This window comes from Mytilus californianus, unplaced genomic scaffold (genome assembly GCF_021869535.1).
Source record: "Mytilus californianus isolate M0D057914Y unplaced genomic scaffold, xbMytCali1.0.p SCAF_3, whole genome shotgun sequence".
NCBI lineage: Eukaryota > Metazoa > Mollusca > Bivalvia > Mytilida > Mytilidae > Mytilus > Mytilus californianus.
Window position 1 is genome coordinate 61,878,527 of NW_026262679.1, and position 72,089 is coordinate 61,950,615.

The 72,089-nt window shown below is 36.3% G+C and overlaps 1 protein-coding gene and 1 long non-coding RNA gene across 6 annotated transcripts; both read right to left on the reverse strand.

Moving 5' to 3' along the window:
• Positions 1–6,993: 6,993 nt before the first annotated feature.
• LOC127734963 (forkhead box protein P1-like) lies at positions 6,994–33,915 on the reverse strand. 5 transcript variants are annotated; one of them, XM_052245013.1, is made up of 11 exons: positions 33,807–33,915; positions 27,835–28,098; positions 23,632–23,789; positions 22,886–23,208; positions 22,014–22,097; positions 19,947–20,017; positions 13,031–13,135; positions 11,560–11,690; positions 10,904–10,940; positions 9,597–9,847; positions 6,994–7,087 (listed from the first exon to the last, which is right to left on the reverse strand). In XM_052245013.1, the coding sequence occupies exons 6-11, from the start codon at positions 20,013–20,015 to the stop codon at positions 7,075–7,077; spliced, it is 606 nt and encodes a 201-aa protein (XP_052100973.1). In that variant the 5' UTR covers positions 20,016–20,017; positions 22,014–22,097; positions 22,886–23,208; positions 23,632–23,789; positions 27,835–28,098; positions 33,807–33,915; the 3' UTR covers positions 6,994–7,074. The 5 variants fall into 5 exon arrangements, with proteins under 5 accessions (XP_052100973.1, XP_052100971.1, XP_052100972.1 ...); XM_052245011.1 differs by having other exon boundaries at positions 9,597–9,868; XM_052245012.1 differs by having other exon boundaries at positions 10,904–10,943.
• A 3,546-nt stretch (positions 33,916–37,461) lies between these two features.
• Positions 37,462–44,267, reverse strand: LOC127734964 (uncharacterized). Its single transcript, XR_007997894.1, has 2 exons — positions 44,144–44,267; positions 37,462–37,592 (listed from the first exon to the last, which is right to left on the reverse strand). It is a non-coding gene; the product is annotated as an uncharacterized LOC127734964 (long non-coding RNA).
• Positions 44,268–72,089: the final 27,822 nt, after the last annotated feature.

The window sequence follows — 72,089 nt, forward strand, 5'->3', positions numbered from 1 at the left end:
TTGATTCCGCGTGGCTTTCTAATTGACACGAGTATCCATTGGTGTTCATGGTAAAACCTTTGGAGCTATATCAGTTTGCGTGGAATTAATAAAGAGCACGGCGACCTTTCCTTGGTGATATTTTAATGGCCGTCCGGCTTCAAAAAATATCTGTTAACCAACAACCATCTTATGTGTACCTAAGCCGTCAGCGATGGTCACACAGACAATTTGCTACCTTCGTGGACCAAAGTCTGGCTTTTCGCGGGATCCTATTAAACATTCAGTGTTGTCACTACCATGTGCTGTAGAGATTTCGTTGCACAACATGACAGAAACATTCTTTATTAGGACTCTATGTTGATAATTCGACATTGGATGTTCCATATACCAATTGTAGCCGAAAAATGATAATGAAACATTTTTGTTTGATATCGATCTATTGTTTGAATTGTAAATTTTCATATTCAATTTTTTTTTAAAGGTTATCATTTTGAATATAGATTTTATTTTTGAAAAAGCAAGTGTTGGACTTTTATTGGCACTTAGTTCATGTAAGCTGTCATTATTTAAATGTGCTTATCCGAGTCCTGGACTGCATTCCAGCGGCTTTCATTCGTTTACTTTTGTGTACATTTTATACAGACCAGTATTTTTTTCAATTGTTTTTACCAATATTTTAGCTGCATGTAACATCTTGAACACTCAGAACAGCGAAACAAAATTTAGATTTCAGAAATAAATAGCCTTTAGCCATCAACGAATAGCCGATGACTTTTCAAGAGTTGTTTTCGTTAAAGAATGATTCCTTTATTTTTGTGCAATTTTTTCTCTTTAATAACGACAAAAAAAAAGATAAAAAGAACATTACGTAAAGCATTAAGTATCACCTATAGTATTTTACAACCTTCATTGGTGGTAGTTCATATATATTTCTGCTGTGTTTTTTTGTATATAAGTTATTGTCCTGAATAAACATCTTTATGCGTTTGTGCGTTTTTGCGTTTCAGTTTTTATTGTGAAATTTCTTCTATCAGCAAAGTCAAACTTTAAATTCGGCCGTTATAAATGTTTTCGCCAGAAATCCATGTATAATTATTTAATAGCTACAAATTTAATCATTATCTAGTGCCCTTAGATGAGATTTTCCGAGACGCTGGGTTTGAAATGGGGTATCCCGTTCAATTTATACAATATTCGGAATTTTTAAAAGATGCAGATGGGAATTTTCGGTCCTTATGAATGTGTTCGCAAGGAATTAAATTATAACTCCTTGTAGGGTCATCAAAAAGCAACTATTTAGGACCCTCTTGGATTAAAGATCTTCCAAGACAACTGGTTCGAAAGTTCAGTTAAACATATGTCTTTTTTAAACATAATATTAATGGACCTGGCACACTGAAGTCTTGTCCAAAATATGATTATAATACGACACAAACGGAGCAGGATTTGCTTACCCTTCCTGAAAACCATAAATCATCACGGATTTTTACAGGGTTCTTGTAAAATAGACATAATAATTAGATGAGTGAAAAAAAAAATGAAGAAATAGAAAAAAGGGGACATAAACAGGAGAAGTAGAAGGCAAGATATAAGGATATTTGTACGTGTGAGGAGTTGGCATTCTTAGTGTTTTACACAACAAGGAATATTTTAGATCGTGTTATAAAGACAAACGCTTATTCATTCTGGTCGTAAGTTAGTCTGTCATCCTCAAACGTGTTAGCAATGGTGTACCTTCTCGAATTTGTAGAATACATGAGATTTTCAAAGATTTAGACGAACATGTTCGAAACTTTATAATAGTTTAGAAATTGATCAAATCAAATAATCCATGTGTGATTGTTTCGTTATTGAAATTCTAAATATGTTTAACCGCGCTAACTATTATATATGACAATCATACAAATAAGTCAGGAACGGGGGTTCAACCTGTAATTCAGTAGTTGTTGTTTGTTTCTGTATATCATATTTGTTTGTCGTATCATAGATATAATAGCCATAGATCTATGTCTATTATATCTATGGTCGTATACAGTTTTGTAAATCAATCAATCCGTTGGTTTTTCTCGTTTGAATTGTTTTACCACTATGGTAAATGGTGTCGGGGTTTGCTGCACGTGGAAGTGCATACATTTTCGACATTTTATAGCTTATACGCACAGTTTCTTCTTTCCGCTAGTGATATATAGTCACCATTTGCACTGATATACGAACGGCCGTCTATCCGTCGCTCCAAAATATTTTGCAACATTTTAGTTTAAAAATGTCATTTAAGTCTGGTAATAATTTCGTCATATTTCAAATATAACAAACAATGCTTTAACTTTTGGAACACTATCGCAAAGTTTAAGGAAGACATGTGTAGCTATTTATTGAGATAAACTGTATTAATCTTTAAATTTCGGAATTGTCTAGCAACTATTTCCAAATGGCGTACCGTTAAGACGTTCGAGGCTATTCAAGTAATAAGGACACTTTGGTTAACACAACAGCATTGTCAGCCAAGTAGTTAATTGTTGTTTGACAAACTCGAAAGGAGGGGGGAAAGTAATTAAAAGGCTACTTAGCATTTACTTAATTCTTATAACGAAATAGATGTGCACAATATTTTAGATACAGATAGTGCATTTCTAAATATAAAACACTTTTTTAATAGAAACATTTGAAATAAATACACCAACAGTGTTTATTTTAAAATTGGTCAAGTCTGTAGGGCGGCAAAAGTAGAAGTCATTGTTTTTTTTCCCTCCTCACTGAAATGCGATACTTTTAATACTAATCCGTAAATGTGATTAAGTTTTCGGTATATTTCTTATCAATAGAGTATGCATGTACCAACCAAAGAAATATGACTGTATCCCGGGTTATTACTCCCGAAAAGAGAAATAAAATCAAATCTGGAACTAGTCTCCGTTACCCAGACGGTTGAATTTTACAAATCAATATGTGATACAAGCTGGGACTAATATACTGGTTAACATTCATGCTTGATACAGCACTGAATTTGGATTGTAATTAAATATTTGACACAGCATAGGTTTCTGACACAGAATGAATGTGGTCTAAGAACTTAAAAATTTTAAATTTACCTATTCAAACAATATCATTATTATTTGCTTTTATATATAAATCAGAAATAACCAATTTAAAATGGAAAATTTTAAAGAAAAAAACGAAAAAAAAATCCCCCCCCAAAAAATTTTTTTGAACCCCCTTATGATTCATCACCCCCAAACTCAGTCCCAGCCTTCCCTTTGTGGTATGGTACCTTGCAGTAAAATTTCAGGGAGATCCATACACTTGAACACAAGTTATTGTCTAGAAACTAGAAAAATGCTTGTTTTTTTCCCCTTTTTTGGCCCCTAATTCCTAAAATTTGGAGGTAATTACCCCCAAAATCAATCCCAGCATTCCCTTTGTGATATGGAACCTTGTGGTACAATGTCAGAGAGATCCATACACTTACACACAAGTTATTGTCATGAAACTAGAAAAATGCTTGTTTTTTGCCCCTTTTTGGCCCCTAATTCCAAAAAATTTGGAGGCAATTACCCCCAAAATCAATCCCAGCATTCCCTTTGTAATATGGAACCTTGTGGTACAATGTCAGAGAGATCCATACACTAACACACAAGTTATGTCTGGAAGTTACAAAAATGCTTATTTTTGGCCCCTTTTTGGCCCCTAATTCCTTAACTGTTGGTACCATAACCCCCAAAATCAATCCCCACCTTCCTTTTGTGGTATTGAACCTTATGGTAAAATTTCATAGAGATCCATTCACTTAAACTAAAGTTAGAGTGCGAAAACCAATGTGTCTTCGGACGACGACGACGCCAACGTCATACCAATATACGACCACAAAATTTTTTTGCGGTCGGTTGTATAAAAATTACTTGAATAATGACATTGATATTTTTAGAAATTACATTTAGTTAAGACAAACTCAAGTTAGAGAACGGAAATGAAAAATTCAGCAAATTTTTCATTTGTAAAGGGGCATAACCCTAGAACGGTAATCAAAGTGCTTGTAAGCACTGAATGGTAAAGATTGCTTTAATTTATCAGTAGGAAGTAAAATTGAATATTGCATTGTATAAAGCATTGGTGTAGTTGATTCAACTCCCATTATGCACAAAGAAAGATAACTCCAATTTTCAAAGAAGACTTTAAAATATTTTTAGAAATGAAAGGTAAAAATTGCTTTAATTTATCAGTGGAAGGCAAAATTAAACATTCCATTGTATAAAGCATTGATTGTAGTTGATTCAACTATAATAATGGAGAAAGGGAGATAACTTCAATTTTAACTAGAGACTCTCAAGAGCCTGTGTCGCTCACCTGTATTTACTGATGCTTTGGAAATCATGTAAAATAGGGTTAAAATCATAATTAATAGTATTAGATATTAGATATTATAATTATATCTAAGATAATAACAAAAAACTGCAAAATTTTTGTAAAATTACTAACTCAGGGGCAGCAACCCAACAACAGGTTGTCAGATTTGTCTGACAATTTCAGGGCAGAAAGATCTTGACCTGATAATCAGTTTTACCCGAGTCAGATTTACTCTAAATGTTTTGGTTTCAGAGATATAAGCCAAAATCTACATTTTACCCCTATGTTCTATTTTTAGCCATGGCGGCCATCTTGGTTGGTTGGCAGGGTCATCGGACACTTTTTTTAAACTAGATACCATAATGATGATTGTGGCCAAGTTTGGTTAAATTTGGTCCAATGGTTTCAGAGGAGAAGATTTTTGTAAAAAGCTTACCACGACGGACGATGACGACGACGGACAACGGACGCCAAGTGATGAGAAAAGCTCACTTGGCCCTTCAGGCCAGGTGAGCTAAAAATGACTTGATATTCAGAAAAAAAAAGAGAAAAATTTAACAATTTTTCCATTTGTAAAGGGAATAACTCTAGAACAGTAAAAGTGACAGCACCAAAATTCAAACTTGATCTGTATATTGTGGTAATAAGCATTGTGTATAAGTTTCATAACATTTGGTTGAGGCAAACTTAAGTTAGAGAACAAAAATGAAAAATTTAGCAATTTTTCCATTTGTAAAGGAGCACAACTCTAGAACGGTAAAAGTGACGCCACCAAAATTCAAACTTGATCTGTATTTAGTGGTAATAAGCATTGTGTATAAGTTTCATAACATTTGGTTGAGGCAAACTAAAGTTAGAGAACGGAAACCAACTTTGGGACGTACGGACGGACGGACAGACTGACGGACAGACGGACGGACAGACGGACAATGATAAAACTTAATGCCCCCTCCGCTATGGCGGGGGCATAAAAATATTATAATCAAACATAACTCTGTGTGTTTACAATAAGTAGTTTTTAAGTAAACAAGTTAGTTAAGTTGTTTAAACGAGTAAGTTAAGTCGTTAGAACAAGTTAGCTAAGTTGTTAGCTAACTTGTTATTACAAGTAAGCTAAGTTGTTAGCTAACTCGTTATTACAAGTAAGCTAAGTCGTTATAACAAGTAAGCTTAGTCGTTATAACGACTTTAAAATAAAACTCCAATCAATTAAAAACCAAAAACTGCAAATTTTCCTTAAAATTACCAATTCAGGGGCAGCAACCCAAAAACGCGTTGTCTGATGTTTCTGAAAAATTTCGGGCAGATAGAACTTGAACTGATGAACATTTTTACCCCTGTCAGATTGGCTCTAAATGCTTTAGTTTTAGAGATATAAGCCAAAATCTACATTTTACCCCAATGTTCTATTTTTAGCCATGGTGGCCATCTTGATTATTGGGGAGGGGGGTGTCATCGGATATTTTTTTGAAACAAGATACCCTAAGGATGATTATTATTACATGGTAAGCGATTAGGTCAAATTTATCACTCAAGACTTTAAATGCAATGAAGTTCTCTAAATCAACATCTTTTTGTTAAAAATATAGTGGCCTCACCACTTTGTTTATGTGGTGCTATAGAAACAACAGCGCATTACTTGTTGCACTGTCCCCGATTTCACATCATGCATGAACAGCATTTTTAAAACATCAGAATCATACACTTCTTGTCAGAAGAAATTTTGCTATACGGTTCAACGGAACTCAGCTACGAACAAAACATTGAAATATTCTTGGCAGTTCAAACATTCATACTCAGTAGCAAAAGATTTGTCATATAATTTCAAACATCTTGTTCAACAAGTCTACAGTGCATATTTATATCTTAAATAATTGTGTCCATTCAGAAACATGCACTTTATCATTGTACTTCCGATGTATCTGATTTTTTTTTCTCTCTTCTTGTGTTCACAACCTTATTATATGTCTTGTTTGTTTTCCATCTAGTGTAACATTGTTTAATTTTATACATTCTACTCCTTGAGTATTACAATATGAAATGTTCTTATTTGAATCAGGAAACAGATTAAAACAAGTTAACAGCTTGTTTCCGGATCCTATTAATTATTCAATTGTATTAATATGTAAATGCCAAATTGTGTACATTATTTATCTTGAATTTAATTAATAAAATATGTTTACACTAAGGATGATTTTGGCCATATTTGCTTAAATTTTGCCAGTAGTTTCAGAGGAGAAGATTTTTGTAAAAATCAACGACGACGACGGATGCCAAGTGATGAGAAAAGCTCACTTAGCCCTCTGGGCCAGGTGAGCTAAAAAAGCAACGGACAAAAAGTAAAAGTGTCGGACAAAAAGCAAAATTATCGGACAAAAAGCAAAACGGACAAAAAGCAAAAGTGTCAGACAAAAAGCAAAATTATCGGACAAAAAGCAACAGACAAAAAGCAAAAGTGTTGGACAAAAAGCAAAATTATCGGATAAAAAGCAAAATCGGACAAAAAGCACCGTATCATACCAGTAAACATTTTTTAACAACTGACACTGAATGATTACAACAGCTAACATGGCCCATAAGATAAGGTGTCAAGTGAGTTAACAAAAGTAGAATATCATCCAGCACAACAATGGAATCATATCTAAAAGGAAGATCAAATAAAATGAAGAATGATAAAACAAACAATTTATTTTTGTCATGAATCTGCAGATCTGTTCCTGTGAAGTTGTGGTCGTAGTGATGATAATGTGATCAAAATGGCTTCCTAAAAAGAGAGAAATATCTTTCAGTATAAAGCATAATAATTTGTTTCCATATGTTCACCTAGAAATGCAAGAATTATTTTTGCGAAAACCCCCCCTTTTTTTTTACAAAAAAAACAATATCTCTAAAATAAAATTTTGAATCAAAACCAAAAAGTATACAGATCTTTAGATTAATATAACTAAGAAGTGTGTAAAATTTTAAGCAATAATCATAAATCGTTTTTGAGATACGGCGCGACATGTGAAAATTTTGACGGGCGTATAAAAACTATGAAAGAAGGAGTGTTTTGGGCCTGTAAATATAAAAAAAAAAATTAAAAAGGTTCTCCTGAACACTTTGTCTCGTCTGGACTGCTGTTGGCAGTATAAATTGAATGTTGACTGACAAAAAATAAGTCCTTTTATTAGTAAAATACTGAGAACAGAAAAGAAGAAAACTTTGCGTAGAATGCTATGTCTTGATTATAAAGAAGCCTCTGTCCAACTTTTGTAACATTCCATGAAGAATTGACAAAGATATTTAAGTTTTAAAATCTTTTACCACAGACTGTAACTAAATATTTAAGGTGAACAATAAGTCCATTATTTAGTTAAGTACAGCGAAACGATGAACAAAATGTAAATTTTACTCTTGATAGTAACTTTTGATTTTGAGATGCTTCTGTAAAAATTTCAAGAAATTCTATGAAGGTTTGAAAAAGGTTATTAAAGTTTTAAAAACTTAAAAAAAAAAAAAGCATCTGAATATTAACTGCAAAAATTTTTATCAGTAAAACACAGAAAAGTAAAAAAAAATGTTTAAACTTCAGTTCTGTCCAAGTTATTTGATGTCTAAAAAAACTTTAACTCCAGAATGTATCCAAATGGTAATTAAAAAATACTATTCCCATCTATCAGTAAAATACAGAAAAATAAAAAATATGTTTTCAAAATCTTGTATCAGATGCTATCTCTTATTAATACAGAAGCTTCTGTTCCAATTTCATAAAATTCATGAAGGTTTGACAAAGTTATTGATTTCTACCGCAATTGGCCCTGTATAGTTCGCACTGTTACATTAGGTAAATTATTAGTTTTGAAAATCATAAGATCACCCTCTACAATTTCAATAACAAACCTGGTGGAAATCAAATTTTTCTCTTATTTCTTGCTTATCATACTCTATAATCTGCACCCCTTGTGGCAGATTCAATTTTGGAGAATAAAACCGTGGACTATACAAGCCTGAATTGGGTAATAAAACTTAAACCCCAGACTATATCTATACAATGTGCATATTCAAAAGGCTGTGTCCTTTCACAATACTAATTTTCTAAAATGTTTTTCCTTATTGAATAAAATTGAGAATGGAAATGGGGAATATGTCAAAGAGACAACAACCCGACCAAAGAGCAGACAACAGCTGAAGGCCACCAATGGGTCTTCAATGCAGCGAGAAAATCCCGCACCCGGAGGTGGTCCTCAGCTGGCCCCTAACTAAAATTGTATGCTAGTTCAGTGAAAATGGACGTCACACTAAACTCCAAAACATATAAATGAACTAAAATTAAAAAACATACTAGACTAACAAAGTTTGGAAGTTTGGATTCATCTTTTCAAATTGATCAACTGATAAAATATTTTAGCTAATTGATAGTAAAAGGTTACTTTTTGGGTAGCAATAATTGTGCTTTATTCTATTTCTCTGTATGTGTATGTATAAAGTCAAGGTTTAGTATAATTTTGTCACTTTGCCACATTTATTGTTATATCATGTCCATGTAAATCATGAAAAGAAAATAATTAAAAAAAAATACACAAAGTTGAGCAATGGAAGCACATAGGTCTATGGTTCACTGTAGGAGGAGTTATCCAGAAACACTATGCATCTCTTATGCAAGTATACACTCCAAAAATGACAAAGTTCAATTATCTCCCAAAAGAGCAAATATTAATAAAAATCAAAACCCTGACCACATGCACACCTTCAATATATGTACAAACAGCCAGCAAAGTGAAAACTTCCTAGCATTCAAACTGTAGGAGGAGTTATCCGGAAACGCTATGTACCTCTTATGCAAGTACATACTCTAAAAAATGACAAAGTTCAACTATTTTCCAAAAGAGCAAATATCTTGAATAACTATATACCACTGATGGGACGGACGGACGGACAAGAGTAAAACAATATGCCCCCCCACTTTTAGTTGCGAGGGCATAAAAAGCCTGCCTATTGTTGCCTCCGAAGACCTAAGAAGCATTCATGGTATAGCATGAAAACACAAACTTAGATACCTAATTTCAAGAATGTCTCATTTGTATTTTCATGACAAATAAAATAAAAATTTCATAGGACAGACAAAAGGTTACACACAGACAGATGGAGTGAATACACATAGACAGATGGACTGAATACACATAGACAGATGGACTGAATACACATAGACAGATGGACTGGAGTAAAGCAGAATAGCCTCTCCTTTGGAACATGGGGTACAATAACAATGCCATGACTTATGGATAACTTACTTGTTCACAAGATTCTGTAGTTTTTGTACAGGCTCTGGTTCACCAGCTTTTCTAGGTAATACTTCCTTGCAGCCATCAACATTAATGTTAAGAGCAGTATCCTGTGATACTTGGTAATGATGTTCATTGTCCTCTGGTTGGCCAGCTTTTCTTGATAATTCTCCATTACAGTCATCAACTTCAAAATTTACAGCAGCTTCTTGTGATACTTGATAAAGATGGTCATTCTGCTCTGGTTGCTGTTTGGTGTTCTTGATAAACCAATGCTTATGCTACAACATCACAGTAAGAAATGATTGTTCAATGACATCATTTACACTGATTGACCTTGGGTCAACTAGAGAAACCCATTCATAAAAAACAACTTAAGATTAATCTATATATCTTATTACTATTAGGATTTTTTGACACTTGATTTGAGATTTTGTGATATTTGACTTTTTGACTTCATATAACAATCCCTTTTACACTGTGGTGTCATACTTTTTCTCTTGTGATGTCAAAATTTACACCAATGTCTGTGATATTCAGTAAAGGCTGTAATAAACTAGATGCTCTAAAGAGCCTGTGTCGCTTACCTGGATCTATGCACATTTCCAACATTGGAGACTTGGATATAATTAAAAAATCTCATTTCGTTGATCTTGTATTGCTGACCATTTTTACTGGTTCCAGTTTCTCTATATCTAGTTTTTGCCCAGAATACAAACAAATGGTTAAAATTGTCATTCAAGGACAATAACTTCCATAAGAAGTGCATTGACAATTTCTGCTTTGTTGTTTGTCTTGTCTATCTGATCCTTTTTGGCTGTTTACAGTTTCTCTTTATCTTCTATATATTGGTTTTGAAAAAAAAAAGATTGCCCCCCTCTTGCATTATCGAAAGTGCCAGGAGTAAAACCAAGCTTTTGCACTACTCTAGCCAACATTTTTAAAGTAACTGGTAACAAAAACATATTGTATATAGATCTATCTATTGTTATAGATTGTATCATGTGTATATATGTTACTCTCTAGATGTTTTTTTGGTTATTTTTGTTGTTTAGTTTTTGTTTTGTGGGTGTATACCACAAATTTCCTTTATTCATAGTGATATTACATCGTGATTGAGGCTAAATGATTAGGAAAATTTTTTTTTACATTAATTATTCTTCTATCGCTTATGATTCAGTTTGCTAATACTGAATTTTTGCAAAAAAAAAGTAAATTCAACGAACACCCTGAACTTTGAGCAAAACATGTATGTGTCTGGTAGAGATCCCTCTCATTGGCAATCTTCTTGTTTTTATATGTGTATGTTTACTTACCTTAATCACTGAATTGGAATTCTTTACAGATTCACTGCTTCTTTTGGTTAAACAGCAACAATGAAAATAAAAAGGTAGAAAAGATCACTGCAACTAGCATACAAATATAGATAGTTAAGTGGCTGCTTAATAGCCAGTAGCAAATATTACATGCATATTGAGTACGATAACATATTTTGTAAATAAGATTTGAATTATACCCAGATACGGTTAATTAAGAAATAACTTATAGGGGCTTGAATTTATATTGATTTTACCATGGGTTGGCCTTTTATTTCAAATATTTTACCATGAGTGATAGTGATCAGATCAAAGCTCTCTGGACCAAGACAAATATTTGCTGTTCCCATAATTGAACACACTACAAATATTGTTTGTAAAAAGCATAGAAAACTGAATAAGTGACATACTTAAATGATTTTCAATTACAGGAACTAAACATATTTAATCAAACAGATTTTTACTTAAGAAATCATGCTTTCAACAAATTTGTATCATAAAGTCTGTTTATATGTTTCCATGTTTAGTTCTAAATGCCTATAACATCGCAGTAAATTGTAACAGACAAAAGAACACATGATGTGCTGATCAGCTGACATACAATATATACTAATTTTATGGACCCAAACCGTTTGAAGGACTTCATATTATGTTACCCATCTAATCTTCTATGTGGTGCAATAAGTTTGTCGAATTCCTTCTCATTAACTGTCCATACTCCTTCATTCTTTTCATTTGTTACTCGGACAAAACATTTATTAAAACTCAGAACTTGTCTGGCATTGTTCTACAAGCAAAAATAACAAAAAATGTAATATCTTTTAGGAAAACCAGCTTTTAATTAATTGATTAGTGTTTAAACACCACTTTCAGCACTATTGGCTATTTTGTTGTGGTCAATTTTTATTGGTGGAGGAAGCTGGAGTGCCAAGAGAGAACTACAGACCTTCGTCAGAAACACTGAAAACCCTAGTCAATTAAGGTTGGAGTCAAATGCACCTGCCAGGTGCAGTGTTCGAAACTCACAACCTCACTTTTTCATTAAGAGTTAAATAATAAATACATTAGTTGCCATTAGACACTTGTATCAGATACTTCGGGTGCCACATGTGGAGCATGATCTGCTTACCCTTCCGGAGCACCTGAGATCATCTCCAGTTTTTGGTGGGGTTCGTGTTGCTGTTGTACCCCTGTTTGTGCCATTTTTACCTATTGTGTCTGTTTGTTTTGTTCACACATCGTTGTCAATATAATGGAATTTTATGCAACTGTCATACAAGTGAGAGGTTTAGCTAGCTTTAAAACCAGGTTTAATCCACCATTTTCTACATAAGAAAATGCCTGTACCAAGTCAGGAATATGACAGTTGTTATCCATTCGTTTGATGTGTTTGAACTTTTGATTTTGCCATTTGATTGGGGACTTTCATTTTTGAATTTTCCTCGGAGTCCAGTATTTTTGTGATTTTACTTTTTGTATTCTAACATGGCATTCAGTTTTGATGTCAAAAGTAAGAAAAATAAACTGAGAGTGATCACAACATTCTTATTAAACCTCTTTAAAAAGATGAGACACAAAAAGTGATGTGTGAGTGTGTATGAATGTAAATTTCCTAATATTCTTTAAGTGTTGATCAATCACGTTAACCTATAAACATATTTATTTTATTCTTTTAATAAATCAGTTATGAAAAACCTTACTGAATGTTTGTTGATTTATTCATATGTTGCTAACCTTTATGTCATTTGGTCTCAGGAGAAAATTGTCTCATTGGCAATAATACCACATCTTCTTATCTTTATATAAAACAATTTGAACTAAAAAAAATCTCTATTTTCAAATCTAAAAAATATCATCATTTGAATTTTAAATTTAATAGAGAATGACTATTTATATTTAGATTTATAGAATCTCAATATCCATATTTAATAGTCTAAAACAACGGCCAATTATTGAACTAAAACAACTGCTAATTATTAAACTGATAGGATCCTGATTTCAAAATTTAAATGAGAATCAATATCTATACTAAATATAATTAAATTGATAGAATCTTGATTTCCAATCTAACAGAGAACTGGTATTGATAATAAGACAGATAGAAAGAGAGCCTTATGACATACTAACCTTCATTGTGGTTATATCATCAATCTGTTTATATGAATATGCATTGTGTAACCATCGATAGATTTCACTTAATGTTAAGTTACGGTTAGGAGATTCTACAATAGCCTGAAACAGAAAAATTGTTTGTTACCTCCCTTTAATAAATTTCAATATTTTTTATGCTTTAGACACACGTAATTGATTTTGGATAATATTTGTCAAATATTCCAATCTCAAGTTGTTTTTTATGAATGAGCAACACCAGTTGACCCCAGGTCAATCGGCTTAAACAACATCATTGCACATTCAGTTCATTTTTTTTAACAACATAATTAAATATTTATTTCAATTATTGGCTTGTTACAATATCCTTCAGGAGTCCAAGCTCCTCCTGATGTTCCCTGTTACATTTCACTAATCACTCAGGGCAGTAATTAGTTGTAAAATTTATATTACATCAAATATATATTAAATAATATCACTCATAATGATTATTCATATGTTTTCTAATGGTTGCTAAAACATTACTTTTAATTGTCATTGTCAAACATACTCTTCTATTGAACTCATTAAGAAAAATTGAGAAAACATTGACATTTTTTGTCTTTTGATCAGATATGTAATAGGCTTTGTAAATTGAAAAACCAACAATTGTTAAAAAATAGTTAAAGTCAAAATATTCTTCGTCTGAAGTTTTATATCCAAATACCAAATGTCTTAATTTTATCTTAAAAGTTATTTTACTCTTCTTTAAAACTTCATTTATTTTATTCCAAAAATGTTCTAAATACGGACATAGTATAAAGAAGTGATCATAATCTTCTTCTTGTGTACAAAAGTTACAAAAACTATTGTTTACAATTTTCCACCTGAATAATTTTCTTTGTAGGTAGAATATGTTGTAGTAATTTCCATCTAAAAATTTTAAGTTTATTTTCTTTTAAATATCTGAATAAAAATTTATATAAATTGTTTCGATATAACACATCATCTATATCAAGTATACACAGCCATTTTTGGGGTCCAATAGCTGGTTCAAATTTTTTATTTATCAGAGATTTATATAAAAGTTTGTTTGATAATGATTCTAATTTTATAGGTAAACCTTTCCATATAAATTGGTTTCTTTTTATATTTACAGTACTTTTTACAGAATTTTCCGACTTTAAAATTGCTACCCAGTCTTTTGGTATTGATTTCTTTACCAAATTAATTTCAGCTAGCCAGTTTGATTTATTTTTTAGTTTATTAAAAATGATGTCTTGAGAAATGCAGCCATTTTCATCTATGATATCATTTACATAAATAAGATCGCTTTTAATCCAATTTTTTAAAACTATAGCTTTATTTTCAAATTTAATAAATTTATTGTTCCATAATATTTGTTTTCTTATATCTGTAAATGTTTCAGGTTTTTTCATTAGACCTCCTCCAGTTAATTTCCAACATTTAAGGATATTTTTATAAAAATCTGGGATATTTTCAAGGCTTTCGTCTGGCTTATCCCCACTGTTTGTTTGAAACACTAACCAGTTTGACCCAAAATTAAAAAATATGGCTGAGGTATAATTTTCCAACCTCCTTCACAATCAGTTACTAGTCTTTTAACCCACATAGCTTTTAAAGCAGTAAAATAACTTCTTATATCTATCATATCTAATCCCCCCTTTTCATATGGACCATTGATTGAATTTCTTTTTACTTTATCTGGTTTATTATCCCAAACAAATTTAAAACAACTTTTTTCTATTTCTTTCAAATATTTCTCTGGAACTATACAGGCAGTTCCCACAAAAGTGAAAATAGGCACAATTAGTGTTTTAATAATCAAAATTTTTCCAAAAATAGAAAGATTTCTTTTCTGCCTACAACAAAATAATTTATTCATCTTTTCGATTTTATTTTCCCAATTTAGTTTTTCACATTCCTCTCTACAATGCCCAAAGTATATGCCAAGAGTTTTGACTGGTCCATTGCTCCAGTTGATTCCCTCAATTTTGTCTTTACATGATTTAAGCTTTCCTACCCATAACCCCTCTGTTTTATTTCTGTTTAATTTCAATCCTGAATAAGAACCAAATATTTCAATTTCGTTCATAGCTAACTGAACGTCATATTTAGAACAACAAAATAAAGTAGTATCGTCTGCTAGTTGCGAAATTTTTATGCTATGATTTTTGCAATCCAATTTGATTTTGATACCTTTAAAATCGGTATTGCTTCTTAATCTTGACTCCATGATTTCCACCGATAAAACAAATAATAATGCCAATGAAGGACGTCCTTGGCGTATACCCCTGGTGTTTTTAAAGACATCAGATATCCAACCATTATTCATAACACATGTTTGAATATCGCTATATAAAGTCTTAACCCATCTTATAAAAGAATCATTAAATCCAAAATGTTTTAAAACTGAAAACATAAAATTCCATTCTAAAGAGTCAAACACTTTAGAAAAATCAACAAAGACTATAGCCCCTTTAATTTTGTATAAATCAGTGAAATCAATTCTTTACATATCCAGTCTGGTCTTCTTTAATAATTTTTGGTAGGATCTTTTTCAATCGTTGTGCTAGAGCGTACGATAGAAGCTTCATGTCAATATTTAAAAGGGAAATAGGACGGTAATTATTTAGTGACAATGGATCACCTTTTTTAAATAATAGCGTTAATACACTTGTACGCTGTGAATATGTAAGTGTTTGATCTTTATATCCAATATTAAGAATGTTTACTACTATGTACTTTAATTTATCCCAAAATTTTCTATAAAATTCAACTGTTAATCCGTCTAATCCAGGAGATTTATTAAGTTTCATTTTATAAATAGCATCTGAGCATTCTTCTACTGTAATATCCCCATCGCAGACTGATATATCATTTTCATCCATTTCTTTCTCTAGTTTTGTCTCAAATATATATTTATCACTTGATGTTTTATCAGGGCTTTGCGTCGAGTATAACTTTTTATAGTACTCTTTAATACTACATAGTATATCACTTTGATCCGTTAAAATCTCATCATTTTCTCCTTTTAATTTATTGATTGACTTTTTTACCTGCCTCTGTTTTTCTAAACCTAAAAAGTATGAGTTATTTTTTCCCCCAAATTCAACCCATTTCTCTCGTGATCTAATTTGAGCCCTTTTAGCCTTTTGTTCGTAAATTTTGGTATGTTTATTTTCAAGTTCTTCAATATCTTTATCTAAAATGTTATTCTCAGATTCTTGCTCATCTCTAATTTTCAATTTTATTTCTAATTTTTTTTCAAGAGTTCGTAAGTTTTCTCTTGTAAATTTTGCTTTAGTTTTACAATAAGCTATAGTTGCCTCCCTTACCTTTATTTTAAATATATCCCATGCTAAACCAAGGTTTTTTAAATTACGATTATTCATAAAGCAGCTATCCATTTCTTTATTAACTAATTGTATGTAGTCATTATCTTCTAATATAGAATTATTTATTTTCCAGTACTCCCTTCCCCTTTCTGATGCACCAGTTCTAAATTTCATAAAAACACTTTGATGATCCATAGAACCAATAACTGCAGGTTTAATTTTGCAACATTCTACTTGTGGTATGAAGTCTGAGCCTATCAGAATCATATCAATCCTACTTGCCTGTGATTTATCTTTTCTTCGCCAAATATATTGTTGTTTATTTTTATTTGAATATCTCCAAATGTCTGTTAAGTTATTTATTTTTATTAAAGATTTTAAACTATTTACTGATTGGATATGTTTTACCTCTGAACGAGTAGTTTTTCTGTCTATCGCTTTCATCGTATCATTGAAATCTCCACCCATTATTGTAATTCCTATCCCTTGTTCTTTTAATATATTATTTACTTTTTTGAAAAATATATTTCTATTACTTTTGCAATTAGGTGCATATATACACATTAGTGTAAAAACGCTTTCATCAATTTCTACATTAAGAAGAACTAATCGTCCATCTACATCGTTATGTTTATTTATCAACTTATAATTCAGTGACTTTTTAATGAGAATAGCCACACCCCTACTAGAGGCCGTTCCGTGACTGCAAAATATATCATACTCTGAATTATTTCTTATTTCTGTTTCTATGTTTTCATCAAAATGAGTTTCTTGTAAAAAACAAACAGAACAGTTTTGAGATTTAATCCATTCAATTACTCTGTCTCTTTTAGCTTTATTTTTAGTACCATTCACATTTAAACTACTTAAGTTTATCAAAAATTTAGATGCCATTTCAAAGTATGATTTCATATTTTTGTAATAGCTCCTCACATAACTGTACATGCCTACAAACAGTACAGTTAAAACACATTTTTATAACAATCATACAGAAATCGACAATATACATCACTCTATTTCTACTAACATAAAAAGTACAATTCATCAGGTTACATATAATTACAGGTAACAAATAAAACACGCTACCTGTGAATATGGCATTTAATTTACTGGCCTGATTTGACCTTGTTATGTTAAAATCGATAGACAATAAAATTGACACTGAAATATTCAACAGCAACCACGTGTGATTCGTTACAGTCTTACAATGTGTATTTGGATGGATATATGTTTCTGATATACGTGTCTTATTCACATAATTTTATCTAAATAAGTGAAATGGATAATGTAAACACATTTAAAATAATAATAAATGTAAACTTCACCGTTTTTCAAGGCTTCTATAGCTGTTTTGTTGGCTATGTTTACTAAAGAAGTAACTTCTTTGGAAGAATTAGATATTTGAGATGTATTTAGTAGGAAGTGTAGAGGAATTCAGTTCTTACTGTAACGTAATAACATAAGCATTGAGACAAATTTACATGAAAGTGCACGTGAACTTTACAAAAAAGAAATTGGTATTTTTCATTTTTTTAAATAAATTTGAAAATTTAGATGTTATTTGAATTACTTTATTTTAAAAATTAACGTGAATTTCATGTGAAAAAAATTCATGTGATTTTCACGTGTGTTTCACATGAGATTCACTTGAAAGTTGAAACTCGCTTGAATTGATTTAACGCGAGTTTCAAGAATAAGCTCGTTTGAGGTGAAATTCACGTGAATTTACGTGAGATTCACATGAATTTAAATTCAAGTGAAATTGATGTGAGTGAAATTTGCCTGTGTATAAATTTCTAGTCTGTGACATTGAATATTTTAATTTACATCAACAGTAAACAGTGGAGCTCACAAACACAGCATTCATTTATTGAGGCAAAATTCTATCCCAAGAAATTAAATGTGTCTAAAGAATCTCAAAATTGTGAAAAAGTCATTGTACAGATTTTGTTATAAGTTTCTCTTCATTAATATAGTGTTATCAGATGAACCAGACTTCAATAATGGGTAACTTATCCAGAAAATTAAGACACCAAATTATCATTTACCCTTTCGGCAAAATCATACTTAGGGCTATTCCATTAAAATGTATGTGGGAGGGTAGGAAGGGAAGTTTAATTATTGAATGTGGGTCATGGTTTTTTTTCAGTATGCGTTTATAACCATTATGCAAAATTATCTAAAAAATGGTTCTTGGTTGTAGGGATATTTTGAAAGTCCCTTCCTACCCTCCCACATACATTTTAATGGAATAGCCCTTAGAAGGCTGAAAGTGATAATTGCGGTTTAGCAATTCAGTTTAAATTAACTGTCAAAAAGTAGATTCAATTCTGAAACAGATTTTTAAGATGTTAAATATTATCACTATTTTTTAGGGGTTTTTTTTCAAGACTTTTTGATTGGTGGCAGATCTTGATAGTTTCTGCTTAATCTATATACAACTTTTATAGATTACAGAAGATTTGGAGCATGACATTTTATATGAACAATTGTGAATTGTTGAACACAGTATGTTGAAGTTTTTATGTTATTTTTGTCGCTGGGTTGATGTCTCACTGACATATACTTCACACACCTTATATTCACTTTATTCAAACAGAAATCCAAAATCAAAATTTTTACAGAAAGGAGTTTAATGCTAACTTCTCATCTAAAAAAAAAGATTCTGCAAATTATAATAAATCTCTTAATACACAACAGAAGGAGATGATTTCTTGCTTATCTGTATCTTGATGTAAAATTGAGAAATGTTATTTTGCAGTTATCAGATTTTTTGTGACAGGTGATTTGCACTTTTATTTCAAAGTAAACCTTCTGCTGTAAAATTTCTAACAGCTATAACAGTAATCTGTAGATTTTGTTTGCTGTAACTAGTGGGGCAGAAACAAATGACCTTTCTAAAACACCTAGACTTGCTACAATTCCCTTTCTTTAATTTCTTTCTTACTAATTTATATGTTTACTGAAAACTGACAGAGAACTCCTCTGCAGATGTCAGTATAATGGAAATCTCTTAGTTATAGCAGTAAAATTGTTACAGGGGCAAAATTGAAAAAAATAAATTAGGAAGGGACATGAACAAGTCTATAGAACATCTGGAATCACTTCTGTTTTTTTCCAGGGTTGTATTGCTTAATCTTTAGTTTTCAATGATGTGTTGAGTGGATTGATGTTTGTCTTTTTATCATTTTTCTTTCAGTAATAATATTGTCTGTTTTTGTTCATTTTTAATTGCCCTTTTCATATTTACTGCCCCTTTTGTAAATAGTATCCTGAAAAACCATCAATATTATTGTAAACAATGATTGTAATTTTATTTTTATTTGTGTTCAGTGTTCATCGGTAATATTACCTGTGGTATCTATTAATTGATTGTTGGTGCTTAACCTCACTTTCAGCACTATTGGCTATTTCATGGTGGTAAGTTTTTATTGGTGGAGGAAGCAGGAGTGCCCAGAGAGAACCAGTGACCTTTTGCAAATAAACTGACAATCCTAGTCAATTAAGATTAGAGTCAAATGCACCTGCCATGTGAGGGGTTCCAACTCACAACCTCAGTCTTGACAGGCTAGTGATACAGTAGTTGGACTACTTACCTGTCGTATCAAAGAGGCATATGTAAATGGCCGAGGGGGTCTCCTTATGTAAACTTTTCTTGGTTTCATTGCTGAAAAAAGAAAAAAATTGTTGATATCAAAACTTACAGGTGTTTATGTATAATGTAATGCTTTTCAAATTTATGTTGTATAAAAATTCATTAAGTTTGGGTAATTTCTTTTCTTATCATTGCCTCTTTTAAAAACTCTTATAAAATTGAGAATGGAAATTGGGAATGTGTCAAAGAGACAACAACCCGACCAAAGAGCAGAAAACAGCCCAAGGCCACCAATCGGTCTTCAACAAAGCGAGAAAATACCGCACACAGAGGCGGGCTTCAGCTGGCCCCTAAACAAAAATGTATTCCTATCAAGTCATTAAAACTTGATGTCTTTCATCCTGCAGATTCTTATATTTTGGCATTGCATTGCATAAGATCATGTTTTTCTCAGACTGCTTATGACATCTTTTAACTGAATTTGTGAGGAGGATTCCACACTTGCAAACATGTTTACCCAAGCAACATTCTGTATGTGCCTGTCCCAATCCAGGAGCCTGTTGTCATAAGTTGCCATCTGTCATAATTGTTTCATTCAGGCTGTTAGATTATTTCTCATTTCTAATTGACTTCATAATGGTTTATCAGAAGATTTTTTTAATTTTGATTAAGATCTATATTTTCACTATTTTTCTAGTCTTGAAATTAAGGGATGACCATATTTCAATACCATATTTACCCCAGTCAATACTTGGGATTAAGTAACAAAGGTAATAAAAGGACTCCAAAATATAAATGGGTAATTATAGTATATAACATGATACTACTGTTATTTGTTACAGTACCTTGTGTTTATTTACCAGATGCATACCTGCCAACTTTCATGATTTTGGCATGAACTACACAACTTTGACCCCTTGTCAGGATTGCACGATCGTGATTGTGAAAAAAGTCCTTTAACAAAATTTTGTAAAAACCTACAGGAAAAATTTGTTCATTCCCGGTTTTTAACTTTTCCCAAGGGAGACAATTAAGATCAGCAACAAATAGCAAATCACATTTGGATTTTTTCTGTGATTACGTTTTCATCTCCTGATTAATTGGTGCATTTTAAAAAACCACAGAATGAAACTCGTTTGGAAGTTTTGAGTTGTATTCCTTTGTCTGTTTGTCAAAATTGTCAAAATTGTCAAAATTATGATAATGGTTGTTGAATTATAATTTGCAAGAAAGTTCTTAAGTCACCTACATAGTAAAGCGTTGATCAATTGAGAGGCTGGTTGACAAATTTTACAATAGGGATAACACATGCCTTGTAAAGCAGGCAAGGACTGTTCAACTTCATCAGAAGTTCTTCACAGCTCAGAACACTACCAAGTCTGTCGGTAACTTCTTTGTACAACCAGATAATGAGCAACTCAAGATGGTCAAGCAAGCATATTCAGTAACACAAAAGAACTATTCATAAGACGTTTTCATATCTTTGAGTTAATTAAATCAGACTATTGAAATATGAACCAAGTTTAATACAAGTCAATGAAGTGTGTTTTCTTTGATAAAATTTGAGCTGAAGAGAGCAGTGCTACCATAAACATAATAAATAGTAGCTTATTTGGACATTACACTTATTGTAACTGGTCCATACATAGTCATAATTATTGTTATCAAATTTTCAAATTATTAAAAATCTTGTCCTTTATTTTTCACGAGGAAATTCAGATAAATGTTCTTTGTCCATATTTATATATGGAAAAGTCAGTTATAACTACACAAGAAAAGATTTTGCTGGTAATTAATCTAACTTAATGTACTATCTTTTCTACACATTAGGATGAGTACAAGAATCATCATCAGTATACCATATGAAAAAAGAAGAAAAGGGCTTATTAGCTCATCATCAGTATACCATATGAAAAAAGAAGAAAAATTACACATTTCTAGAGTAAAACACAGCTAGACATACAAAAACGACACAAAAATTGTAACCCTTAAAAATGTTGTTGCACACAAAAAACCCCATGGCGATTTTCAAAAGTTGGCTGGTATGCAGATGACATTGCCACTGTACCTGCAATATATGTTCCTCATCGACTGAAGAGTAGAGTTCTGGCGTCTGTTGTACTTCTTCTTCCTTTCCAGGCGATTCCATTAACTTACAAAAAGAAAAATATAACAAATATAAATATTGAGCTCACAATGCTGGAAATACAGAGTGTAATAGCTTTATATGTAACATAGCTGTTCCATAGGATGCTTATGATAGCTAACTTGAAATTAATGTCAAAACATCTTTTGTATGACCTAATGATAATTTGTGCATATCTGCAGAGTCTCCAAAAATCATCTTAAATCCTGATTTAAATTATAGTTTTCATTTTTGGTATGTTATGAATCAAATTATTTTACTTTCAGAAAACACACTATATTTCCATTTTAAGATATTTAGTATGTCCTCGATGATAAAAATTATATGATTTGAGAAACACAAGTCAAGCATGAATGACCTTCAAAGTGTAACATGATTACCCCTAATTCCTTGTTTTTGTGATCTAGATACTGAAAAAGTCATGTGCGTATCAATTCTAAGCACATTCCCTGCAAGTTTCTTATCATATTATCTAGGTGATGATGAGTTATCCAGGTCATGTGACCTGTCATGCGATATAGATGATGAGTTATTCAGGTCATGTAATCTAGATGATGAGTGATCCAGGTCATGAGATCTGTCATGTGATCTAGACGATAAGTCTTCCAGAACATGAGAACTGTCATGTGATTGAGCTGATGAGTCATTAATGTGAATGCTGTCTAAACACACTTACCACTGATTTCTTGTCATTTAATCTTGACGATGATGAGTCATCCAGTTCATGTGATCTGTCATGTGATCAAGCTGATGACTTATTCATGTGATCATCAAGTCTAAACATTGTAACTTACCTCTGATGTATTGTCATTTGATCTAGATGACTCCAAGTTATCCAAGTCAAGTGATCTGGATGGTGATGAGTTTTCCAAATCATGTGATCTGTCATGTGATCTAGACAATAAGTTGTCCATGTGAGTATCCAGTCTTGAAACGTTCCCTTCTGGTTTCTTGTCATATAATCTGGACGATGCTGAGTTGTCAAGGTCACATGATCGAGATATTGAGTTGTCCACATTTACCATTAGTTTTTTGTCATGTGATCTAGAGGATATACTATTCTTTTGAGTATCAATGCTGTTGTCATCACAGTTTGAATTTGAACTTACAAATTGATCTGAAACAGAATTCTGTAGAAATACAAAATTGTCATAAAAATATGCCAACATTTGCCATAAATTGTAATTGTAGAAAATATGCCTGCTAAAGTCCTGACTTGGTACAGGCATCTTACATTAAAAAAAACATGTGTGTTGAACTGTGTTTTATGATCAGCAAAAACTTCAATTTGTAACACCAATCTGTTTTGTCCCAATCTACCGATGCATCTTAGGCGAAAGCAAAAACATAAAAACATATGCCATGTTGATACAATTTTACAACTGAACACAAGGATTATTGTTGCCAAAAGAAGTTTAAATTGGTTTCAGCCATTTTTTAAAGGCTAAACACACCATAAGATCCAGAGGGATAGACCTCAATAGATCAAATTTGAGATTCTTAATGATACATCAAACTCATGATCTCAAACCTGTTGTACCTTGTTCGTCATCACTGTCTACTGAAAACACTTCCTCACATTCCAAGTGAAGTGGAACACTTTCATCTTGAGTCTCTTGACCCGCTGTTATAAATTCTTCTGACATAGATTTATTTTCACTTTGCTGACTGTCACAGGACAGTTCTGGTGGTTCATTGCTGCAAGATACAAGTAATGAAAAAATTATTTTTAATAATATAATGTAAAAAAAAAAGGATTACAATGTAAAAAAAACCTATTTAACTCAAAAAAAATTATTACAATGTAAAACTATTATTGTAACAATGTAAACAAAAAATAAAACTTTTTACAATATCAAACTATTACAAAGTAAAACTATTGCAACTAAAACTATTACAATGTAAAACTTATAATTACAATGTAAAACTATTACAAAGTAAAACTACTGTGGATTCATTTTTATTTGTGGTATACCAATTTTCGTGGGTTTCGTGGGTCACAGCGAACCACAAATTTAAGAATTCAACGAAGAATAATCCCGAAAAATGTGTATGGAGTCGGATGTTTATTTCCGGTTATGTTATGCAGTTCTAGTATAGTGCTGACTAGCGATAAACATTGTAACATAACACATGTTTTTAATGAAAGAAGATACAAGTATTTTGATTAAATCAATAACAAATATATATCGAATATCAGTGATACTTTACTTTTTAAAATTGATTAAAACTTTTCATGGAAAATAACTGCAAGTTGTTAATTACCGTGTCATAGTTTGGTTTACTGGTGATTAAAAATCAATAGGATTAAGTACGGGGATATTGCCCGTAGGTAATATTGTTTATGACAGGAACATTTATTTTCACACCTTTTACTTATATGACTGTTTATTATATCGTGATTAGGGAAATGAGCTTTCAATCATAGAGTTTTGAATGCCTTATGAAATTCCGACAAGAATTTATAAATTGTAAAACAAACAAATAATTAGTTGTCTCTGTTCATTATTGTGATAGAAGTTTTCAATGAACACTTTAACCTAGAATGACCAAGCGAAGATTTTGACAATTCAAAGCTTTTTCAATGAATTCCTTCTTTTTTGTTTGTTTTATTATTGATCAAACAAGGAGGTTATATGATCTCCTAAATCAAAAAGAAATCCACGAATTACGTATCTGATTTTTTTTTTTTCGTAATCAGCGATCCACGAATTTACGTATACCACGAAACGTCTTTTTTTCTCTATCCACGAAAATTAATACCCACGAAAATAAATGAATCCACAGTATTGCATGTAAAACTATTACAATGTAAAACTATACAAAGTAAAACTATTACAATGTAAAAAATAACTATTGAAATGTAAAAAAACTAAAACAATGTAATAAAAACAACTAATGAAACAAAACCTTATGAACTTCGCTCATCAAATCATTTGAAATTATATAAATGAGTGAAAAGTTGTACATCATTGATCATTAATAAAAGGAGAATGCATCTACCTCAATGAGACAACTACCCAATGACATAAAATATATGCATCAAAAACAAAAAATGGCCAGGTTGCAAATAATATTTTTTAAACAATGGATAATTTTTTGATAAAAAGTTGTGTACATCCTTGTCCTTATGTGATATATTGTTGCCTCATAGGCAATTATACCACATCTCCACATTTTCATATTTAAATAATAAACGGAAATATAAAAATTATATAATAAACTGTTAACACAGATATATGTCTCGCCTATTTGTTATTTTGAAAATGCAAATGTGGAAATTAAAATAGCAATACATTTTTTTTTTTTAAACAACATAATAATTTTATTAATCAAATATTGCTTGTTACATAAATCATCAAGATTCCAAGCTTCTCTTGACGTACCCTGTTATGATCCACTGACTACCTAGGGAATAGTCAGCTGATTAGATTAATTGACATACATTTTCTTTACAAAACATTATAATAACAATACTAGAAATATTATTCATTGATTATGTTCCTTTTAATTGTTAGTAACATTGGACTTATTGTCTTATGTCCATTAATATTGGTGTCTACTCTCTTAGCATATTCATTGACAAAAATTCTGTAGACGTCTATGTTTTTTTGTTTTCTGCTCAGATATAATAGTATGACTTATATATTGAAAAACTAAGTATTGTAATTAAAAAATTTATTGAGTAATATTTGTTGTCTGTGATTTTGTATCCAAATATCAGGTGTTCTAGTTTTATTAAAAAATCTATATCACTCCTTTTTAAGAGGTCGTAAATTTGCTGCCAAAATCTTGTCATTTAAGAACAATTGAAAAAACAGTGATCATAGTCTTCTTCTATGTTACAAAAATTACACATATTATTATTAGTTATTTTCCATTGTAATAAAAGCTTTTTTGTTGGTACAATAAACTGTAGTAATTTCCATCTGAATATTTTTAATTTATTTTCAGTTAAATATTTAAAAATAAAGTTATATAGTGAATTCATATTTGGAGCTTCTTGCATTGGTAGAATTTTAAGCCACCTGTTTATCCCTACTGACGGTTCTTTTTTACTATTCACTAGCGAATCATATAATATTTTATTTGAAAAACATGTAGTCTCAAAATAACGATATTTCCATGTGATCTTATTTCTCTTGACATTTACTGTACTTTGAACAGAATTTTCTTGTTTAATTATGTGAATCCAATTTTGTGGAAAAGCTTGTTTCAATATATGAAATTCTGCAATCCAGTTTACCTTACACTTTATTGTTTAAAATATATTTTTCTGATAATGACATAGTGTCATCTAGAATGTCATTTAAGTATATTATACCACTCTTAATCCAGTTTTCAAAGATAATTGGTTTATTATGAAATGTAAAATAGCAATACTTTAACATGTAAGTTATGCAAATATTCAAAGTCAATGAACCATGACTGAAGGTACAGGGCTAAATAATCTCCATGGAAATGAGATGTGCCAATGCTAATACAACTGCAAACCAAATACCATTGACTTTTCATAAGTCGTTCCCTTTAAACAAACCTAAACACAAACATTAACTTGTAAACTATGTAAAAGTTTCAAAGTCAATGAACCATAATTAGGGGGTGGGGTTATATAATCTCCATGGAAATGAAACTTGCAAATGCCAATACATTTGCATACCGAATATCATTCACTTAGCATTAGTGGTTCATCTTGAACTGACCTAATCACAAACCAACACATGTAAACTAAGCAAAAGTTTCAAAGTCAATAGACCATGACTGAGGGGTAAGGATCAAATATTCTCCATGGAAATGAGATGTGCTTATGCTTATACAACTGCATACCAATTATCATTGACCTACCACTAACAGTTACCCTTAAACTGACCTAATCACAAACTAATACATGAAAACTAAGCAAAAGTTTCAAAGTCAATAGACCATGAATGAGGGGGCAGGGCCAAATAATCTCCATGGAAATGAGATATGCCAATACTTATACAACTGCATACCAAATATCATTGACCTACCACTAGTGGTTCCCCATAAACTGACCTAATCACAAACTAATACATGTAAACTAAGCAAAGTTTCAAAGTCAATAGACCTTGACTGAGGGAGCAGGGCTAAATAATCTCCATGGTACTGAGATGTGGTGCCAATGTTAATACAATTGCATACCAAATATCATTGACCTACCACTAGTGGTTCCCCATAAACTGTCCTAATCACAAACTAATACATGTAAACTAAGCAAAGTTTAAAAGCCAATAGACCTTGACTGAGGGGGCGGGGCCAAATAATCTCCATGGTAATGAGATGTGCCAATGCTAATACAACTGCATACCAAATATCATTGACCTACCACTAGTGGTTCACCATGAACTAGACCTCATCACAAAAAATACATTGTTGATGCTGCTGATGCCGGAAACAGCATACCTATGTCTCGCTTTTTGACTCCGTCAAGGCGAGACAAAAATGAAACACTATATGTTGATATAAAAAACACTACTGTAAATTCAGAAATTATTGCAATGTTTATATCAATGCAAAAAATGCAACAATTTCTGGTTCGCAATAATAAAAACTAGCATTCATAATTTCAGTAATGATGTTCCATCATTAAATTTTGGCAATCACATTAATTGGATATCATATCTTATCCAGAGGTCAAGGATTTGCAATAATAAATGCACACATTAATTTCTGAATTTACAGTATATATTCAAAATTAAGTAACAAAACATTGCATAGTTACATTTTGAACCACCCTGTCTGGTAGGCTGGATGGTTATGTGGTGTGCCAACTTTGACCAAATGACCCTCATGTGTGTTAACTGTTGCTTTACAGGATGCAATTGTACAACGCCAGTAAATTCTGTTGTTTCGTTTGGTCTTAGCACTGTAACGGTAACCTCCAAGGACCAAACTTGCTCTGCCAAACTTATTCTTTACATACTTAAGTTGTTGTGTTTTTCCCTTACTTGGTATTGAATCATTCCAGGACATTAAGTCAACCAACCTAAAATATAAACATTGAGTGCTTAGTATGTATCATTTGTTTATAAATAGAATACAGTAAACCAACTAATTTTCGCAAGCAATTTATTTTCATGAAAAGATAAAAAATAGTGAATATAAATCGTTAGAAAAAATGTGACACTTGGGTCTCCCCCAATATAAATTAATCAAGAAAATAAAAAAAACTTGAAAAAATAAATTGCGGCAAAGTCTGTTGAAAAGGGCTAAACATGAAATAAATTATCCACGAAAATAATTTATTTTTGTGAGCAATTAATTGTTACTTCTTTCTCAGGTAGAAAAAAAACCGCAAATATAAATTGTAACCAATATGTAAAACTTAGGTCTTCTTTTTTATAAAGACTTCAAGAAAATTACAAAATAGGGAACATAAATCACCGTGAAGATGGCTCGAAAGAAAGTATCCACAAAATCAAGTTGGTTTACAGTGTACAAACAGTCTACAACATCAATGTTTTCACATCATTTCTCAAGAAATAAATAGTCTTTGCCTTTTAATTTGTTACTGAAGTTACAAATATTGATTTACAAATCAAACCATAAAATACATATGACCAGTGAGACTGTTGAACACCAAATATGACTGTTAAAAAAGCTTTACGATGAGTTCTTTGTATATTTGAAAAAAGTGTGGGAAATCACTGATGTTTTATACAGTGCTTAGATTTTTATAATTTATTTTTTGGCAATAACTTGAAAAATCCTTCATGAACTCATTGCTTAATGAATAACAAATTAGGATTAATGATGTCTTCCTTAAAGGGTACTGCTACTGCGCCAGATTATGATGATACAAATTTTTCTTTTCATTTTAAGTTTTAAGGTGTTAATCAAATAGTTTTGAGTGTCTGATATGTGAATTTTAAGACTAGCTGTATATATATCTTTTGATAAACAAGTCTAAATTGAAAACAACATTCAAATCTATGATTGCATAGGATAATCAAAGTACTGAAGTACTGAACATCGGATGACCGCAGGTTCTTGTGGATGGTCAAAAGCACATGTCACAGAAACAGATCACATCTCTATACCTGAAACTGAGGTTAATTTACAGAGATTTTTTTTTCTTATACAAGTTCGTGCTTGGATGATGAATAAATGACAGGAAATTCAACCTCACCGTAATAACTATTATATAGTAGTGATACAAATCAGTATACCTTAGACTATTATACTAATATAATAATAGTTCCAGAGAATACACTGGTTTGTTGTTATATATTATATTAATATTACGGTTGCATGTATATATAATTTTCATCTATTTGTATATCATACTATTCTACTATTATTATAGTGTAATGCAAGTGCATGGTGGACACTCTTCTGTAAAAAAAAATCAAAGTCTTAAAAGCTGTAAAAGCAATTGCTGCCATGTTAATGTTTTGTGGACTTTTATTTTTCATCCATATATATAAGAATTAAACCTGACAGGACAGGAGTGTTGACTAGTGAGAAGCAAGACGGTTTTAACTTTATATCAATATAAGACTTTAGCAGGAAATCATTTTAAATATGTTTTATATTTTACAAGGAGACAACAAGTTTACCAGGCTAAAGTTGGGGTTAATTATACATGTGCTGAAACATATAACTGAAAAAAAATCATTATGGATTATCCCCTGGTAGTGTTTGTAACTGGGCAATAATTTCCTTTATTGATTTAATTTTAACCATTTTCATAATTAATTTAAATTAACCATTCAGTTAAAACATTTCAACTTTCCAGACGCAAATGTTGAAAAACGGGACAGAAATAAAATATCTTACAAGACATAAACATGTAAAAAATAAATATATATTTCAGCTTACTAAATTTTTTCATAATGTTACTTTGACATCATTTCTTAAAACTAAGTCCCAAACATAATTGCTCAGTTGACATGTGTCATCCTCATGCGATACGAGATAACTATAATTCTGATGCTATCCCGAAAAGGGGGGTCATCACAAAAAAACATGACATTAAATTGTCATTATACGAACTAGAACAAACAGCTCTATGTTGCTTTGATATTTATCAATTTTCAGGAAACATGTGAAATAAATTTCAGGTCCATTTCATTATAGTGCCTAACAAGATTGTGTGAGGTAGACGAAATTGACCTTAAAACGATCGTATTGTCTTTTGATGTCCAAAAATAGGCAGATCGGACATATAAGGACTTTATCTAATGACTACATAAATTTGGGATTTATTATTATTATAATATTCTAATGAAACTGAAAATTGTATTTTTTTTTAGGATAAACAACAATTTTACCTGGCGTAGCCGTTCATAAATGTTTTTCTGCATTTATCTTCGAAAAATGGCGTATTTAATGGAATAGAACATTAATACAGTAAACTTTCTCTTTTTTCTCCGCAATAGGCTATCAAAAATAATTTATCTAATGTGTATGTGGAAAATTATGTGAAAAGATAAAAAGTGGCAATTGTTACCTTTCATACCTTAAGTTTCGTTCATCTGATTCTGACCAATACTTATATACTAAATATCTATTTATATGCCGCTATTATTGTTGTTGTTACCAATTATGTAAATCAATTGTATCTGATTTTATGCCCTTTATGGGCCCTGTAATTTGGGAAATAAAAAAAAATCTATTCATTGATAAAACGTAATATGGACTGGTCCAGTGTCCAGTTTGCAGGTCATTTAATTTTCTGTACACATTCATGCACGCTCTGATTTAATCAATATACTCGTACGAAAAAGCATGAACAGTTTGAAGGTAATCTAATAATAACTTAATCCAATCAAATTGCATAAGATTCAATAACAATGTCAAGTCCACATCATAATGAGTAATAGAGGTAAACTGGGTAGGGAGAAAATGACAGATATTTCAAGTTAATATTTATGCAATAACGAATTAAAATTTGTCAACCAAAAGTTTTGCTACAATTTCAAAAACATGTCGTTCTGTATGGGTATAGTTTTCGGATCTTTCATTAGCGTATTTAAGGCTATAAAAAGTTTGGGCTTCAAAAGTTCTCACAATTATTGACTTTATACAGAAAATTCGCCCTTGTAAAACATTTAATAGTTCACAAATGATACACGATTTTAAAGTAAAATTATTTCTTAAAACACTGCAAAAAATTTCATTCATATTGATAAAGTGGTATCGTCATAAAGTGCGTTGAAATGAACAGTGGTATAGCAAACATCGAATTCCCTCACAAAATGTTATCACACACTACAGTAAGGGGAGTCAGTTAAGTTTGTCTATTTTTAGATACTATACAGGTAATCTTTTGACACTACGTATACAACCTGTGTGACCTGTGTAGTGATTTTGATTTTACGATAAATTCATGAATGAACGATAATTTTATGAATGAACATGAGCACCTGACCTCTTTCTTAAACACCTATTAAACATATAAAACCGTATTTAATAAGGAGATAATTCAGTCAAATTTTCAGTTCTAAATCAACAACTGAAATGATTCCATTTTTTGATGAAACATCGTACGAACGGAGAACGGAATCGCAGGTATAAAAATGCACTTTTTTCCCTTGTAATGACCGCGGATCTATAATTTTTATAGATCGGTTGAAATCCCAAAACTAATTTGCATAATGGAAATTTAGGCGATAGCAATACATCGGAATGACCTCAAGGTCATCCTCTGTAAAAACCGCATTTTTTATACGTGTGAATGTAAAACAAATTTCTTGGTAGAGGGGTCTAAATACAGCACAACAACATTTTCCAAAAGACCAAAAAGTGAAAAGTATATTTTAACAAAACGCATTTGACTAACAGGTCGAACAACTGATGTTCTTAAACCCTGCTGACTGCCATTGGCGATTGCCAAATAAATTGATCACCAGATGTTACATGGATCTTAATTATTAATTTTAATACCAAACAGAAAACAATAAAATTGTGAAAAGATGGTAAATCGCAAACATGAGGTGCAAAAAATTTATACACCATATCCAGATTTCGACAATTAATGTCTCTTCAGTGATGTTAGGGATCGAAATGGTATTTGGAAAACCATACAATTTACCTCAATTTAGGATTGACTCTTGAATTTTAAAGAGTCGAAATAGGATGAACAGATCATATAAACCAGAAGGAAAATATAATACAAGCCCAAACGAAAAAATATAAACAAGTCTAAATTGAAAACAACGTTCAAACCTATGATTGCGTTGGATAAAAACCGCATTTTTTATACGTGTGCATGTAAAACAAATTTCTTGGTAGAGGGGTCTAAATACAGCACAAACAACATTTTCCAAAAGACCAAAAAGTGAAAAGTATATTTTAACATACATGTGGATAGTGTCCACATGTGGACACAGATGATGCCCCCGCTTGCATATCATATAGTTATAAAGGGACATAACTCAAGAACGGTAAAAGTGACGCTACCCAAATTTGAACTTGATCTGAGTTTTGTGGTAATAAGCATTGTGTGTAAGTCTCATAACATTTGGTTGAGGCTAACTTAAGTAGAGAACAGAAACTAAAAATTCTGCAATTTTTCTATTTGTAAACACGCATAACTCTAGAATGGTTGTGTATAAGTTTTATAACATTTGGTCGAGACAAACTAAAGTTAGAGAACGGAAACAAAAAATTCAGCAATTTTTGTGTTTATAAAGGGAGGTACCTCAAGAATGGTAAAAGTGTTGCCATCAAATTTGGTACTCAATCTGTATTATATAGTAATAAGCATTGTGTATAAGTCTCATAACATTTGGTTGAGGCAAACTAAAGTTAGAAAACAGAAACAAAAAATTTGTACTTGATCTTAGTTTTGTGGTAATGAATATTGTGTATAGGTTTCATAATGTTAAGTTGGGGCAAACTTAAGTAACAGAATGGAAACTAAAAATTTTGCAATCTTTCGATTTATAAAGGGGCATAACTCAATAATGGTTAAAGTGACACTACCCAAATTCAACTTGATCTGTGTTTTATCAGTGGAAGTCAAAATTAAACATTGCATTGTATAAAGCATTGATTGTAGTTGATTCAACTATAATCATGGACAAAGGAAGATAACTCCTATTTAAAAATTACTTAATATTTAGAAGAAAATAAAAATTTTGCAATTTTTCAATTTATAAAGTGGCATAACTCTAGAACGGTTAAAGTGACGCCACCAAAATTCAAACTTGATCTGTGTTTTGTGGTAATAAGCACTGTGTATAAGTTTCATAACATTTGGTTGAGGCAAACTAAAGTTAGAGAACGGAAACGATAAATTCAGCAATTTTTCCATTTGTAAAGGGGCATAACTCTAGAACGGTAAAAGTGACGCCACCAAAATTCAAATTTGATCTGTGTTTTGTGGTAATAAACATTGTGTATAAGTTTCATAATATTGGGTTGAGGCAAACTAAAGTTAGAGAACGGAAACCAATTTTGGGACATACGTACGTACAGACGGACAAGGGTAAAACTTAATGCCCCCTCCGCTACGGCGGTAGCATAAAAAAACAATCTTTTATTGTAAAACTCTACCCTAAAGCAAGAACCTACTTTACTATGAGTATACTCTCTTTAACATAATAATAATTGAATATTTTAAATCTTTTACGTTTGAATGATAACTTTAAAGCCTTCTATTTTTCAATTAAAAAAAAAATTTTAAACTTAAACTGCATTCTGTAAACAAAAATATCTGTTTACAATTTTTCTTTCTCTATAACTCACTTCAGTTCTGATGGTGCGACTCCCTTGACATGGGCAGGTGTTGTGGTAATGTTGGAACAACAAGCTGGGATAATCTACATTCAGGGCTTCATCTGCATCTAAACTTGCCTCTAAACCTTTAACACCACCAAATACTACTAGTGCATGTCTGAAAACAGATGTTACAAATTGTCAAAAAGTAAGTTTAAAAAACCTATATAACTGAACAATCTGCTCCATGTTCCTCTTAGATTGATAAAAACTGAACAATCTGCTCCATGTTCCTCTTAGATTGATAAAAACTGAACAATCTGCTCCATGTTCCTCTTAGATTGATAAAAACTGAACAATCTGCTCCATATCTTAGATTGATAAAAATGAAAAAAAAAACAAAAATAAACAAATGTAATTTGATATGATGAGCTGCATATAATGACAAAATTTTGAAAGGAAACATGAGAGTTATCATACCAAAAGACATAAACGACAGAAACTCTTGCTAAAATACAATATATCTAAATGGCAATATGGTGATCAAACTCTTAACATAACCAAACATCTTAGAAATAAGACATCTTCTTTACAAAAGTCCTTGGAGAGATTGTTTAGTTGTCATGTGACCAGTTTAATACACATAAAATTGATGTGGTTAAATATCTATAATCTAAACAGAAGACATGTGTAACCGGAGAGCATGATTCTACTTGCAAAATCGCATGTCTCAACCTGGACTCGAACTGGGACCTTGTATCTTTTATTTTGACAGTCTATGAAAAAGCTCGGAGGCCAAAATATAGCAATTGAGCATTTTCTTTAAAATTATTGATGTAAATTCTATTCATTGTCCTTTATATTATCAATTTTGATTTGTCTGAATGGGAGGATAATATTCAAAAATTGAAATAGAGTAAACAAGTTAAACTGCAAGCTACTGCTCACTGATGATACCCCTGCCCAAATATTTCAGTAAACAGGAAGTTGTTGAGTGATGAATCTGAAAACACATCACACTGTATAGCCGACTTGTATAAACCTGAAACCAAATTTCAGAAATCCTTGTATAGTAGTTCCTGAGAAAAATGTGCCGAAAATTTTCAACTTCGCTATCATGTGTAAAATGATACAAGTGTTTAGTAAACAGGAAGTTGTTGAGTGATGAATCTGAAAACACATCACACGGTATAGCTGACTTATATAAACCCTGAAACCAAATTTCAGAAATCCTTGTATTGTAGTTCCTGAAAAATGTGCGACGAAAAATTTTCATGGGAAGGATGGACAGACTGACGGACTGACGATGGATGGACAGACAGATGAATGGACAGACAGACAGAGGCAAAACAGTATACTCCCACTTTTTTTAAAGCGTGGGTATAACCCCACTTTTATAAAGCCGGGGTATAATAATCTCCCTCATATTAGCCAATCAAAATCTGGCATTTTAACGTAAAGTATAACAAATTTCGTTAACATATATTTTAGCATTCAATGTTATAACCAGTAGCACATCTACATTGGATCTTTGCTTTTTTGTCTAGGTCATTGAATAGAATGACTTTCTATATATAGAATAATGGCATTTTTGTTTTTAATAATGACTTCATCAGCAAGAATATCAAGCGAGCTCGTTAGGACAAGTTGATGAAGTCGGTAGCAAAAAAAAAAATGCCATTATTCTTTTTATCAGCAATTTCTCTTAACCGTATTTTTTTTTGCTTGAGAATATGAAGTAAAATGAAATAATAAGTAAAACTACTTTTTTCGCATACAAAATGTTTGGATAGCTGTTGGGTTGTATGAATGAAGTCGTGTGCATTTCATTGATAAATTGAAGCGGATGGACACGAACATGTGACGTTGCTGTACTTATACATTTTGGCATTGCCTAATATTTTCGAGTATCAAGTCCTGTCCATGATCTTGAAAATATATGGCAGTAAGATCAAAGGGAAATGTAAAAATTGCCGATAATTAGACAGCACAGTGAGGATGAAAATAGCTGATACCAAATTACCATAGTTTGTACTGAAGAATTAGAAATTATACTTCTACTTAAAGACACATCTTAAATATAGTTAAATAGATTTTCCAATGTTGTAAATGTATCTATATGTGATCCCTTTTCTGAAGTACCAATGGCCAGATCATAACCAGATTTATATGGACACTCAGTTAACACGGCACCTACACTACTGGCTAATCTGACATTATATCCCCAGTACAAATCAGCTTCTTTCTGTGGTGTAGATGGTGATACAATTATGCCTTTCCATTTCTTTTTCTCTATAAATAAAACAATACTTTGTTATCATTGACTGCATTAGTTCAAGGGAATAATTATTCATTTTAACAAGTTAAGAAATGTTGACCTGAAATGTCAAATCTGCAAATTGTAATAGAAAAACTGTATGGTGCAAATGTAAAACTCATGAATCACTTTTTAAAATAAAATGATTATTACACGTATGTTGCTATGTGCAAACTGTCTGGAAATTACATTTTATGTAACAGTTAACATTTCTTATCCTCAATTTAAAAGAAGATGTTCTGTTTCATGGACTTAATTGTGATGAACTTTGCAAATTATAATAAAACCTCAAAGTAGGTCGTAAAGATGGTTGTACATGATAGCAGTTGATATTTTGGAATTAATAAGGAAATTGAACAACTAGAATATGGAATAAATTTTACCTGGATCTTGGTCAGATAATTTGACTGTAACTCTTATTCCTGGTTGTAAATGTTTATCTATCTGTACTTCTTTCTGTAAACATATAAACACAGTTTGTATGATCAACATTACTTGTCTGTTGTGTGATTCATACAATTCTAGGCTTTTTTGTGAAGCTCAACATTAGTGTTATCTTGGAACCAAATTATTTAAACCTAATCTTGCTGTAGTTGTTGCAACTATACAACAAATATGGCAATTTTGACAATTATGTAATTTAATATTGATAACACCGAAAACTTAAAACTTGAAAATGATAGTTGAGACTTTTGGATTCATATTATCATCAGTTTCATTTATAATATAAGGAAAGTTTCAGAATTTGTGCATTGTATCCAAGCATTTTTTATGACATGTAGATTTACAAAAAAGTGAAATAAACATATGAAATTCTCAAATACAGTTGACTGGAGTTATCTTAAAACCGCAAGAGTTATAATATTTCAACTCAACTGAAGTTCGACTCGAGAGGAGTTTATGTAAAAACAATCAAGGGGAGACAGCTCAAATTTGCACTAGATAAAACCAGAATTGTGTATCTGATTGATCTAGTCATGTTTTGTACTGGTAAACATCAATTAGATATATGTTTTTCATTTGAGGCAGTGTTTTAGTTTTCTGTAGTTTTTAAATACTGTATTGTTCTAATTATGCAGCTGCTGCTTTGAAACAAAAAGTACAATATATCATGTTTGTTTGAATATTACTAGTTTCAAACAACAAATATGGCAATTTTGGCAATTATGTAATTTAATATTGATAACACTGAAAACTTAAAACTTGAAAATGATAGTTGAGACTTCTGGATTCATATTATCCTCAGTTTCATAGATAATATAAGGAAGGTTTCAGAATTTGTATCCAAGCATTTTTTATGACATGTAGTTTCATTCTGACCCATTCTTTACATACTGTTTAAATATATAATATATGTAATAGATTTACCTTTAGAAGACCAACATTAGCAAAAGATCCCTTGCCAGTCTTCACAGGTTTATCTAACACTACACTCTCTCCGAACTGGCAATTGTCGTCTGCTCTCATGTGGTGGGGACTATCAAGTGGATTCAAAATGCCTGAAAAAAAAATAAAATTGGTCTTGACCAACTGAACATTGATTGCTATGGTTCTGATAGCATAAACAAGGAGATTTTTAAATCTACAACAAATCTAACTTAAATAATACTTTGTAAGTACATATGTATATAAAATTGGTTGATGCTGCTTCTTTGCCAACTTGCAGCATTGAGCAGTAAGAGCAAAGAATGGTGTTAGCATCTGAATTAGCATGTAATACCCTAGTATTTGCTGCTGGAAGTTAAGCAGCCATCAATTCACACCTTGACCTACATTTCTTAGGATAAATGACTCTTTTAAAAAGTAATTATCTGTTGTCATGTGCACTTATATTCATAATGATTTCACCATGCTACATCTTGTACATGTGGAAATACATAAAAATAAATGGAGAATGTGTCCCCATGGACACAGATGATGCCCCCGCTTGCATACAACATTATAAAGGGACATAACTCAAGAACAATAAAAGTGACACTACCCAAATTTGTACTTGATCTTAGTTTTGTGGTAATAAGTATTGTGTATAGGTTTCATGTTTGGTTGGGGCAAACTTAAGTTACAGAATGGAAACTAAAAATTTTGCAATTTTTCGATTTATAAAGGGGCATAACTCAATAATTGTTAAAGTAACACTACCCAAATTCAACTTGATCTGTGTTTTATCAGTGGAAGGCAAAATTAAACATTGCATTATATAAAGCATTGATTGTAGTTGATTCAACTATAATCATGGACAAAGGAAGATAACTCCAATTTTAAAAATTACTTGAACAATGACATCATTGATATTTTTAGAAAAAAAATGAAAAATTTAGCAATTTTTCCATTTGTAAAGGGGCATAACTCTAGAACAGTAAAAGTGACACCACCAAAATTCAAACTTGATCTGTGGATTGTGGTAATAAGCATTGTGTATAAGTATCATAATATTTGATTGAGGCAAACTTAAGTTAGAGAACAGAATGAAAAATTTTGCAATTTTACTATTTATAAAGGGGCATAACTCTACAACGTTAAAGTGACGCTACCAAAATTCAAACTTGATCTGTGTTTTGTGGTAATAAGCATTGTGTAAAGTTTGATAACATTTGGTTGAGGCAAACTTAAGTTAGAGAACGGAAACCAATTTTGGGACATACAGACGTACGGACGTACAGACGGACAAGGGTTAAACTTAATGCCCCCTCCGCTATGGCAGGGGCATAAAAAGTTTGTACGCGTTATGACCTGAGATTTTCTTCTTCAATGCAGGTCATGACCTGCATTATCATTTTCATAGGTTGACAGGTATGCCAATAAGTAAGAATAAAATTTATAACAAGAATTAAAATCAAGGGGCTTCTAAGAGACTAAATCACTCATCTGTCAAAATATATCTTGCATTGCAGATTTTTTTTACTGTTTAAAGTTTCTACCCGTCTAATATTGTTTTTGAGATAATAGGTAAAAACTAGAAAAATTAATAAAAAAATCTTGTGATATATCCAATTTTTACTGATAAATATCAAAATCAAATGAATAATTACAAATTTCTTTTCATAGCATTGCATAGCGATGTATAAACAACAAAACATTAACAGTCATTTGTTCTGATTTGGTGTTTCATACAACTGCATGTGTTTTGTTTTAGCTAAAGGTTCTTCACATATAAATGTGATGAAAAAATTGAATGTATCTTACTAAAACTGCACTGTTTTACTTTCAAAGTCGTATTTCTTGTAATTAGATATAAGAAGATGTGGTATAAGTGCCAATGAGACAACTCTCCATCCAAGTCACAATTTGTAAAAGTAAACCATTATAGGTCAAAGTACGGTCTTCAACACAGAGCCTTGGCTCACACCGAACAGCAAGCTATAAAAGGCCCCAAAAATGACTAGTGTAAAACCATTCAAACGGAAAAACCAACAGTCTAATCTATATAAAAAACGAGAAACAAGAAACACTTATGAACCACATCAACAAACGACAACTACTGAACATCAGATTCCTGACTTAGGACAGGCGCAAACAAATGCAGCGGGTTTAAATGTTTTCATAGGTACCAACCTTCACCCTTATCTGAAACAATAGTGTAACATCACAACATAGAAAGACACACTATAAAATATCAATTGAAATGGCTCAACTGAATCAAAAGACATATTAACACAATTGAACATACACTGAACGAATAAATTTGATCTATGATACAATGTAAATACAAAATCAATAAAATAAGGGGTGAATAAATAAAGGCAGCAGTAGTATACCGCTGTGAGATGTTAAACAATTTAAAAAAAAAATAACAACAACCTTGAACAAAAAGCCGCCAAATACAATTATATACAAAGGGAAATGAAAATAATTTTGTTGTAAGATATACAGTTTAAATGCAGAACTGAAATATTTTTTACAAAATAAATAATTTTGTTGTTCAAAGTACGAAGGAGTGAAAATTTATAGTCATACCAAACACTTATCAAAGCTGGTATATAGACGAGATATAACCCTGAATAAGTAAAAATTAAATAACAAAAAAGCATTACAAATAGTATCAACAGGTCAAATTAATATCTATTAAGTATGGCATTTCATCACACTCTCAACTTATTTGTTTGTGATTTACAAATTCTTTTCCTATCTCCGTTAATGACAAAGACAACTTTTCCAGTTGTTCTTTTTTTTACAATTTTGGCTTATTTTAACACTTATGTTATATCAACTTCTACTTGATCATGAAAAACAGGAACAAATGTAACTACTGCAAACAATCACACATGACTTGAAAATACAGAGTTTTACTACATGTTTTCAACAAGTGACAAAAAGTTTTTTCCTGAATTCCTGTGGCAAACAAAGGTGTGCAGATTATGTACCAAAAGGGATTATACATGGTCGATTACAATATAAATTAATAAAACTGTTTTCAAGATATAGGACAATTAATGCAATTTATCAGCATTTTCTTTTTGTAGCCATATCACCAATGTTTGTTGAATGACGCCAGAATACAAAACACAAACTTTATATAAGTTAGTCCTTAATGATTATTCATCCCAATTTTGTTTGAAATTGGTTTAGTCGTTTCAAAGGAGAAGATCTTTCAAAACTTTAAAACAGAAGAAGACTGATAACAAAAGTAATATTTATAACTCACTTGGCCCATAGGCTCAGTGAAAATGATAAAAATAGTGAATAGAAAGTACTTATTGCTCCATTGTTAAGAACAAATCTAAATTATCAAATTTTAGTGATCTAAACTATTGTAGATATCTCATGTACTGCAGTTTAATTGATATTTGTGGGTACTATTTTGTCTAGATTTAAGAAATATTATAATTTTGAGGATTTTTCAAGAAAGGAGAAGGTTCGGTAAGGACTAATTTTTGCCTAAAATTTGAAGTACATTTGATGAAAGATGTTTGACATTTTTTAAACACATGAGTGTCTACTTCAGTCGTTTCAGTTAGTTTAAGTAAACGATTTAAACTGATTTGGTCATTAAAGACACTCAAATTCAAGCTTAGATATGAAAAATCTGTCAGATATGCCATAAAACGTCACTTTTCAGACAGTTTTTGTCTAAAATGTAAGTGGCCGCATTCGTGTTCAGTCTCCACCTTTATATATGTTTAATATGTTTAATCATCAAATACAACATTTAAATATTAAGACTGAACACAAGTGCGGCCACTTCCATTTTAGACAAAAACTGTCTGAAAATTAGCACAAATGCTAAAATTGTGAAAAATTTGATAACTTTGCATGAATTAATTATGCTAGTAGTACACAGAACACCACCAATTGCAAGCCTGTCACTAACTTCTTCGTTCGACCAAATGATGAAGGTAAAATTTTGAATATATCATTAACTATTTTTATAGAACTATGGCACAACTGTTTTAGTCTTTTTTCTCTTTTAATAAATTAAATATAAATAGTTAATTTGTCGAGGAATAGAAGTTCCTTCATAATATAAATTCCAAATGGAAACAATATTCTAGAATATTATTTCCACTGGAATAAATATTACAGTAAATGTTCCTAACGGAATAAATGGTCTAGAACATTTGTTCCAACAGGAACAGATATTATGACATTGTTTATAACAAAGTTTCCAGTGGAACTTCTGTTAAGCGGAACAAATATACGTTGACAAATTGTCTTTTGGTCTTGATTCTAATGATATGATTTTATTTGTTATAATGTAAACATTTACAAGTTTTCATCAGTTTAATTTGTGAAATGTCAATTATTAACTGTTGATAAATAATATCTTTAGTCATATTTAAAGTGATAATATATGTACAATATTTTGATTATGATCATTTAATAATCATCTAAAATTGAGTAAATACTGTAAATTCAGAAATTATTGCAATGTTTTTATTATTGCGAAAAATGCGACAGGGTTATAATCGCAATAGTTTAAACTCGCATTTTGAAATTTTTATATGAATTAAACAGGATTTTTCTCAATATTGCAAAAAATAAAATCGCATTTTAGTCCAAAATGACAAAATCGCAATAATAAATGCACGCAATAATTTCTGAATTTACAGTATTTTAATTATTTAATCTGTTAGTAAACCACTATTGAATTCTTAATTGCATGATAATTAAATTATACGTGTTGATACAACTTATTGCATTGTTTTCTTAGTTAATCTGATTAAGTCATAAAGGTAAAATTCCTAACACGGCCTTCATTAATGACTTGATTGTTAACCAATGGTTGTTTATTAGAAGGCTAAAATGTATTCATAAAACGCTGTAGATTTATTTTTTTTAATTTTTTTTAATTTTTCAGGTATTATCAAAGCTGAGGTCATGTGGTCCAACTTCATAGCACAGCACAACATCTCCTTTCTACTTGCAGACTGCTTCACAAAGCTGTGTAAAGCCTTGTTTACAGACAGCAAGATAGCTACAAAGTTTGCATGCAGCCGTACAAAGACTACACAAATCATCAAGAAGTCACTTGCACCTACTCTTCATCAAGAGGTTGTCTGAGACCTGCAGTCTAAACTGTTTTCCATAGCCATTGATGAGAGCAACAACCACAACTGTGACAAGTCTCATGCCATTCTGTTTCGCTACTTCACTGACCAAGTAACAACCACATTCCTAGCCATGCCAATATGTAATATAGGAAAAGCATCTAACATCTTTGACCATTTTCAGGAAGTGTTTGTACAAGTTATTTTCTAATAAACTTTAATTTCTAATTTTAACACCATCTATTAACTGATTGTCATTGATTGATTGAGTATATGCTTTATGTCCAGTGGACAATATTTCATACATATACAGGTATATGACAATAAGAAGCAACAGCTTCAAATTCATGTTAGTAATACTTATAAAAATAAGATGTGGTATAATTGCCAATGAGACAACTCCCTACCAGAGACCAAATGACATAGAAGTCTAAAACTTTATTTTGTTTATACAAGTTCATGTTAATTGTGATTTAAAAGTATATATTGCATGTGTGCATGTACTTTTAATAATCATTAAATAGTACCTTTTGTATTTGACATTTCAACTGTTGATATTGATCTATATTATATATTGTTGCCTTTTTGTTATCAAATTATTAAAATGATTATTTTTTTTTATTTCTTTACAATGTATCAGATAAACAACAAGAAATCTTACTGGTGTTTATCACAATAAAGAGAGTACAACAATCATAAAATTAAAAAAGACGGGTTATAACCTCATCTTCCATCATCACCCAAAAAAAAAAAGAAGTATGCCACTATTTCTTGATCCAAATCATTACATATTTTTTTGTATGTGGTGATTAATGGCTCGGTTCTATAATCTTTTGTTAGTTTTTTTTTTTTTTGTTGTTGTTGTTAAAATGTGTCGATCTGTTGAGTCAATCCTTTTTCAACTGATTTATATATTTTGTTCATATGTTGTGCTGTTACACCACTGCTCCATGTTAGGGGAGGGTTGAGCATTCACAAGCATGTTTAACACTGTCACTTTTTGTACATGATGCCTATCCCAAGCTTACTCAATTACAGAATGGGCTTATGATGACATTTGTGTTGTCTCATTTGGTTATCAATTACTGCATATTCTTATTTTTTTTTATTATTTTTTTATTTAAATAATTAATGTAATTTAATAAGTTAATTGATAATGTTGTTTGGAATGCTTTTAATATTTCCATGAGGAGGGAAACTCAAACTTATTTTCTTTTCAATGGGAGTTTTGTGTCACTGTATTATTTTGATCTATTTTCAAACTTAGTCCATAATCATTATTAATTATTAATGTCAATTTTTCCCATTCATTATTATGACCATATAGAGTTAAGGAATAATTGAAATTCGCTCACTGTGACCATGATCAGGTAAATTCCAGTTCCACTCAGTTATGCCTCAATGAACAGATTTCTATTGTTAGATTTAAAATAAAACTAAAAGGTCAACTGTCCCTATTGTTGTTGATCAGGTGTTCAGATGGTACACAATAGATTGCAAGTTCTGTCACTTGAGCAGAAAACTCATGGGCGTCACAATTTTTAGTAAAGTGCAATAATTGATACCTTAGATTTTACCCAATAATACTAGAAAATAAAATCTTCCTGCTTTTAATCCATTCTAAACAAATATGTCCCTCTATATAAGGATAATCACTCTATACAGGTATTATCACCATATATAGGGTGTTTGTTCCCAACCTAGGCATGTATAAGCTTTTAATCTTCTTCTATTGGATATTAACCCTATTTGCAGGGTCACCACATCAAAAATATATATGCGTTTATTTTAGAAATAATTTACCTTGTTAATTTATTTATAAATGTTTATTAAATAAAATAATGGTACAATGGTAAAAGGAGAGATTGATTGATTGATTGATTGTTGGTTGCTTAACGTCCAGTGGTAAAAGAAAGAGAGAGCAAGAAAAGGTATATGTGATTTTTAACACCCTTAGCTACTACCGAAAGAGAGTACATGTATATACTGTATAATACACTGAACACATCCGTGTGACAAGAAATTATAAAACATATATTATTTCAAAATGGATAAAACTCATTTGATATGACTTTGGTTAGATTATCTATAGTTAAAAATTTCCACTTGTTATAATTAAAGTTTTCATGGTTTTTGTCTGGGACATAGCTAGGGTAATCATACGGGTGCGACTTTTTTTTTAAACTTCCAAATTATGTTTAAACTGTTTTTTTTATTTAGGTATATTGGGGTATGTTGGGGTATATTGGGGTAAAAAGTCACGCCGAAATCACACTTCCGGTACATGTAAGAGTTAACTTTTCTTTTCCCGCAATCGTCAAGTAGAAACTTTGCAGGTTTTTTGGGGGGTTTTGAAAGTACTTATGTAAGGTAGGTTTTATTCTTTCTTTATCAATAAAATAATGGTCTAGTAATGTTATGTATAAATATCAAGTTTTAAGTGTTACACAGTATGAAAGTCAAGATTAGTTTGGTGACTCGAAAACGAGTGGAGCCAATTTGACAGCTTGTTTTGTTTACAATTATTTAAGCATAATAATTTTTTACAAAAAAATTTTGTTTTTAATGTGTGATATTTTGAAAAATATAACCTTAATTCACATTTTTTTTTGTCACTTACTATTATGTGACTAGCTGCATTTCTTGTCAAAATCTTCTTGAGTTCTTCCCTTGAGGGACTGTAGAAACTCTCAGTACTTTCACCCTCCAAATTTGTTTTTTTTTAGCTATGGTAGTATAAGACAATTCTATCGACCTTATACAAAACTTCTTATGAAAAACACCTCAAGGAATATGCAAACAAAAATGAGAGTTATTAATCGGATAAGCAAAATTGGCACCTTTTGATCTAAATAAACAAATTGATTTCATAAACATTTAGCTATAAATGAAGACTTTACTTTCAAATAAGCTTGTATTTATAATTTATTCTATCATTGAGATAACCATCGGCATTCTGTTAAAAAATGTCTTTGGGTGACTTTTAAAGACAGAGGCGTCACAATTAAGTTCAATACACATAGATTCAAAATAATTTGTTGTTATATTTGTCTATTATTTTAGGTTCCATTTCAAACAGGCAAAGCTGAACTAAGATAGTTTCTGAAAAAATGTAAGCACCCTACTCATATAAATCAAGTATTTATACATGGCCATTTTTCAAATAATTGAATTTGAGCATTCCTGATGTCAGATACATAAAAAGTGCTTTGGATGCACCAAATTATTAATATGCTATTTTTGTGAGACATAGGTATTATACATCCAGTGGTGGCGGCAATGGTGTAAACTATTTGTTTAAAGCTTTATATTTCAGAAGGTAGAAGACCTGGATGCTTCAGACTTTGTGTGCAGATACTTTATGTTACAAAGTTTCCTTCTGTCATATGTCCATTGTCCTTGACCTCATTTTCATGGTTCAGTGACTGCTTGAAAGAAAATTAGTTTTTTTGTTAAGTGAAATACTCGCTTATTATGAGTAATTGGATAACTTATTTGGTATATGGGTTCCTCGCAAAGTCTACATGTCTGTTGGGTAAGGTTTCCCTGACCTCGACCTTATTCCATGATCAAGGTTAAAGTTATGTGGTCAAGTCCATATCTCAGATACTATAAGCAAAAGGTCAACTATATTTGGTATTTGAAATGATTGTAAGGCATACATGTATGACTGACAGGTTTCATCTGACCTTGACTTCAATTTCATTGGACAATATTTAGTTTTTATGGGTTGGTCTATTTCTAAGATACTACCCATATAAGCAATAGGGCCACTATATTTGTTTTCCTTTCAGAGTACCTGACCCGGAGGTGGAGGCCCCGGAACCCAAGGCAAAGGCACAGATGCAGGAAACAGCAAGAGATAAGTATTTTTTCTGACTTGCAGTGCCCCCCTCCATCGGTGTGGTCGATATGAAACTAATATACACTTTTTGTTTTCCTTTCAGAGTACCTGACCCGGAGGTGGAGGCCGCGGAACCCAAGGCAAAGGCACAGATGCAGGAAACAGCAAGAGATAAGTATTTTTTCTGACTTGCAGTGCCCCCTCCATCGGTGTGGTCGATATGAAACTAATATACACTTTTTGTTTTTCTTTCAGAGTACCTGACCCGGAGGTGGAGGCCGCGGAAACCCAAGGCAAAGGCACAGATGCAGGAAACAGCAAGAGATAAGTATTTTTTCTGACTTGCAGTGCCCCCCTCCATCGGTGTGGTCGATATGAAACTAATATACACTTTTTGTTTTTCTTTCAGAGTACCTGACCCGGAGGTGGAGGCCGCAGAAACCCAAGGCAAAGGCACAGATGCAGGAAACAGCAAGAGATAAGTATTTTTTCTGACTTGCAGTGCCCCCCCTCCATCGGTGTGGTCGATATGAAACTAATATACACTTTTTGTTTTTCTTTCAGAGTACCTGACCCGGAGGTGGAGGCCGCAGAAACCTAAGGCAAAGGCACAGATGCAGGAAACAGCAAGAGATAAGTATTTTTTCTGACTTGCAGTGCCCCCTTCCATCGGTGTGGTCGATATGAAACTAATATACACTTTTTGTTTTCCTTTCAGAGTACCTGACCCGGAGGTGGAGGCCGCAGAAACCCAAGGCAAAGGCACAGATGCAGGAAACAGCAAGAGATAAGTATTTTTTCTGACTTGCAGTGCCCCCCTCCATCGGTGTGGTCGATATGAAACTAATATACACTTTTTGTTTTTCTTTCAGAGTACCTGACCCGGAGGTGGAGGCCGCAGAAACCCAAGGCAAAGGCACAGATGCAGGAAACAGCAAGAGATAAGTATTTTTTCTGACTTGCAGTGCCCCCCTCCATCGGTGTGGTCGATATGAAACTAATATACAGTTTTTGTTTTCCTTTCAGAGTACCTGACCCGGAGGTGGAGGCCGCAGAAACCCAAGGCAAAGGCACAGATGCAGGAAACAGCAAGAGATAAGTATTTTTTCTGACTTGCAGTGCCCCCCTCCATCGGTGTGGTCGATATGAAACTAATATACACTTTTTGTTTTTCTTTCAGAGTACCTGACCCGGAGGTGGAGGCCGCAGAAACCCAAGGCAAAGGCACAGATGCAGGAAACAGCAAGAGATAAGTATTTTTTCTGACTTGCAGTGCCCCCCTCCATCGGTGTGGTCGATATGAAACTAATATACACTTTTTGTTTTTCTTTCAGAGTACCTGACCCGGAGGTGGAGGCCGCAGAAACCCAAGGCAAAGGCACAGATGCAGGAAACAGCAAGAGATAAGTATTTTTTCTGACTTGCAGTGCCCCCCTCCATCGGTGTGGTCGATATGAAACTAATATACACTTTTTGTTTTTCTTTCAGAGTACCTGACCCGGAGGTGGAGGCCGCAGAAACCCAAGGCAAAGGCACAGATGCAGGAAACAGCAAGAGATAAGTATTTTTTCTGACTTGCAGTGCCCCCTCCATCGGTGTGGTCGATATGAAACTAATATACACTTTTTGTTTTCCTTTCAGAGTACCTGACCCGGAGGTGGAGGCCGCAGAAACCCAAGGCAAAGGCACAGATGCAGGAAACAGCAAGAGATAAGTATTTTTTCTGACTTGCAGTGCCCCCCTCCATCGGTGTGGTCGATATGAAACTAATATACACTTTTTGTTTTTCTTTCAGAGTACCTGACCCGGAGGTGGAGGCCGCAGAAACCCAAGGCAAAGGCACAGATGCAGGAAACAGCAAGAGATAAGTATTTTTTCTGACTTGCAGTGCCCCCCTCCATCGGTGTGGCCGATATGAAACTAATATACACTTTTTGTTTTTCTTTCAGAGTACCTGACCCGGAGGTGGAGGCCGCAGAAACCCAAGGCAAAGGCACAGATGCAGGAAACAGCAAGAGATAAGTATTTTTTCTGACTTGCAGTGCCCCCTTCCATCGGTGTGGCCGATATGAAACTAATATACACTTTTTGTTTTTCTTTCAGAGTACCTGACCCGGAGGTGGAGGCCGCAGAAACCCAAGGCAAAGGCACAGATGCAGGAAACAGCAAGAGATAAGTATTTTTTCTGACTTGCAGTGCCCCCCTCCATCGGTGTGGTCGATATGAAACTAATATACACTTTTTGTTTTTCTTTCAGAGTACCTGACCCGGAGGTGGAGGCCGCAGAAACCCAAGGCAAAGGCACAGATGCAGGAAACAGCAAGAGATAAGTATTTTTTCTGACTTGCAGTGCCCCCCTCCATCGGTGTGGTCGATATGAAACTAATATACACTTTTTGTTTTTCTTTCAGAGTACCTGACCCGGAGGTGGAGGCCGCAGAAACCCAAGGCAAAGGCACAGATGCAGGAAACAGCAAGAGATAAGTATTTTTTCTGACTTGCAGTGCCCCCCTCCATCGGTGTGGTCGATATGAAACTAATATACACTTTTTGTTTTTCTTTCAGAGTACCTGACCCGGAGGTGGAGGCCGCAGAAACCCAAGGCAAAGGCACAGATGCAGGAAACAGCAAGAGATAAGTATTTTTTCTGACTTGCAGTGCCCCCCTCCATCGGTGTGGTCGATATGAAACTAATATACACTTTTTGTTTTTCTTTCAGAGTACCTGACCCGGAGGTGGAGGCCGCAGAAACCCAAGGCAAAGGCACAGATGCAGGAAACAGCAAGAGATAAGTATTTTTTCTGACTTGCAGTGCCCCCCTCCATCGGTGTGGTCGATATGAAACTAATATACACTTTTTGTTTTTCTTTCAGAGTACCTGACCCGGAGGTGGAGGCCGCAGAAACCCAAGGCAAAGGCACAGATGCAGGAAACAGCAAGAGATAAGTATTTTTTCTGACTTGCAGTGCCCCCCTCCATCGGTGTGGTCGATATGAAACTAATATACACTTTTTGTTTTTCTTTCAGAGTACCTGACCCGGAGGTGGAGGCCGCAGAAACCCAAGGCAAAGGCACAGATGCAGGAAACAGCAAGAGATAAGTATTTTTTCTGACTTGCAGTGCCCCCCTCCATCGGTGTGGTCGATATGAAACTAATATACACTTTTTGTTTTTCTTTCAGAGTACCTGACCCGGAGGTGGAGGCCGCAGAAACCCAAGGCAAAGGCACAGATGCAGGAAACAGCAAGAGATAAGTATTTTTTCTGACTTGCAGTGCCCCCCTCCATCGGTGTGGTCGATATGAAACTAATATACACTTTTTGTTTTTCTTTCAGAGTACCTGACCCGGAGGTGGAGGCCGCAGAAACCCAAGGCAAAGGCACAGATGCAGGAAACAGCAAGAGATAAGTATTTTTTCTGACTTGCAGTGCCCCCCTCCATCGGTGTGGTCGATATGAAACTAATATACACTTTTTGTTTTTCTTTCAGAGTACCTGACCCAGAGGTGGAGGCCGCAGAAACCCAAGGCAAAGGCACAGATGCAGGAAACAGCAAGAGATAAGTATTTTTTCTGACTTGCAGTGCCCCCCTCCATCGGTGTGGTCGATATGAAACTAATATACACTTTTTGTTTTTCTTTCAGAGTACCTGACCCGGAGGTGGAGGCCGCAGAAACCCAAGGCAAAGGCACAGATGCAGGAAACAGCAAGAGATAAGTATTTTTTCTGACTTGCAGTGCCCCCCTCCATCGGTGTGGTCGATATGAAACTAATATACACTTTTTGTTTTTCTTTCAGAGTACCTGACCCGGAGGTGGAGGCCGCAGAAACCCAAGGCAAAGGCACAGATGCAGGAAACAGCAAGAGATAAGTATTTTTTCTGACTTGCAGTGCCCCCCTCCATCGGTGTGGTCGATATGAAACTAATATACACTTTTTGTTTTTCTTTCAGAGTACCTGACCCGGAGGTGGAGGCCGCAGAAACCCAAGGCAAAGGCACAGATGCAGGAAACAGCAAGAGATAAGTATTTTTTCTGACTTGCAGTGCCCCCCTCCATCGGTGTGGTCGATATGAAACTAATATACACTTTTTGTTTTTCTTTCAGAGTACCTGACCCGGAGGTGGAGGCCGCAGAAACCCAAGGCAAAGGCACAGATGCAGGAAACAGCAAGAGATAAGTATTTTTTCTGACTTGCAGTGCCCCCCTCCATCGGTGTGGTCGATATGAAACTAATATACACTTTTTGTTTTTCTTTCAGAGTACCTGACCCGGAGGTGGAGGCCGCACAAACCCAAGGCAAAGGCACAGATGCAGGAAACAGCAAGAGATAAGTATTTTTTCTGACTTGCAGTGCCCCCCTCCATCGGTGTGGTCGATATGAAACTAATATACACTTTTTGTTTTTCTTTCAGAGTACCTGACCCGGAGGTGGAGGCCGCAGAAACCCAAGGCAAAGGCACAGATGCAGGAAACAGCAAGAGATAAGTATTTTTAGGCAGTTAAGCTGCCTTATGCGAGCACCCTAGATTTGTGTTCTACCCAATAAATGCTGAAATACGTGCCATTGTTATTATCTGGCTGGCTATTATGTTATTTATAACTAATTGGACATTTTTTTAATACTTTTATTTCTGGAATACAAAAAGTATGACCAGAAAAACCTTAAATGATCGTCGAACTACTAAAAACTTTTGAAGTTGCACATAGGAAGTAGTGCTCAATAGAAATCCGTATGTAGTTTATTATCCCCTGTGCTTTTGGCTACGATGTCAAAGAACAATTGTATGAAATATTTCATCGCCGAAAATCGGTAATTACAAGTCGTTTATACTTCCCAAATGGCAAAATGCGCAGGAATATTGTTCATGTACAACAAATCTCTATAATAGAGGAAATAAAGTAATATAAGTGGGCGGTAATTTTTAACTTATCTTGCCAAATAAGGTTGTTGATATTTTATGAATGAAACGGATGCGGAAATAGACGTTGATGGGATTTTTTAAGTAATGTGGACAACTCGTCCCCGAGACAAGTCGGACCGAATCCACTCAAACCGTCTAAGAAGACAACTTTGACCGTTTGTCAGATTTACTTAGGGTTTCATAAAATATTAGACTAACATGTCTAGCGGAGCCATTAATCTTTTGTTTGTGCATTGGGGTATTTGGTGGGGCCTGAAGAAGGGAGGGATTTACTATAGAACCCTATGGGATTTTATTTTTTAAAATTTAAAATTTTCAAATGAATATTTATCAAAAACAGTAAGTGATAGACACATGCAGTCTTCAGTAATGAGAACAAGACAATAAAAAAAATCAACCAAAATATAGGGTGAGTCCCTGGGGGTCATCCCAACCCCCTTCAATTTGAAAATGTACTTTTATCTTGTAAACCGTCGACATCCCCACCCCTAAACAATATATATACTTGTATGGGACAATAAAAGAAATCAAATGAAAATAATTTGGAGGAGTCCCGGGTGTCGTCCTTACCCCTCCTATTGGAGAACTTGGAAATGGTCCAGATCCCCACCCCTAAACCATATATATTCATGTATGGGACAATAAAACAAATCAAATGAAATATAGGGGGAGTCCCTGGGGTCACCCCAACCCCTCCTGTTTGAGAACTTGGAAATGGTTGAGATCCCCACCCCTAAACCATATACATTCATGTATGGGACAATAAAACAAATCAAATAAAATATAGGGGGAGTCCCTGGGGACACCCACCCACTCCTGTTTAAGAACTTGTAAACAGTCAATATCCCCACCCCTAAACCATATATATTCATGTATGGGACAATATAACAAATCAAATGAAATATATGGGGAGTTCCTCGGGTCACCCCACCCCCTCCTGTTTGAGAACTTGGAAAAGGTCGAGATCCCCACCTCTAAACCATATATATTTAAGTCTCCCAAACAAAGTTTGGAGACTTATTGTTTTTGCTCAGTTCTTATTATTTTTATTATTCTTCTTCTTCTTTTTCTTTTTCTTGAAAACTTGTAAACGGTCGAGATCCCCACCCCTAAACCATATATATTCTTGTATGGGACAATAAAACAAATCAAATGAAATATAGGGGAGTCCAGGGGGGTCACCCGCACCCCCCTTCTTTTTGACAACTTGTAAACGGTCAAGATACCCACCCCGAAACCTTATATTTTCTTGTATGGGACAATAAAACAAATCAAATGAAATAAAAGGCGAGCCCCCTGGGGTCACCCCCACCCCCTCCTGTTTGAGAACTTGTAAACGGTTGAGATCCCCACACCTAAACGATATATATTCTTATATGGGACAATAAAACAAATCAAATGAAATATAGGGGAAGTCCACGGGGGTCACCCCTACCCCCCTTTTTTTGAAAACTTGTAAACGGTCGAGATCCCCACCCCTAAACCATATATATTCTTGTATGGGACAATAAAACAAATCAAATGAAATTTAGGGGAAATCCCCTAGAGTAACCCCCCCACCCCCCCTCTTTCTTTTTGAAAACTTGTAAACGGTCAAGATCCCCACCCCTAAACCATATATATTCTTGTATGGGACAAAAAAAAATCATATGAAATAAAGGGCGAGTCCCCTGGGGATCACCCCCCCCCCCCCTTATATTCTTACCCCACCCCCCTTCAATTTGAGAATGTGCTTTTATCTTGTAAACGGTCGAGATCACCACCCCTAAACCATATATATTCCTGTTCGTCATTTCAAGAAGATTTGAATGACATACAGGGTTAATCCATAGGCGTCACTTATGCATATCACAAACCAATTTGTACTGGACTTTGCCCAATGTCAGGCGACCATGGGAATGACGAATTATTGGAGCTTTGTTTGGGAGTCTTCGTAACAGCATCCTGTTACAATTACTTCTTGTCATGTATTGGACAATAAAACAAATCAAATGAAATATAGGGGGAGTCCATGGGGACACCCCACCCCCCTCTTGTTTGAGAACTTGTAAACAGTCAAGATCCCCACCCCTAAACCATATATATTCATGTATGGGACAATATAACAAATCAAATAAAATATTTGGGGAGTCCCTGAGGTCACCCCACCCCCTCCTGTTTGAGAACTTGGAAATGGTCGAGATCCCCACCCCTAAACCATATGTATTCATGTATGGGACAATATAAAAAATCAAATGAAATATAGGGGGAGTCCCTGTAAACGGTCGAGATACCCACACCTAAACCATATTTATTCCTGTTCATCATTTCAAAAAGATTTGAATGACATACAGCGTCAATCTCCTAGGTGTCACATATGCATATCACTTTACTAGACCAAACCAATATGAACTAGACTTTGCCCAATGTCAGGAGACCATGGGAATGATGAATTATGGGGGCTTTGTTTGGGAGACTTCGTAACGGAATCCTGTTACAATTATTTCTTGTTTATTATAAAATTTTATTGATGCAAAAAATGAGTCTAGGTTAATTTAATTTACTTTAACTATTAATAAATTATTTCTGGGCCTATAATAATTTTCATTTATGGCTCATTTTAAAGAAAACATATAAATCTTTCAAGCAGTGTAAAGCCCGAGAATGTTTGACCAACTGTTTTATAATCACCTGTCATTTTATTCCAAACTTGGTATGAAGTAACATCATACATATGGGGGTGAAGATGGGGGTCATTTACATTGATATATGAGTTGCTTTTGAAAACCTTGATGAAATATTAATTAATTTGCCTTAATAATCAATTCATTAAATGAACATAAATGTACAATATACGAATGTTTAATGTTTGTTCTTTCAAATCTTGAAAAAAGAATTGAAGCAACACTGCCACAGTTTTCATAATTACGTTTGCCTTGGTTTTTGGTTAAATGCCTACAGCGCTTACAGTGCTTTGATTTCTGACTTGCAGTGCCCCCCTCCATCGGTGTGGTCGATATGAAACTAATATACACTTTTTGTTTTTCTTTCAGAGTACCTGACCCGGAGGTGGAGGCCGCAGAAACCCAAGGCAAAGGCACAGATGCAGGAAACAGCAAGAGATAAGTATTTTTTCTGACTTGCAGTGCCCCCCTCCATCGGTGTGGTCGATATGAAACTAATATACACTTTTTGTTTTTCTTTCAGAGTACCTGACCCGGAGGTGGAGGCCGCAGAAACCCAAGGCAAAGGCACAGATGCAGGAAACAGCAAGAGATAAGTATTTTTTCTGACTTGCAGTGCCCCCCTCCATCGGTGTGGTCGATATGAAACTAATATACACTTTTTGTTTTTCTTTCAGAGTACCTGACCCGGAGGTGGAGGCCGCAGAAACCCAAGGCAAAGGCACAGATGCAGGAAACAGCAAGAGATAAGTATTTTTTCTGACTTGCAGTGCCCCCCTCCATCGGTGTGGTCGATATGAAACTAATATACACTTTTTGTTTTTCTTTCAGAGTACCTGACCCGGAGGTGGAGGCCGCAGAAACCCAAGGCAAAGGCACAGATGCAGGAAACAGCAAGAGATAAGTATTTTTTCTGACTTGCAGTGCCCCCCTCCATCGGTGTGGTCGATATGAAACTAATATACACTTTTTGTTTTTCTTTCAGAGTACCTGACCCGGAGGTGGAGGCCGCAGAAACCCAAGGCAAAGGCACAGATGCAGGAAACAGCAAGAGATAAGTATTTTTTCTGACTTGCAGTGCCCCCCTCCATCGGTGTGGTCGATATGAAACTAATATACACTTTTTGTTTTTCTTTCAGAGTACCTGACCCGGAGGTGGAGGCCGCAGAAACCCAAGGCAAAGGCACAGATGCAGGAAACAGCAAGAGATAAGTATTTTTTCTGACTTGCAGTGCCCCCCTCCATCGGTGTGGTCGATATGAAACTAATATACACTTTTTGTTTTTCTTTCAGAGTACCTGACCCGGAGGTGGAGGCCGCAGAAACCCAAGGCAAAGGCACAGATGCAGGAAACAGCAAGAGATAAGTATTTTTTCTGACTTGCAGTGCCCCCCTCCATCGGTGTGGTCGATATGAAACTAATATACACTTTTTGTTTTTCTTTCAGAGTACCTGACCCGGAGGTGGAGGCCGCAGAAACCCAAGGCAAAGGCACAGATGCAGGAAACAGCAAGAGATAAGTATTTTTTCTGACTTGCAGTGCCCCCCTCCATCGGTGTGGTCGATATGAAACTAATATACACTTTTTGTTTTTCTTTCAGAGTACCTGACCCGGAGGTGGAGGCAGCAGAAACCCAAGGCAAAGGCACAGATGCAGGAAACAGCAAGAGATAAGTATTTTTTCTGACTTGCAGTGCCCCCCTCCATCGGTGTGGTCGATATGAAACTAATATACACTTTTTGTTTTTCTTTCAGAGTACCTGACCCGGAGGTGGAGGCCGCAGAAACCCAAGGCAAAGGCACAGATGCAGGAAACAGCAAGAGATAAGTATTTTTTCTGACTTGCAGTTTCCCCCTCCATCGGTGTGGTCGATATGAAGCTAATATACACTTTTTGTTTTTCTTTCAGAGTACCTGACCCGGAGGTGGAGGCCGCAGAAACCCAAGGCAAAGGCACAGATGCAGGAAACAGCAAGAGATAAGTATTTTTTCTGACTTGCAGTGCCCCCCTCCATCGGTGTGGTCGATATGAAGCTAATATACACTTTTTGTTTTTCTTTCAGAGTACCTGACCCGGAGGTGGAGGCCGCAGAAACCCAAGGCAAAGGCACAGATGCAGGAAACAGCAAGAGATAAGTATTTTTTCTGACTTGCAGTGCCCCCCTCCATCGGTGTGGTCGATATGAAACTAATATACACTTTTTGTTTTTCTTTCAGAGTACCTGACCCGGAGGTGGAGGCCGCAGAAACCCAAGGCAAAGGCACAGATGCAGGAAACAGCAAGAGATAAGTATTTTTTCTGACTTGCAGTGCCCCCCTCCATCGGTGTGGTCGATATGAAACTAATATACACTTTTTGTTTTTCTTTCAGAGTACCTGACCCGGAGGTGGAGGCCGCAGAAACCCAAGGCAAAGGCACAGATGCAGGAAACAGCAAGAGATAAGTATTTTTTCTGACTTGCAGTGCCCCCCTCCATCGGTGTGGTCGATATGAAACTAATATACACTTTTTGTTTTTCTTTCAGAGTACCTGACCCAGAGGTGGAGGCCGCAGAAACCCAAGGCAAAGGCACAGATGCAGGAAACAGCAAGAGATAAGTATTTTTTCTGACTTGCAGTGCCCCCCTCCATCGGTGTGGTCGATATGAAACTAATATACACTTTTTGTTTTTCTTTCAGAGTACCTGACCCGGAGGTGGAGGCCGCAGAAACCCAAGGCAAAGGCACAGATGCAGGAAACAGCAAGAGATAAGTATTTTTTCTGACTTGCAGTGCCCCCCTCCATCGGTGTGGTCGATATGAAACTAATATACACTTTTTGTTTTTCTTTCAGAGTACCTGACCCGGAGGTGGAGGCCGCAGAAACCCAAGGCAAAGGCACAGATGCAGGAAACAGCAAGAGATAAGTATTTTTTCTGACTTGCAGTGCCCCCCTCCATCGGTGTGGTCGATATGAAACTAATATACACTTTTTGTTTTTCTTTCAGAGTACCTGACCCGGAGGTGGAGGCCGCAGAAACCCAAGGCAAAGGCACAGATGCAGGAAACAGCAAGAGATAAGTATTTTTTCTGACTTGCAGTGCCCCCCTCCATCGGTGTGGTCGATATGAAACTAATATACACTTTTTGTTTTTCTTTCAGAGTACCTGACCGAAGGTGGAGGCTGCAGAAACCCAAGGCAAAGGCACAGATGCAGGAAACAGCAAGAGATAAGTATTTTTTCTGACTTGCAGTGCCCCCCTCCATCGGTGTGGTCGATATGAAACTAATATACACTTTTTGTTTTTCTTTCAGAGTACCTGACCCGGAGGTGGAGGCCGCAGAAACCCAAGGCAAAGGCACAGATGCAGGAAACAGCAAGAGATAAGTATTTTTTCTGACTTGCAGTGCCCCCCTCCATCGGTGTGGTCGATATGAAACTAATATACACTTTTTGTTTTTCTTTCAGAGTACCTGACCCGGAGGTGGAGGCCGCAGAAACCCAAGGCAAAGGCACAGATGCAGGAAACAGCAAGAGATAAGTATTTTTTCTGACTTGCAGTGCCCCCCTCCATCGGTGTGGTCGATATGAAACTAATATACACTTTTTGTTTTTCTTTCAGAGTACCTGACCCGGAGGTGGAGGCCGCAGAAACCCAAGGCAAAGGCACAGATGCAGGAAACAGCAAGAGATAAGTATTTTTTCTGACTTGCAGTGCCCCCCTCCATCGGTGTGGTCGATATGAAACTAATATACACTTTTTGTTTTTCTTTCAGAGTACCTGACCCGGAGGTGGAGGCCGCAGAAACCCAAGGCAAAGGCACAGATGCAGGAAACAGCAAGAGATAAGTATTTTTTCTGACTTGCAGTGCCCCCCTCCATCGGTGTGGTCGATATGAAACTAATATACACTTTTTGTTTTTCTTTCAGAGTACCTGACCCGGAGGTGGAGGCCGCAGAAACCCAAGGCAAAGGCACAGATGCAGGAAACAGCAAGAGATAAGTATTTTTTCTGACTTGCAGTGCCCCCCTCCATCGGTGTGGTCGATATGAAACTAATATACACTTTTTGTTTTTCTTTCAGAGTACCTGACCCGGAGGTGGAGGCCGCAGAAACCCAAGGCAAAGGCACAGATGCAGGAAACAGCAAGAGATAAGTATTTTTTCTGACTTGCAGTGCCCCCCTCCATCGGTGTGGTCGATATGAAACTAATATACACTTTTTGTTTTTCTTTCAGAGTACCTGACCCGGAGGTGGAGGCCGCAGAAACCCAAGGCAAAGGCACAGATGCAGGAAACAGCAAGAGATAAGTATTTTTTCTGACTTGCAGTGCCCCCCTCCATCGGTGTGGTCGATATGAAACTAATATACACTTTTTGTTTTTCTTTCAGAGTACCTGACCCGGAGGTGGAGGCCGCAGAAACCCAAGGCAAAGGCACAGATGCAGGAAACAGCAAGAGATAAGTATTTTTTCTGACTTGCAGTGCCCCCCTCCATCGGTGTGGTCGATATGAAACTAATATACACTTTTTGTTTTTCTTTCAGAGTACCTGACCCGGAGGTGGAGGCCGCAGAAACCCAAGGCAAAGGCACAGATGCAGGAAACAGCAAGAGATAAGTATTTTTTCTGACTTGCAGTGCCCCCCTCCATCGGTGTGGTCGATATGAAGCTAATATACACTTTTTGTTTTTCTTTCAGAGTACCTGACCCGGAGGTGGAGGCCGCAGAAACCCAAGGCAAAGGCACAGATGCAGGAAACAGCAAGAGATAAGTATTTTTTCTGACTTGCAGTTCCCCCCTCCATCGGTGTGGTCGATATGAAGCTAATATACACTTTTTGTTTTTCTTTCAGAGTACCTGACCCGGAGGTGGAGGCCGCAGAAACCCAAGGCAAAGGCACAGATGCAGGAAACAGCAAGAGATAAGTATTTTTTCTGACTTGCAGTGCCCCCCTCCATCGGTGTGGTCGATATGAAACTAATATACACTTTTTGTTTTTCTTTCAGAGTACCTGACCCGGAGGTGGAGGCCGCAGAAACCCAAGGCAAAGGCACAGATGCAGGAAACAGCAAGAGATAAGTATTTTTTCTGACTTGCAGTGCCCCCCTCCATCGGTGTGGTCGATATGAAACTAATATACACTTTTTGTTTTTCTTTCAGAGTACCTGACCCGGAGGTGGAGGCCGCAGAAACCCAAGGCAAAGGCACAGATGCAGGAAACAGCAAGAGATAAGTATTTTTTCTGACTTGCAGTGCCCCCCTCCATCGGTGTGGTCGATATGAAACTAATATACACTTTTTGTTTTTCTTTCAGAGTACCTGACCCGGAGGTGGAGGCCGCAGAAACCCAAGGCAAAGGCACAGATGCAGGAAACAGCAAGAGATAAGTATTTTTTCTGACTTGCAGTGCCCCCCTCCATCGGTGTGGTCGATATGAAACTAATATACACTTTTTGTTTTTCTTTCAGAGTACCTGACCCGGAGGTGGAGGCCGCAGAAACCCAAGGCAAAGGCACAGATGCAGGAAACAGCAAGAGATAAGTATTTTTTCTGACTTGCAGTGCCCCCCTCCATCGGTGTGGTCGATATGAAACTAATATACACTTTTTGTTTTTCTTTCAGAGTACCTGACCCGGAGGTGGAGGCCGCAGAAACCCAAGGCAAAGGCACAGATGCAGGAAACAGCAAGAGATAAGTATTTTTTCTGACTTGCAGTGCCCCCCTCCATCGGTGTGGTCGATATGAAACTAATATACACTTTTTGTTTTTCTTTCAGAGTACCTGACCCGGAGGTGGAGGCCGCAGAAACCCAAGGCAAAGGCACAGATGCAGGAAACAGCAAGAGATAAGTATTTTTTCTGACTTGCAGTGCCCCCCTCCATCGGTGTGGTCGATATGAAACTAATATACACTTTTGTTTTTCTTTCAAAGTACCTGACCCGGAGGTGGAGACCGCGGAACCCAAGGCAAAGGCACAGATGCAGGAAACAGCAAGAGATAAGTATTTTTTCTGACTTGCAGTGCCCCCCTCCATCGGTGTGGTCGATATGAAACTAATATACACTTTTGTTTTTCTTTCAGAGTACCTGACCCGGAGGTGGAGGCCGCGGAACCCAAGGCAAAGGCACAGATGCAGGAAACAGCAAGAGATAAGTATTTTTTCTGACTTGCAGTGCCCCCCTCCATCGGTGTGGTCGATATGAAACTAATATACACTTTTTGTTTTTCTTTCAGAGTACCTGACCCGGAGGTGGAGGCCGCAGAAACCCAAGGCAAAGGCACAGATGCAGGAAACAGCAAGAGATAAGTATTTTTTCTGACTTGCAGTGCCCCCCTCCATCGGTGTGGTCGATATGAAACTAATATACACTTTTTGTTTTTCTTTCAGAGTACCTGACCCGGAGGTGGAGGCCGCAGAAACCCAAGGCAAAGGCACAGATGCAGGAAACAGCAAGAGATAAGTATTTTTTCTGACTTGCAGTGCCCCCCTCCATCGGTGTGGTCGATATAAAACTAATATACACTTTTTGTTTTTCTTTCAGAGTACCTGACCCGGAGGTGGAGGCCGCAGAAACCCAAGGCAAAGGCACAGATGCAGGAAACAGCAAGAGATAAGTATTTTTTCTGACTTGCAGTGCCCCCCCTCCATCGGTGTGGTCGATATGAAACTAATATACACTTTTTGTTTTTCTTTCAGAGTACCTGACCCGGAGGTGGAGGCCGCAGAAACCCAAGGCAAAGGCACAGATGCAGGAAACAGCAAGAGATAAGTATTTTTTCTGACTTGCAGTGCCCCCCTCCATCGGTGTGGTCGATATGAAACTAATATACACTTTTTGTTTTTCTTTCAGAGTACCTGACCCGGAGGTGGAGGCCGCAGAAACCCAAGGCAAAGGCACAGATGCAGGAAACAGCAAGAGATAAGTATTTTTTCTGACTTGCAGTGCCCCCCTCCATCGGTGTGGTCGATATGAAGCTAATATACACTTTTTGTTTTTCTTTCAGAGTACCTGACCCGGAGGTGGAGGCCGCAGAAACCCAAGGCAAAGGCACAGATGCAGGAAACAGCAAGAGATAAGTATTTTTTCTGACTTGCAGTGCCCCCCTCCATCGGTGTGGTCGATATGAAACTAATATACACTTTTTGTTTTTCTTTCAGAGTACCTGACCCGGAGGTGGAGGCCGCAGAAACCCAAGGCAAAGGCACAGATGCAGGAAACAGCAAGAGATAAGTATTTTTTCTGACTTGCAGTGCCCCCCTCCATCGGTGTGGTCGATATGAAACTAATATACACTTTTTGTTTTTCTTTCAGAGTACCTGACCCGGAGGTGGAGGCCGCAGAAACCCAAGGCAAAGGCACAGATGCAGGAAACAGCAAGAGATAAGTATTTTTTCTGACTTGCAGTGCCCCCCTCCATCGGTGTGGTCGATATGAAACTAATATACACTTTTTGTTTTTCTTTCAGAGTACCTGACCCGGAGGTGGAGGCCGCAGAAACCCAAGGCAAAGGCACAGATGCAGGAAACAGCAAGAGATAAGTATTTTTTCTGACTTGCAGTGCCCCCCTCCATCGGTGTGGTCGATATGAAGCTAATATACACTTTTTGTTTTTCTTTCAGAGTACCTGACCCGGAGGTGGAGGCCGCAGAAACCCAAGGCAAAGGCACAGATGCAGGAAACAGCAAGAGATAAGTATTTTTTCTGACTTGCAGTGCCCCCCTCCATCGGTGTGGTCGATATGAAGCTAATATACACTTTTTGTTTTTCTTTCAGAGTACCTGACCCGGAGGTGGAGGCCGCAGAAACCCAAGGCAAAGGCACAGATGCAGGAAACAGCAAGAGATAAGTATTTTTTCTGACTTGCAGTTTCCCCCTCCATCGGTGTGGTCGATATGAAGCTAATATACACTGTTTGTTTTTCTTTCAGAGTACCTGACCCGGAGGTGGAGGCCGCAGAAACCCAAGGCAAAGGCACAGATGCAGGAAACAACAAGAGATAAGTATTTTTTCTGACTTGCAGTGCCCCCCTCCATCGGTGTGGTCGATATGAAACTAATATACACTTTTTGTTTTTCTTTCAGAGTACCTGACCCGGAGGTGGAGGCCGCAGAAACCCAAGGCAAAGGCACAGATGCAGGAAACAGCAAGAGATAAGTATTTTTTCTGACTTGCAGTGCCCCCCTCCATCGGTGTGGTCGATATGAAACTAATATACACTTTTTGTTTTTCTTTCAGAGTACCTGACCCGGAGGTGGAGGCCGCAGAAACCCAAGGCAAAGGCACAGATGCAGGAAACAGCAAGAGATAAGTATTTTTTCTGACTTGCAGTGCCCCCCTCCATCGGTGTGGTCGATATGAAACTAATATACACTTTTTGTTTTTCTTTCAGAGTACCTGACCCGGAGGTGGAGGCCGCAGAAACCCAAGGCAAAGGCACAGATGCAAGAAACAGCAAGAGATAAGTATTTTTTCTGACTTGCAGTGCCCCCTTCCATCGGTGTGGTCGATATGAAACTAATATACACTTTTTGTTTTTCTTTCAGAGTACCTGACCCGGAGGTGGAGGCCGCAGAAACCCAAGGCAAAGGCACAGATGCAGGAAACAGCAAGAGATAAGTATTTTTTCTGACTTGCAGTGCCCCCCTCCATCGGTGTGGTCGATATGAAACTAATATACACTTTTTGTTTTTCTTTCAGAGTACCTGACCCGGAGGTGGAGGCCGCAGAAACCCAAGGCAAAGGCACAGATGCAGGAAACAGCAAGAGATAAGTATTTTTTCTGACTTGCAGTGCCCCCCTCCATCGGTGTGGTCGATATGAAACTAATATACACTTTTGTTTTTCTTTCAGAGTACCTGACCCGGAGGTGGAGACCGCGGAACCCAAGGCAAAGGCACAGATGCAGGAAACAGCAAGAGATAAGTATTTTTTCTGACTTGCAGTGCCCCCCTCCATCGGTGTGGTCGATATGAAACTAATATACACTTTTGTTTTTCTTTCAGAGTACCTGACCCGGAGGTGGAGGCCGCGGAACCCAAGGCAAAGGCACAGATGCAGGAAACAGCAAGAGATAAGTATTTTTTCTGACTTGCAGTGCCCCCCTCCATCGGTGTGGTCGATATGAAACTAATATACACTTTTTGTTTTTCTTTCAGAGTACCTGACCCGGAGGTGGAGGCCGCAGAAACCCAAGGCAAAGGCACAGATGCAGGAAACAGCAAGAGATAAGTATTTTTTCTGACTTGCAGTGCCCCCCTCCATCGGTGTGGTCGATATGAAACTAATATACACTTTTTGTTTTTCTTTCAGAGTACCTGACCCGGAGGTGGAGGCCGCAGAAACCCAAGGCAAAGGCACAGATGCAGGAAACAGCAAGAGATAAGTATTTTTTCTGACTTGCAGTGCCCCCCTCCATCGGTGTGGTCGATATGAAACTAATATACACTTTTTGTTTTTCTTTCAGAGTACCTGACCGAAGGTGGAGGCCGCAGAAACCCAAGGCAAAGGCACAGATGCAGGAAACAGCAAGAGATAAGTATTTTTTCTGACTTGCAGTGCCCCCCTCCATCGGTGTGGTCGATATGAAACTAATATACACTTTTTGTTTTTCTTTCAGAGTACCTGACCCGGAGGTGGAGGCCGCAGAAACCCAAGGCAAAGGCACAGATGCAGGAAACAGCAAGAGATAAGTATTTTTTCTGACTTGCAGTGCCCCCCTCCATCGGTGTGGTCGATATGAAACTAATATACACTTTTTGTTTTTCTTTCAGAGTACCTGACCCGGAGGTGGAGGCCGCAGAAACCCAAGGCAAAGGCACAGATGCAGGAAACAGCAAGAGATAAGTATTTTTTCTGACTTGCAGTGCCCCCCTCCATCGGTGTGGTCGATATGAAACTAATATACACTTTTTGTTTTTCTTTCAGAGTACCTGACCCGGAGGTGGAGGCCGCAGAAACCCAAGGCAAAGGCACAGATGCAGGAAACAGCAAGAGATAAGTATTTTTTCTGACTTGCAGTGCCCCCCTCCATCGGTGTGGTCGATATGAAACTAATATACACTTTTTGTTTTTCTTTCAGAGTACCTGACCCGGAGGTGGAGGCCGCAGAAACCCAAGGCAAAGGCACAGATGCAGGAAACAGCAAGAGATAAGTATTTTTTCTGACTTGCAGTGCCCCCCTCCATCGGTGTGGTCGATATGAAACTAATATACACTTTTTGTTTTTCTTTCAGAGTACCTGACCCGGAGGTGGAGGCCGCAGAAACCCAAGGCAAAGGCACAGATGCAGGAAACAACAAGAGATAAGTATTTTTTCTGACTTGCAGTGCCCCCCTCCATCGGTGTGGTCGATATGAAACTAATATACACTTTTTGTTTTTCTTTCAGAGTACCTGACCCGGAGGTGGAGGCCGCAGAAACCCAAGGCAAAGGCACAGATGCAGGAAACAGCAAGAGATAAGTATTTTTTCTGACTTGCAGTGCCCCCCTCCATCGATGTGGTCGATATGAAACTAATATACACTTTTTGTTTTTCTTTCAGAGTACCTGACCCGGAGGTGGAGGCCGCAGAAACCCAAGGCAAAGGCACAGATGCAGGAAACAGCAAGAGATAAGTATTTTTTCTGACTTGCAGTGCCCCCCTCCATCGGTGTGGTCGATATGAAACTAATATACACTTTTTGTTTTTCTTTCAGAGTACCTGACCCGGAGGTGGAGGCCGCAGAAACCCAAGGCAAAGGCACAGATGCAGGAAACAGCAAGAGATAAGTATTTTTTCTGACTTGCAGTGCCCCCCTCCATCGGTGTGGTCGATATGAAACTAATATACACTTTTTGTTTTTCTTTCAGAGTACCTGACCCGGAGGTGGAGGCCGCAGAAACCCAAGGCAAAGGCACAGATGCAGGAAACAGCAAGAGATAAGTATTTTTTCTGACTTGCAGTGCCCCCCTCCATCGGTGTGGTCGATATGAAACTAATATACACTTTTTGTTTTTCTTTCAGAGTACCTGACCCGGAGGTGGAGGCCGCAGAAACCCAAGGCAAAGGCACAGATGCAGGAAACAGCAAGAGATAAGTATTTTTTCTGACTTGCAGTGCCCCCCTCCATCGGTGTGGTCGATATGAAGCTAATATACACTTTTTGTTTTTCTTTCAGAGTACCTGACCCGGAGGTGGAGACCGCGGAACCCAAGGCAAAGGCACAGATGCAGGAAACAGCAAGAGATAAGTATTTTTTCTGACTTGCAGTTTCCCCCTCCATCGGTGTGGTCGATATGAAGCTAATATACACTTTTTGTTTTTCTTTCAGAGTACCTGACCCGGAGGTGGAGGCCGCAGAAACCCAAGGCAAAGGCACAGATGCAGGAAACAGCAAGAGATAAGTATTTTTTCTGACTTGCAGTTTCCCCCTCCATCGGTGTGGTCGATATGAAACTAATATACACTTTTTGTTTTTCTTTCAGAGTACCTGACCCGGAGGTGGAGGCCGCAGAAACCCAAGGCAAAGGCACAGATGCAGGAAACAGCAAGAGATAAGTATTTTTTCTGACTTGCAGTGCCCCCCTCCATCGGTGTGGTCGATATGAAACTAATATACACTTTTTGTTTTTCTTTCAGAGTACCTGACCCGGAGGTGGAGGCCGCAGAAACCCAAGGCAAAGGCACAGATGCAGGAAACAGCAAGAGATAAGTATTTTTTCTGACTTGCAGTGCCCCCCTCCATCGGTGTGGTCGATATGAAACTAATATACACTTTTTGTTTTTCTTTCAGAGTACCTGACCCGGAGGTGGAGGCCGCAGAAACCCAAGGCAAAGGCACAGATGCAGGAAACAGCAAGAAATAAGTATTTTTTCTGACTTGCAGTGCCCCCCTCCATCGGTGTGGTCGATATGAAACTAATATACACTTTTTGTTTTTCTTTCAGAGTACCTGACCCGGAGGTGGAGGCCGCAGAAACCCAAGGCAAAGGCACAGATGCAGGAAACAGCAAGAGATAAGTATTTTTTCTGACTTGCAGTGCCCCCCTCCATCGGTGTGGTCGATATGAAACTAATATACACTTTTTGTTTTTCTTTCAGAGTACCTGACCCGGAGGTGGAGGCCGCAGAAACCCAAGGCAAAGGCACAGATGCAGGAAACAGCAAGAGATAAGTATTTTTTCTGACTTGCAGTGCCCCCCTCCATCGGTGTGGTCGATATGAAACTAATATACACTTTTGTTTTTCTTTCAGAGTACCTGACCCGGAGGTGGAGACCGCGGAACCCAAGGCAAAGGCACAGATGCAGGAAACAGCAAGAGATAAGTATTTTTTCTGACTTGCAGTGCCCCCCTCCATCGGTGTGGTCGATATGAAACTAATATACACTTTTGTTTTTCTTTCAGAGTACCTGACCCGGAGGTGGAGGCCGCGGAACCCAAGGCAAAGGCACAGATGCAGGAAACAGCAAGAGATAAGTATTTTTTCTGACTTGCAGTGCCCCCCTCCATCGGTGTGGTCGATATGAAACTAATATACACTTTTTGTTTTTCTTTCAGAGTACCTGACCCGGAGGTGGAGGCCGCAGAAACCCAAGGCAAAGGCACAGATGCAGGAAACAGCAAGAGATAAGTATTTTTTCTGACTTGCAGTGCCCCCCTCCATCGGTGTGGTCGATATGAAACTAATATACACTTTTTGTTTTTCTTTCAGAGTACCTGACCCGGAGGTGGAGGCCGCAGAAACCCAAGGCAAAGGCACAGATGCAGGAAACAGCAAGAGATAAGTATTTTTTCTGACTTGCAGTGCCCCCCTCCATCGGTGTGGTCGATATGAAACTAATATACACTTTTTGTTTTTCTTTCAGAGTACCTGACCCGGAGGTGGAGGCCGCAGAAACCCAAGGCAAAGGCACAGATGCAGGAAACAGCAAGAGATAAGTATTTTTTCTGACTTGCAGTGCCCCCCTCCATCGGTGTGGTCGATATGAAACTAATATACACTTTTTGTTTTTCTTTCAGAGTACCTGACCCGGAGGTGGAGGCCGCAGAAACCCAAGGCAAAGGCACAGATGCAGGAAACAGCAAGAGATAAGTATTTTTTCTGACTTGCAGTGCCCCCCTCCATCGGTGTGGAAGATATGAAACTAATATACACTTTTTGTTTTTCTTTCAGAGTACCTGACCCGGAGGTGGAGGCCGCAGAAACCCAAGGCAAAGGCACAGATGCAGGAAACAGCAAGAGATAAGTATTTTTTCTGACTTGCAGTGCCCCCCTCCATCGGTGTGGTCGATATGAAACTAATATACACTTTTTGTTTTTCTTTCAGAGTACCTGACCCGGAGGTGGAGGCCGCAGAAACCCAAGGCAAAGGCACAGATGCAGGAAACAGCAAGAGATAAGTATTTTTTCTGACTTGCAGTGCCCCCCTCCATCGGTGTGGTCGATATGAAGCTAATATACACTTTTTGTTTTTCTTTCAGAGTACCTGACCCGGAGGTGGAGGCCGCAGAAACCCAAGGCAAAGGCACAGATGCAGGAAACAGCAAGAGATAAGTATTTTTTCTGACTTGCAGTGCCCCCCTCCATCGGTGTGGTCGATATGAAGCTAATATACACTTTTTGTTTTTCTTTCAGAGTACCTGACCCGGAGGTGGAGGCCGCAGAAACCCAAGGCAAAGGCACAGATGCAGGAAACAGCAAGAGATAAGTATTTTTTCTGACTTGCAGTGCCCCCCTCCATCGGTGTGGTCGATATGAAGCTAATATACACTTTTTGTTTTTCTTTCAGAGTACCTGACCCGGAGGTGGAGGCCGCAGAAACCCAAGGCAAAGGCACAGATGCAGGAAACAGCAAGAGATAAGTATTTTTTCTGACTTGCAGTGCCCCCCTCCATCGGTGTGGTCGATATGAAGCTAATATACACTTTTTGTTTTTCTTTCAGAGTACCTGACCCGGAGGTGGAGGCCGCAGAAACCCAAGGCAAAGGCACAGATGCAGGAAACAGCAAGAGATAAGTATTTTTTCTGACTTGCAGTGCCCCCCTCCATCGGTGTGGTCGATATGAAACTAATATACACTTTTTGTTTTTCTTTCAGAGTACCTGACCCGGAGGTGGAGGCCGCAGAAACCCAAGGCAAAGGCACAGATGCAGGAAACAGCAAGAGATAAGTATTTTTTCTGACTTGCAGTGCCCCCCTCCATCGGTGTGGTCGATATGAAACTAATATACACTTTTTGTTTTTCTTTCAGAGTACCTGACCCGGAGGTGGAGGCCGCAGAAACCCAAGGCAAAGGCACAGATGCAGGAAACAGCAAGAGATAAGTATTTTTTCTGACTTGCAGTGCCCCCCTCCATCGGTGTGGTCGATATGAAACTAATATACACTTTTTGTTTTTCTTTCAGAGTACCTGACCCGGAGGTGGAGGCCGCAGAAACCCAAGGCAAAGGCACAGATGCAGGAAACAGCAAGAGATAAGTATTTTTTCTGACTTGCAGTGCCCCCCTCCATCGGTGTGGTCGATATGAAGCTAATATACACTTTTTGTTTTTCTTTCAGAGTACCTGACCCGGAGGTGGAGGCCGCAGAAACCCAAGGCAAAGGCACAGATGCAGGAAACAGCAAGAGATAAGTATTTTTTCTGACTTGCAGTTTCCCCCTCCATCGGTGCGGTCGATATGAAGCTAATATACACTTTTTGTTTTTCTTTCAGAGTACCTGACCCGGAGGTGGAGGCCGCAGAAACCCAAGGCAAAGGCACAGATGCAGGAAACAGCAAGAGATAAGTATTTTTTCTGACTTGCAGTGCCCCCCTCCATCGGTGTGGTCGATATGAAACTAATATACACTTTTTGTTTTTCTTTCAGAGTACCTGACCCGGAGGTGGAGGCCGCAGAAACCCAAGGCAAAGGCACAGATGCAGGAAACAGCAAGAGATAAGTATTTTTTCTGACTTGCAGTGCCCCCCTCCATCGGTGTGGTCGATATGAAACTAATATACACTTTTTGTTTTTCTTTCAGAGTACCTGACCCGGAGGTGGAGGCCGCAGAAACCCAAGGCAAAGGCACAGATGCAGGAAACAGCAAGAGATAAGTATTTTTTCTGACTTGCAGTGCCCCCCTCCATCGGTGTGGTCGATATGAAACTAATATACACTTTTTGTTTTTCTTTCAGAGTACCTGACCCGGAGGTGGAGGCCGCAGAAACCCAAGGCAAAGGCACAGATGCAGGAAACAGCAAGAGATAAGTATTTTTTCTGACTTGCAGTGCCCCCCTCCATCGGTGTGGTCGATATGAAACTAATATACACTTTTGTTTTTCTTTCAGAGTACCTGACCCGGAGGTGGAGACCGCGGAACCCAAGGCAAAGGCACAGATGCAGGAAACAGCAAGAGATAAGTATTTTTTCTGACTTGCAGTGCCCCCCTCCATCGGTGTGGTCGATATGAAACTAATATACACTTTTGTTTTTCTTTCAGAGTACCTGACCCGGAGGTGGAGGCCGCGGAACCCAAGGCAAAGGCACAGATGCAGGAAACAGCAAGAGATAAGTATTTTTTCTGACTTGCAGTGCCCCCCTCCATCGGTGTGGTCGATATGAAACTAATATACACTTTTTGTTTTTCTTTCAGAGTACCTGACCCGGAGGTGGAGGCCGCAGAAACCCAAGGCAAAGGCACAGATGCAGGAAACAGCAAGAGATAAGTATTTTTTCTGACTTGCAGTGCCCCCCTCCATCGGTGTGGTCGATATGAAACTAATATACACTTTTTGTTTTTCTTTCAGAGTACCTGACCCGGAGGTGGAGGCCGCAGAAACCCAAGGCAAAGGCACAGATGCAGGAAACAGCAAGAGATAAGTATTTTTTCTGACTTGCAGTGCCCCCCTCCATCGGTGTGGTCGATATGAAACTAATATACACTTTTTGTTTTTCTTTCAGAGTACCTGACCCGGAGGTGGAGGCCGCAGAAACCCAAGGCAAAGGCACAGATGCAGGAAACAGCAAGAGATAAGTATTTTTTCTGACTTGCAGTGCCCCCCTCCATCGGTGTGGTCGATATGAAACTAATATACACTTTTTGTTTTTCTTTCAGAGTACCTGACCCGGAGGTGGAGGCCGCAGAAACCCAAGGCAAAGGCACAGATGCAGGAAACAGCAAGAGATAAGTATTTTTTCTGACTTGCAGTGCCCCCCTCCATCGGTGTGGTCGATATGAAACTAATATACACTTTTTGTTTTTCTTTCAGAGTACCTGACCCGGAGGTGGAGGCCGCAGAAACCCAAGGCAAAGGCACAGATGCAGGAAACAGCAAGAGATAAGTATTTTTTCTGACTTGCAGTGCCCCCCTCCATCGGTGTGGTCGATATGAAACTAATATACACTTTTTGTTTTTCTTTCAGAGTACCTGACCCGGAGGTGGAGGCCGCAGAAACCCAAGGCAAAGGCACAGATGCAGGAAACAGCAAGAGATAAGTATTTTTTCTGACTTGCAGTGCCCCCCTCCATCGGTGTGGTCGATATGAAACTAATATACACTTTTTGTTTTTCTTTCAGAGTACCTGACCCGGAGGTGGAGGCCGCAGAAACCCAAGGCAAAGGCACAGATGCAGGAAACAGCAAGAGATAAGTATTTTTTCTGACTTGCAGTGCCCCCCTCCATCGGTGTGGTCGATATGAAACTAATATACACTTTTTGTTTTTCTTTCAGAGTACCTGACCCGGAGGTGGAGGCCGCAGAAACCCAAGGCAAAGGCACAGATGCAGGAAACAGCAAGAGATAAGTATTTTTTCTGACTTGCAGTGCCCCCCTCCATCGGTGTGGTCGATATGAAACTAATATACACTTTTTGTTTTTCTTTCAGAGTACCTGACCCGGAGGTGGAGGCCGCAGAAACCCAAGGCAAAGGCACAGATGCAGGAAACAGCAAGAGATAAGTATTTTTTCTGACTTGCAGTGCCCCCCTCCATCGGTGTGGTCGATATGAAACTAATATACACTTTTTGTTTTTCTTTCAGAGTACCTGACCCGGAGGTGGAGGCCGCAGAAACCCAAGGCAAAGGCACAGATGCAGGAAACAGCAAGAGATAAGTATTTTTTCTGACTTGCAGTGCCCCCCTCCATCGGTGTGGTCGATATGAAACTAATATACACTTTTTGTTTTTCTTTCAGAGTACCTGACCCGGAGGTGGAGGCCGCAGAAACCCAAGGCAAAGGCACAGATGCAGGAAACAGCAAGAGATAAGTATTTTTTCTGACTTGCAGTGCCCCCCTCCATCGGTGTGGTCGATATGAAACTAATATACACTTTTTGTTTTTCTTTCAGAGTACCTGACCCGGAGGTGGAGGCCGCAGAAACCCAAGGCAAAGGCACAGATGCAGGAAACAGCAAGAGATAAGTATTTTTTCTGACTTGCAGTGCCCCCCTCCATCGGTGTGGTCGATATGAAACTAATATACACTTTTTGTTTTTCTTTCAGAGTACCTGACCCGGAGGTGGAGGCCGCAGAAACCCAAGGCAAAGGCACAGATGCAGGAAACAGCAAGAGATAAGTATTTTTTCTGACTTGCAGTGCCCCCCTCCATCGGTGTGGTCGATATGAAACTAATATACACTTTTTGTTTTTCTTTCAGAGTACCTGACCCGGAGGTGGAGGCCGCAGAAACCCAAGGCAAAGGCACAGATGCAGGAAACAGCAAGAGATAAGTATTTTTTCTGACTTGCAGTGCCCCCCTCCATCGGTGTGGTCGATATGAAACTAATATACACTTTTTGTTTTTCTTTCAGAGTACCTGACCCGGAGGTGGAGGCCGCAGAAACCCAAGGCAAAGGCACAGATGCAGGAAACAGCAAGAGATAAGTATTTTTTCTGACTTGCAGTGCCCCCCTCCATCGGTGTGGTCGATATGAAACTAATATACACTTTTTGTTTTTCTTTCAGAGTACCTGACCCGGAGGTGGAGGCCGCAGAAACCCAAGGCAAAGGCACAGATGCAGGAAACAGCAAGAGATAAGTATTTTTTCTGACTTGCAGTGCCCCCCTCCATCGGTGTGGTCGATATGAAACTAATATACACTTTTTGTTTTTCTTTCAGAGTACCTGACCCGGAAGTGG

Excerpts from the sequence above, each read along its gene's own strand:
- LOC127734963 (XM_052245009.1), bottom strand. The coding sequence starts at position 20,015 with ATGAAACCAAGAAAAGTTTACATAAGGAGACCCCCTCGGCCATTTACA. Across the intron at positions 13,136-19,946 it reads ATGCCTCTTTGATACGACAG|GCTATTGTAGAATCTCCTAA; the intron begins GTAAGTAGTCCA and ends TTTCTGTTTCAG. Across the intron at positions 10,944-11,559 it reads CCACATAGAAGATTAGATGG|AAGCAGTGAATCTGTAAAGA; the intron begins GTAACATAATAT and ends TTTAACCAAAAG.